Here is a 57,171-nt window from a genome sequence, read left to right on the forward strand (position 1 = left end):
AGATAGATGAAATTTGTTAGGATTTGGATTAGTTTTGCATGGTCTTTCATCCTTTTCTATTGTGAAATTTGACTTCCTTCATATTTTCTTGAATCAACGTACATAGAAATGCAATTTTTACTAGACGTATTGCCTTAGAACCTATTAATTGTAATTACAATACATTTTTCAAACTTTTTCTGTTAAAGATGAGTTTATCTAGTTTACAATTTAGTCTCAAAAATCAATTTCCGACTTATAACGAAATGTGTAGACTTTTTTGAGATAACGTATATAAAATTCAACATTCTTATGAACTCTTTCTTTTTGTGTTGGCTTTGTCTTTCTATTTGATTCAAGATAGATGAAATTTGTTAGGATTTGGATTAGTTCTACATGGTCTTTCATCCTTCTTCTATTGTGAAATTTGACTTCCTTCATATTATCTTGAATCAACGTACATAGAAATTCAATTTTTAGTAGACGTAAAGCCTTAGAACATATTACTTGTGATTACAATACATTTTTCAAACTTTTTCAGTTAAAGATGAGTTTATCTAGTTTACAATTTAGTCTCAAAAATCAATTTCCGACTTATAACGAAGTGTGTAGACTTTTTTGAGTTAACGTATATTAAATTCAACATTTTTATGAACTCTTTCTTTTTCTGTTGGCTTTGTCTTTCTATTTGATTCAAGATAGATGAAATTTGTTAGGATTTGGATTAGTTTTGCATGGTCTTTCATCCTTTTCTATTGTGAAATTTGACTTCCTTCATATTTTCTTGAATCAACGTACATAGAAATGCAATTTTTACTAGACGTATTGCCTTAGAACATATTAATTGTAATTACAATACATTTTTCAAACTTTTTCTGTTAAAGATGAGTTTATCTAGTTTACAATTTAGTCTCAAAAATCAATTTCCGACTTATAACGAAATGTGTAGACTTTTTTGAGATAACGTATATAAAATTCAACATTCTTATGAACTCTTTCTTTTTGTGTTGGCTTTGTCTTTCTATTTGATTCAAGATAGATGAAATTTGTTAGGATTCGGATTAGTTCTTCTTGGTCTTTCATCCTTCTTATGTTGTGAAATTTTCCTAATTTCGTATTTTCTTGAATCAACGTACATAGAAATGCAATTTTTACTAGAGGTATTGCCTTAGAACATATTATTTGTGATTACAATACATTTTTCAAACTTTTTATGTTAAAGATCAGTTTATCTAGTTTAAAATTTAGTCTCAGAAATCAACTTCCGACTTATAACGAAGTGTGTAGACTTTTTGGAGTTAACGTATAAAAAATCAACATTTTTATGAACTCTTTATTTTTGTATTGGCTTTGTCTTCCTATTAGATTCGAATAGATGAAATTTGTTAGAATTTGGATTAGTTATGGCTGGTCTTTCATTCTTCTTCTATTGTGAAATTTGACTTCCTTCGTATTTTCTTGAATCAACGTACATAGAAATGCAATTTTTACTAGAGGTATTGCCTTAGAACATATTATTTGTGATTACAATACATTTTTCAAACTTTTTCTGTTAAAGGTGAGTTTATCTAGTTTGCAATTTAGTCTCAGAAAATAATATGTGGAAGACTCCTTAATTTATTTATTTTTTCTCTCTCTTGGCTCTGAGGCGATTTTTCCTTAGGGTTTAGGGTTTTCAAACTTTTCCATTCTTTTGATTCTTCTCAATCATCTACGGGTGTTGAGATGGGAGATGCTTCTCATGCGTCTCATGTTAGGTCTCGTACTTATGCTGATCAGGTGAAGGGGAAGCAACAGCTTCCAACAACATCTATTGATCTCAGTTCTTTACCATTGCCAACGTTAAAAGAAGGCAAACCGGCGATTGTTTTACCTGAATCTTTCTATTTGGAAGGTTGTGATATTTGGAAATTCAGTCTTATTGGACGTTTATATTTCAAAGGAATTACTTTCCAAGAGGTGAAGGATGATTTGGAACATCAATGGCAGCTAGGTCAAGGTGCGGTTCAGCTAATTCCTATGAGTAGAGGTTTCTTCACCATCAAGTTACAATCCCAAACAGCAAAAGAAAAGCTTTTGAATGCTGAAGCTTGGTTTTTTAGGCATCAAAAGCTAACCCTAATTGAATGGTTTCCTGGTTTTGATGCTGAAAAGCAAAGATCATCTCATGCTTCAGTGTGGGTTTCTTTTCCAGGGCTTCCATTAGAATTCTGGACAGAAAAAACGCTATTGTCCTTGGCTAAATCACTAGGAACTCCAATTGTGGTTGATAGACGTACTCTTGCTCATGAATATGGTCACTTTGCATCAGTTTTGGTGGATATTAATTTTGCTGAAGCAGCTACTGATGCTATTCATATTACGGTTGGGGGTTTAGATTTTTGGCAATCTGTTGAGATTCAAAAAGTTCCAAAATATTGTTCCAAGTGCAAGTTGATTGGGCATACTGATCATGAATGTAGAAAGCAGCACAAGGAAAATACTGAGCGACAACTTGTGGTAAGCAAACAAGTTAGCAGTGATGAATCTCAACCTGGCGTGAGCAATACTACTAAACCGGCTGGTGGGGAATGGCAAGTGGCTAGGCGTAAGAAGAAGGGTAAGAAAAAAGCTCACAACGTCAATGTAGATGTGCGTGATGTTGTTGATAATATTGTTGGGGAAGAAGCTGATGTGGAGTTTGCTGCTAAGCTGGTGAAGGCTCAGCAGTTGGAGGTTGTTATGGCACAAGCCAAAGCTGATTTTGAATCTGTCTATGTTGAATTGGCGAGAACTAAACAAGCGCAGGCTTCAAAATCAGTTTTAGTTAAGAATGGAAAAGTGGGTGAAACTAATCCATCAACTATAACAAGTTTGGTTGGAACTAGGATTCCCAAACCTGTTAGGATTGTGACCGCAACTCCTACTCCTCTTTGTGATCAGCTTACGGCTGGGGAGTTTCTTTTGAATAAAAACAGATATAATGCTATTGAAACAATTCAAGATGTGGAGGAGAGTTCAGCTGATGCAAAGTTTAGGGCTGATCAAGAAGCTAGGCGTGTTCGCATGCAATCCATGCATAAGGTAGTGAATACTACTGAGGGTAGGAATGCTTCTGATTCCGAGTCTCTTCAGGACTCCAATTTGAGAATTTGTGCTGAAAAAGGAAGTTTACCAAGAATTAATTCTGGTGCAACTTCTCAGATTGATATTGATTCCTCCAAAACTGGTTTTTAATGGGTGTTCTATATTGGAACATAAATGGCATTGCGCATGATGCTGCTAAAAATAAGTTGCGTGAGTTATTTCATGATTTCAAGCCGGATATTTTATGTATTGCAGAGCCAAAGGTACATTGTACTTTAAATTTCTTGCAAACTTTATATGTGGATGGCTATAAGAAAGAAGTTATTCATAATTCTGTTGGTTCGTCTAAAGGAAACATATGGATTTTTTGGTCCAGCTGCATAGCTACGCCTGTAGTTATGAATTCTAGTAGGCAAGCTATTACTATTGAAGTAGAGGGGGTTTTGATTTCCTTTGTTCATGCTAGCTGTTTACGTGTCACGAGAAGAAGTTTATGGCAGCAACTTTCTTCAGTTGATAATAATACTCCATGGTTGGTTATGGGTGATTTTAATTGTGTTCTTCGCAATGAGGAGAAGAGAGGAGGTAGACAACCACGTACTTCAGTCATTAATGATTTTAGTGATTGGATGGAGGATAATGATCTTTTTGAAGCTGATTTTTTGGGTTCTAAGTTCACTTGGGCTAATGGCCAATCTGGTGTTCGTAGAATTCTTTGTAAGCTAGATAGAGCTTTGATTAATGAGGCGTGGCTTATTAAGTTTGAGAATTGGAGGTGTAAATCTCTTCCTCGTGAAGTTTCTGACCATTCCACTCTTATTGGCTTTCCTTTTGTTAATACTAGACCGAAACGAGCTCCTTTTAGAGTTCAGAAGATGTGGTTCTCTCATTCAGATTTCATGCGCATGGTGAGTGAGAGTTGGAACGCCCCTATTACTGGTACGCCTGCTTTTATTTTTCCTTCCAAACTTAAAAGGTTAAAGGTTATCATGAAAGAGTGGAATTTACGTGTCTTTGGCAATGTGTATGCTAAGCTCAAGCAAGCGCAGTTGACTATGGAAGTGGCGCTTACAATTTCTGATGAGGATCCAGAAGATGTAACTAAGCTGAATTATGCCAAGGAGGCTTCAGTTACTCTTCAGGAAATTCGTGCCCAACAAGCTACTATGTTGAAGCAAAAGTCAAGAAATAAATGGCTTCAGGAAGGTGCTAGTAATACTTCTTTTTTTCATGCTAATATTAGGACTAGAAGGAGTAGTAACATGATTTCGGAGTTAGTGGATGATAATGGGGTTGTTATAACTGATTGTGACCAAATTAAAGAACACACCGTGGCCTATTTTGAGGATAAATTTAATGGTGCTGAGTTACCTATTGATGATGCTTTGTTTCAATATGATCATAACATTATTTCTGTGGAAGATAGTCAGAGAATGGATGAGATTCCTACTATTGATGAGATTAAGAATGCTGTTTTTGATCTTAGCGCTGATAGTGCCCCTGGGCCGGATGGTTTCTCTGGTTGTTTCTATAGGCATTGCTGGGATGTGATTCAGCAAGACCTTTTCAATGCTGTCACGTATTGCTGGCGTCGACAGATGATTCCGCAAGGTACTAATTCTAGTCTTATTATTTTACTTGCCAAGTTTAGAGGGGCCAATTCTCTTCGAAACTTCAGGCCTATTGGTCTTAGTAATTTTTTCTTTAAGATTTTTACTAAGATTTTAGCTACAAGACTGGGGAGTGTTCTTGATAATTTGGTTTCAGAAGAGCAAGTTGCATTTATGAAGGGGAGAAATATCCATGAGAACATTAGTGTGGCGTCGGAGATGATCAACGATTTAAAAACTAAGAGGAGGGATGGTAATTTGGGGTTGAAGCTAGATATTACTCAAGCTTTTGACACGGTTAGCTGGTCCTTTGTCTTAGAGGTTTTTCGAAAATATGGTTTCTCTCATAGATGGTGTTCTTGGATCTGGTCAATCCTTAATTCAGCAAGGATTTTTATTCTTCTTAATGGAAGTCCTAAGGGTTTCTTCACAATCAATAGAGGTCTGAGGCAAGGTGATCCCTTATCTCCCCTTATTTTTGTTCTTATTGAAGATGTTCTGAGTAGAAATCTCACGAAATTGTTTGTGGAAAAGAAGATGACGCCAATGCTCTCAAAGAAAAGTATTTCTCCCACTCATCTTTTCTTTGCTGATGACATTATGATTTTTTGTAAAGGCAATATGAAGAGTTTGCATAATCTTCTATCTTTGCTTGGTAAATATCAAAGTGCCTCTGGGCAATCTGTTTGTCGTCAAAAGAGTAAGGTTTATTATGGTGGTGATTCATTGAGTCGCTGTGGAACTATCACTAATTTGCTTGGTATGGAAGTTTCCAATTTTCCGGACAGATATTTGGGAGTTCAGATCATGCCTGGGGTTGTTCGATATCGTCACATAAGCAATGTGATTGAGAAAATAAAGAATCAACTTTCGGTTTGGAAGGGAAGATTTCTTTCTTTTCAAGATAGAGTTGTTCTTATTAATTCAGTGATAGCTAGCTATGCCATTCACAACATGGCGGTGTACAAGTGGCCTAGAAAGTTTGTTCAGCAGGCGGAAAGAGCCATTCGTAATTTTCTTTGGTCTGGTGATGCTGATGTTACTAGGAAATTTGTTGTCCTCTGAAGGAAGGTGGTCTTGGTATAACCAGCATGGTGGTTACTAATAAAGCTCTTCTCATGAAGCTGTGGTGGAGTATTCGTTCTTCAGACAAGAAATGGGCTCGTTTTTTGTGGGCAAAGTATACTACTAGGAATGGTGGTATCAAACTTTATGGTGTGAAATCTTCAATTCTGCCGGGCATTAAATTGATTCATTCTATTGTGGACAAGCATTCTAAGGTTCTTATTGGTGATGGGAGGGCTACATCTCTTTATTTTGATGTTTGGTATGGGAATGAGAGCATTGCTGATTTGCTTAATGAGACTGACCTTGAAAGAAATGTTAAGGTTAGTGATATTATTGATAATAATATTTGGCAGTTGCAGGGTGTTCATCTCCAGAATTTGATGCGTGCTGGGGTAGTCTTGGAGGATTTGCCTTTGTTACAAGGAGGGAAGGATTGTAGAATTTGGATGCCAGAGATGAATGGATGTTTTTCTGTTTCTTCAGCTAAGAATCTCATTAGAAGGGAGTATTCAACTTCAGCGGTGTATGGTCTTTTGTGGAGGAAGGAAATTCATCCTAAACTTGCTGCCCAGAATTGGAAGATTTGTAGAGAGGTTTGTGCTACTCAAGACATGATTAGGAGTAGATTCAAAATTGAATTAGCCAACAAATGTTACTTATGCAATGCTGATGAGGAATCGTTGGAGCACATTATTTGGAGTTGTCCGTTTGCTATGCAAATCTGGCAGTGGTGTTCAGGTTTGTTTCATTTAAGACCTTATTATGATGTTGTGACCTCTTATAAATCAGCAAAAGGTAGGAGTCGTATTATTAAGGATTTATGGCTTCTTACTAACTTGGTGATTCGCTCGGAGTTGTGGCAGACTAGGAATTTAGCTTGTTTTCAAAATTTGGCAGCTAACATTCACTTCTTCAAGAAGAGAGTTTTCTTTTTGGTTCATGAATATTCTGTTAGGGTGAAGAGTTCCATGCGTAATACTTCAGCAGATTTGGAAATTTTGAACCACTTCCGTGTGGCTCATAGGCAGGTTCATAAGGTCGATCCAATTGAATTTTTTTGGCATCCTCCTAATAGGGATGAGATTTTATTATGTTGCGATGGTGCGGCAAAAGGAAACCCAGGTGTTGCAGGGGCTGGTGTTGTGGTGCGTGATGCGGATTGTAACTTTGTTGGGGCTATGAGCATTGGGCTGGGAATTACAAATAATTTCTTGGCTGAAATTTATGGTATTATTGTTGGTTTAGAATGGGCTTTGAAGTGGAATATGAGAAAGGTTCTTGTGCGTTCAGATTCAATGGGAGCTATTGCTGCCTTGACGGGTACAAATCTTCCTTGGTTTGTTAAACACAGGTGGAGAAGAATTAATAACAGTTATGATTCTATTCGTTTTGTTCATACTTTTCGTGAGGCAAATTTTGCAGCTGATTGTATGGCAAAGAGGGGATGTTATCTTAGAAATGGTGAAGGTTTAAGCTTTGATGAAAGGCCGGATTTTCTTAGGCATTTAGAATTTCCTTGTGTTTCTTATTTCAGATTTAAATAGTTTGTAAGTTTTTGGGGTCTTAGGACCTCTTTTCTTGTGATCTCTTTGTAAATATTGGCTATTCATTAATACAATCTGGATTTAGCAAAAAAAAATATCTAGTTTACAATTTAGTCTCAGAAATTCCGACTTATAACGAAGTGTGTAGACTTTTTTGAGTTAACGCATATTAAATTCAACATTTTTATGAACTCTTTCTTTTTGTGTTGGCTTTGTCTTTCTATTTGATTCAAGATAGATGAAATTCGTTAGGATTTGGATTAGTTCTACATGGTCTTTCATCCTTCTTCTATTGTGAAATTTGACTTCCTTCATATTTTCTTGAATCAACGTACATAGAAATGCAATTTTTAGTAGACGTAATGCCTTAGAACATATTATTTGTGATTACAATACATTTTTAAAACTTTTTCAGTTAAAGATGAGTTTATCTAGTTTACAATTTAGTCTCAGAAATTCCGACTTATAACGAAGTGTGTAGACTTTTTTGAGTTAACGCATATTAAATTCAACATTTTTATGAACTCTTTCTTTTTGTGTTGGCTTTGTCTTTCTATTTGATTCAAGATAGATGAAATTTGTTAGGATTTGGATTAGTTTTGCATGGTCTTTCATCCTTTTCTATTGTGAAATTTGACTTCCTTCATATTTTCTTGAATCAACGTACATAGAAATGCAATTTTTACTAGACGTATTGCCTTAGAACATATTAATTGTAATTACAATACATTTTTCAAACTGTTTTTGTTAAAGACGAGTTTATCTAGTTTACAATTTAGTCTCAAAAATCAATTTCCGACTTATAACGAAATGTGTAGACTTTTTTGAGTTAACGTGTATAAAATTCAACATTCTTATGAACTCTTTCTTTTTGTGTTGGCTTTATCTTTCTATTTGATTCAAGATAGATGAAATTTGTTAGGATTTGGATTAGTTCTGCTTGGTCTTTCATCCTTCTTCTATTGTGAAATTTGACTTCCTTCATATTTTCTTGAATCAACGTACATAGAAATGCAATTTTTAGTAGACGTAATGCCTTAGAACATATTATTTGTGATTACAATACATTTTTCAAACTTTTTCAGTTAAAGATGAGTAATCAATTTCCGACTTATAACGAAGTGTGTAGACTTTTTTGAGTTAACGTATATTAAATTCAACATTTTTATGAACTCTTTCTGTTTGTGTTGGCTTTGTCTTTCTATTTGATTCAAGATAGATGAAATTTGTTAGGATTTGGATTAGTTTTGCATGGTCTTTCATCCTTTTCTATTGTGAAATTTGACTTCCTTCATATTTTCTTGAATCAACGTACATAGAAATGCAATTTTTACAAGACGTATTGCCTTAGAACATATTAATTGTAATTACAATACATTTTTCAAACTTTTTCTGTTAAAGATGAGTTTATCTAGTTTACAATTTAGTCTCAGAAATCAATTTCCGACTTATAACGAAATGTGTAGACTTTTTTGAGTTAACGTATATAAAATTCAACATTTTTATGAACTCTTTCTTTTTGTGTTGGATTTGTCTTTCTATTTGATTCAAGATAGATGAAATTTGTTAGGATTTGGATTAGTTCTACATGGTCTTTCATCCTTCTTCTATTGTGAAATTTGACTTCCTTCATATTTTGTTGAATCAACGTACATAGAAATGCAATTTTTAGTAGACGTAATGCCTTAGAACATATTATTTGTGATTACAATACATTTTTCAAACTTTTTCAGTTAAAGATGAGTTTATCTAGTTTACAATTTAGTCTCAGAAATCAATTTCCGACTTATAACGAAATGTGTAGACTTTTTTGAGTTAACATATATAAAATTCAACATTTTTATGAACTCTTTCTTTTTGTGTTGGCTTTGTCTTTCTATTTGATTCAAGATAGATGAAATTTGTTAGGATTTGGATTAGCTTTGCATGGTCTTTCATCCTTTTCTATTGTGAAATTTGACTTCCTTCATATTTTATTGAATCAACGTACATAGAAATGCAATTTTTACTAGACGTATTGCCTTAGAACATATTATTTTTGATTACAATACATTTTTCAAACTTTTTCAGTTAAAGATGAGTTTATCTAGTTTACAATTTAGTCTCAGAAATTCCGACTTATAACGAAGTGTGTAGACTTTTTTGAGTTAACGTATATTAAATTCAACATTTTTATGAACTCTTTCTTTTTGTGTTGCTTTGTCTTTCTATTTGATTCAAGATAGATGAAATTTGTTAGGATTTGGATTAGTTTTGCATGGTCTTTCATCCTTCTCTATTGTGAAATTTGACTTCCTTCATATTTTCTTGAATCAACGTACATTGAAATGCAATTTTTACTAGACGTATTGCCTTAAAACATATTAATTGTAATTACAATACATTTTTCAAACTTTTTCTGTTAAAGATGAGTTTATCTAGTTTACAATTGAGTCTCAGAAATCAATTTCCGACTTATAACGAAATGTGTAGATTTTTTGAGTTAACGTATATAAAATTCAACATTCTTATGAACTGTTTCTTTTTGTGTAGGCTTTGTCTTTCTATTTGATTCAAGATAGATGAAATTTTTTAGGATTTGGATTAGTTCTGCTTGGTCTTTCATCCTTCTTCTATTGTGAAATTTGACTTCCTTCATATTTTCTTGAATCAACGTACATAGAAATGCAATTTTTAGTAGACGTAATGCCTTAGAACATATTATTTGTGATTACAATACATTTTTCAAACTTTTTCAGTTAAAGATGAGTTTATCTAGTTTACAATTTAGTCTCAGAAATCAATTTCCGACTTATAACGAAATGTGTAGACTTTTTTGAGTTAACATATATAAAATTCAACATTTTTATGAACTCTTTCTTTTTGTGTTGGCTTTGTCTTTCTATTTGATTCAAGATAGATGAAATTTGTTAGGATTTGGATTAGCTTTGCATGGTCTTTCATCCTTTTCTATTGTGAAATTTGACTTCCTTCATATTTTCTTGAATCAACGTACATAGAAATGCAATTTTTACTAGACGTATTGCCTTAGAACATATTATTTTTTATTACAATACATTTTTCAAACTTTTTCAGTTAAAGATGAGTTTATCTAGTTTACAATTTAGTCTCAGAAATTCCGACTTATAACGAAGTGTGTAGACTTTTTTGAGTTAACGTATATTAAATTCAACATTTTGATGAACTCTTTCTTTTTGTGTTGGCTTTGTCTTTCTATTTGATTTAAGATAGATGAAATTTGTTAGGATTTGGATTAGTTTTGCATGGTCTTTCATCCTTTTCTATTGTGAAATTTGACTTCCTTCATATTTTCTTGAATCAACGTACATAGAAATGCAATTTTTAGTAGACGTAATGCCTTAGAACATATTATTTGTGATTACAATACATTTTTCAAACTTTTTCAGTTAAAGATGAGTTTATCTAGTTTACAATTTAGTCTCAGAAATTCTGACTTATAACGAAGTGTGTAGACTTTTTTGAGTTAACGTATATTAAATTCAACATTTTTATGAACTCTTTCTTTTTGTGTTGGCTTTGTCGTTCTATTTGATTCAAGATAGATGAAATTTGTTAGGATTTGGATTAGTTTTGCATGGTCTTTCATCCTTTTCTATTGTGAAATTTGACTTCCTTCATATTTTCTTGAATCAACGTACATAGAAATGCAATTTTAACAAGACGTATTGCCTTAGAACATATTAATTGTAATTACAATACATTTTTCAAACTTTTTCTCTTAAAGATGAGTTTATCTAGTTTACAATTTAGTCTCAGAAATCAATTTCCGACTTATAACGAAATGTGTAGACTTTTTTGAGTTAACATATATAAAATTCAACATTTTTATGAACTCTTTCTTTTTGTGTTGGCTTTGTCTTTCTATTTGATTCAAGATAGATGAAATTTGTTAGGATTTGGATTAGTTCTACATGGTCTTTCATCCTTCTTCTATTGTGAAATTTGACTTCCTTCATATTTTCTTGAATCAACGTACATAGAAATGCAATTTTTAGTAGACGTAATGCCTTAGAACATATTATTTGTGATTACAATACATTTTTCAAACTTTTTCAGTTAAAGATGAGTTTATCTAGTTTACAATTTAGTCTCAGAAATTCCGACTTATAACGAAGTGTGTAGACTTTTTTGAGTTAACGCATATTAAATTCAACATTTTTATGAACTATTTCTTTTTGTGTTGGCTTTGTCTTTCTATTTGATTCAAGATAGATGAAATTTGTTAGGATTTGGATTAGTTTTGCATGGTCTTTCATCCTTTTCTATTGTGAAATTTGACTTCCTTCATATTTCTTGAATCAACGTACATAGAAATGCAATTTTTACTAGACGTATTTCCTTAGAACATATTAATTGTAATTACAATACATTTTTCAAACTTTTTTTGTTAAAGATGAGTTTATCTAGTTTACAATTTAGTCTCAAAAATCAATTTCCGACTTATAACGAAATGTGTAGACTTTTTTGAGTTAACGTGTATAAAATTCAACATTCTTATGAACTCTTTCTTTTTGTGTTGGCTTTATCTTTCTATTTGATTCAAGATAGATGAAACTTGTTAGGATTTGGATTAGTTCTGCTTGGTCTTTCATCCTTCTTCTATTGTGAAATTTGACTTCCTTCATATTTTCTTGAATCAACGTACATAGAAATGCAATTTTTAGTAGACGTAATGCCTTAGAACATATTATTTGTGATTACAATACATTTTTCAAACTTTTTCAGTTAAAGATGAGTAATCAATTTCCGACTTATAACGAAGTGTGTAGACTTTTTTTGAGTTAACGTATATTAAATTCAACATTTTTATGAACTCTTTCTTTTTGTGTTGGCTTTGTCTTTCTATTTGATTCAAGATAGATGAAATTTGTTAGGATTTGGATTAGTTTTGCATGGTCTTTCATCCTTTTCTATTGTGAAATTTGACTTCCTTCATATTTTCTTGAATCAACGTACATAGAAATGCAATTTTTACTATATGTATTGCCTTAGAACATATTAATTGTAATTACAATACATTTTCAAACTTTTTCAGTTAAAGATTAGTTTATCTAGTTTACAATTTAGTCTCTGAAATTCCGACTTATAACGAAGTGTGTAGACTTTTTTGAGTTAACGTATATTAAATTCAACATTTTTATGAACTCTTTCTTTTTGTGTTGGCTTTGTCTTTCTATTTGATTCAAGATAGATGAAATTTGTTAGGATTTGGATTAGTTTTGCATGGTCTTTTATCCTTTTCTATTGTGAAATTTGACTTCCTTCATATTTTCTTGAATCAACGTACATAGAAATGCAATTTTTACTAGACGTATTGCCTTAGAACATATTAATTGTAATTACAATACATTTTTCAAACTTTATCTGTTAAAGATGAGTTTATCTAGTTTACAATTTAGTCTCAGAAATCAATTTCCGACTTATAACAAAATGTGTAGACTTTTTTGAGTTAACGTATATAAAATTCAACATTCTTATGAAATCGTTTTTTTTGTGTTGGCTTTGTCTTTCTATTTGATTCAAGATAGATGAAATTTGTTAGGATTTGGATTAGTTCTGCATGGTCTTTCATCCTTCTTCTATTGTGAAATTTGACTTCCTTCATATTTTCTTGAATCAACGTACATAGAAATGCAATTTTTACTAGACGTATTGCCTTAGAACATATTAATTGTAATTATAATACATTTTTCAAAAATTTTCTGTTAAAGATGAGTTTATCTAGTTTTCAATTTAGTCTTAGAAATCAATTTCCGACTTATAACGAAATTTGTAGAATTTTTTGAGTTAACTTATACAAAATTCAACATTTTTATGAACTCTTTCTTTTTGTGTTGGCTTTGTCTTTCTATTTGATTCAAGATAGATGGAATTTTTTAGGATTTCGATTAGTTCTGTATGGTCTTTCATCCTTCTTCTATTGTGAAATTTGACTTCCTTGATATTTTCTTGAATCAACGTACATAGAAATGAAATTTTTATTAGAGGTATTACCTTGTAACATATTAATTGTAATTACAATATATTTTCAAACTTTTTCTGTTAAAGATGAATTTATCTAGTATATAATTTAGTCTCAGAAATCAACTTCCGACTTATAACGAAGTGTGTAGACTATTTTGAGTTAACGCATATAAAGTTCAACATATTTATGAACTCTTTATTTTTATATTGGCTTTGTCTTTCTATCTGATTCAAGATAGATGAAATTTGTTAGGATTTGGATTAGTTTTGCATGGTCTTTCATCCTTTTCTATTGTGAAATTTGACTTCCTTCATATTTTCTTGAATCAACGTACATAGAAATGCAATTTTTACTAGACGTATTGCCTTAGAACATATTAATTGTAATTACAATACATTTTTCAAACTTTATCTGTTAAAGATGAGTTTATCTAGTTTACAATTTAGTCTCAGAAATCAATTTCCGACTTATAACGAAATGTGTAGACTTTTTTGAGTTAACGTATATAAAATTCAACATTCTTATGAACTCTTTCTTTTTGTGTTGGCTTTGTCTTTCTATTTGATTCAAGATAGATGAAATTTGTTAGGATTTGGATTAGTTTTGCATGGTCTTTCATCCTTTTCTATTGTGAAATTTGACTTCCTTCATATTTTCTTGAATCAACGTACATAGAAATGCAATTTTTACTAGACGTATTGCCTTAGAACATATTAATTGTAATTACAGTACATTTTTCAAACTTTTTCTGTTAAAGATGAGTTTATCTAGTTTACAATTTAGTCTCAGTAATCAATTTCCAACTTATAACGAAATGTGTAGACTTTTTTGAGTTAACATATATAAAATTCAACATTTTTATGAACTCTTTCTTTTTGTGTTGGCTTTGTCTTTCTATTTGATTCAAGATAGATGAAATTTATTAGGATTTGGATTAGTTCTACATGGTCTTTCATCCTTCTTCTATTGTGAAATTTGACTTCCTTCATATTTTCATGAATCAACGTACATAGAAATGCAATTTTTACTAGACGTATTGCCTTAGATCATATTAATTGTAATTACAATACATTTTTCAAACTTTTTCTCTTAAAGATGAGTTTATCTAGTTTATAATTTAGTCTCAGAAATCAATTTCCGACTTATAACGAAATGTGTAGACTTTTTTGAGTTAACATATATAAAATTCAACATTTTTATGAACTCTTTCTTTTTGTGTTGGCTTTGTCTTTCTATTTGATTCAAGATAGATGAAATTTGTTAGGATTTGGATTAGTTCTACATGGTCTTTCATCCTTCTTCTATTGTGAAATTTGACTTCCTTCATATTTTCATGAATCAACGTACATAGAAATGCAATTTTTACTAGATGTATTGCCTTAGAACATATTAATTGTAATTACAATACATTTTTCAAACTTTTTCTGTTAAAGATGAGTTTATCTAGTTTACAATTTAGTCTCACAAATCAATTTCTGACTTATAACGAAATGTGTAGACTTTTTTGAGTTAATGTAAATAAAATTCAACATTCTTATGAACTCTTTCTTTTTGTGTTGGCTTTATCTTTCTATTTGATTCAAGATAGATGAAATTTGTTAGGATTTGGATTAGTTCTGCTTGGTCTTTCATCCTTCTTCTATTGTGAAATTTGACTTCCTTCATATTTTCTTGAATCAACGTACATAGAAATGCAATTTTTAGTAGACGTAATGCCTTAGAACATATTATTTGTGATTACAATACATTTTTCAAACTTTTTCAGTTAAAGATGAGTAATCAATTTCCGACTTATAACGAAGTGTGTAGACTTTTTTTGAGTTAACGTATATTAAATTCAACATTTTTATGAACTCTTTCTTTTTGTGTTGGCTTTGTCTATCTATTTGATTCAAGATAGATGAAATTTGTTAGGATTTGGATTAGTTTTGCATGGTCTTTCATCCTTTTCTATTGTGAAATTTGACTTCCTTCATATTTTCTTGAATCAACGTACATAGAAATGCAATTTTTACTAGACGTATTGCCTTAGAACATATTAATTGTAATTATAATACATTTTTCAAACTTTTTCTGTTAAAGATGAGTTTATCTAGTTTACAATTTAGTCTCAAAAATCAATTTCCGACTTATAACGAAATGTGTAGACTTTTTTGAGATAACGTATATAAAATTCAACATTCTTATGAACTCTTTCTTTTTGTGTTGGCTTTGTCTTTCTATTTGATTCAAGATAGATGAAATTTGTTAGGATTTGGATTAGTTCTGCTTGGTCTTTCATCCTTCTTCTATTGTGAAATTTGACTTCCTTCATATTTTCTTGAATCAACGTACATAGAAATGCAATTTTTAGTAGACGTAATGCCTTAGAACATATTATTTGTGATTACAATACATTTTTCAAACTTTTTCAGTTAAAGATGAGTAATCAATTTCCGACTTATAACGAAGTGTGTAGACTTTTTTGAGTTAACGTATATTAAATTCAACATTTTTATGAACTCTTTCTTTTTGTGTTGGCTTTGTCTTTCTATTTGATTCAAGATAGATGAAATTTGTTAGGATTTGGATTAGTTTTGCATGGTCTTTCATCCTTTTCTATTGTGAAATTTGACTTCCTTCATATTTTCTTGAATCAACGTACATAGAAATGCAATTTTTACTAGACGTATTGCCTTAGAACATAATAATTGTAATTACAATACATTTTTCAAACTTTTTTTGTTAAAGATGAGTTTATCTAGTTTACAATTTAGTCTCAGAAATCAATTTCCGACTTATAACGAAATGTGTAGACTTTTTTGAGTTAACGTATATAAAATTCAAAATTCTTATGAACTCTTTCTTTTTGTGTTGGCTTTGTCTTTCTATTTGATTCAAGATAGATGAAATTTGTTAGGATTTGGATTAGTTCTGCTTGGTCTTTCATCCTTCTTCTATTGTGAAATTTGACTTCCTTCATATTTTCTTGAATCAACGTACATAGAAATGAAATTTTTAGTAGACGTAATGCCTTAGAACATATTATTTGTGATTACAATACATTTTTCAAACTTTTTCAGTTAAAGATGAGTAATCAATTTCCGACTTATAACGAAGTGTGTAGACTTTTTTGAGTTAACATATATTAAATTCAACATTTTTATGAACTCTTTCTTTTTGTGTTGGCTTTGTCTTTCTATTTGATTCAAGATAGATGAAATTTGTTAGGATTTGGATTAGTTTTGCATGGTCTTTCATCCTTTTCTATTGTGAAATTTGACTTCCTTCATATTTTCTTGAATCAACGTACATAGAAATGCAATTTTTACTAGACGTATTGCCTTAGAACATATTAATTGTAATTACAATACATTTTTCAAACTTTTTCTGTTAAAGATGAGTTTATCTAGTTTACAATTTAGTCTCAGAAATCAATTTCCGACTTATAACGAAATGTGTAGACTTTTTTGAGTTAACGTATATAAAGTTCAACATATTTATGAACTCTTTATTTTTGTATTGGCTTTGTCTTTCTATCTGATTCAAGATAGATGAAATTGGTTAGGATTTGGATTAATTCTGCTTGGTCTTTCAACCTTCTTCTATTGTGAAATTTGACTTCCTTCGTATTTTCTTGAATCAACGTACATAGAAATGCAATTTTTAGTAGACGTAATGCCTTAGAACATATTATTTGTGATTACAATACATTTTTCAAACTTTTTCAGTGAAAGATGAGTTTATCTAGTTTACAATTTAGTCTGAGAAATTCCGACTTATAACGAAGTGTGTAGACTTTTTTGAGTTAACGTATATTAAATTCAACATTTTTATGAACTCTTTCTTTTTGTGTTGGCTTTGTCTTTCTATTTGATTCAAGATAGATGAAATTTGTTAGGATTTGGATTAGTTTTGCATGGTCTTTCATCCTTTTCTACTGTGAAATTTGACTTCCTTCATATTTTCTTGAATCAACGTACATAGAAATGCAATTTTTACTAGACGTATTGCCTTAGAACATATTAATTGTAATTACAATACATTTTTCAAACTTTTTCTGTTAAAGATGAGTTTATCTAATTTACAATTTAGTCTCAGAAATCAATTTCCGACTTATAACGAAATGTGTAGACTTTTTTGAGTTAACGTATATAAAATTCAACATTCTTATGAACTCTTTCTTTTTGTGTTGGCTTTGTCTTTCTATCTGATTCAAGATAGATGAAATTTGTTAGGATTTGGATTAGTTCTGCTTGGTCTTTCATCCTTCTTCTATTGTGAAATTTGACTTCCTTCATATTTTCTTGAATCAACGTACATAGAAATGCAATTTTTACTAGACGTATTGCCTTAGAACATATTAATTGTAATTATAATACATTTTTCAAACTTTTTCTGTTAAAGATGAGTTTATCTAGTTTACAATTTAGTCTCAAAAATCAATTTCCGACTTATAACGAAATGTGTAGACTTTTTTGAGATAACGTATATAAAATTCAACATTCTTATGAACTCTTTCTTTTTGTGTTGGCTTTGTCTTTCTATTTGATTCAAGATAGATGAAATTTGTTAGGATTTGGATTAGTTCTGCTTGGTCTTTCATCCTTCTTCTATTGTGAAATTTGACTTCCTTCATATTTTCTTGAATCAACGTACATAGAAATGCAATTTTTAGTAGACGTAATGCCTTAGAACATATTATTTGTGATTACAATACATTTTTCAAACTTTTTCAGTTAAAGATGAGTAATCAATTTCCGACTTATAACGAAGTGTGTAGACTTTTTTTGAGTTAACGTATATTAAATTCAACATTTTTATGAACTCTTTCTTTTTGTGTTGGCTTTGTGTTTCTATTTGATTCAAGATAGATGAAATTTGTTAGGATTTGGATTAGTTTTGCATGGTCTTTCATCCTTTTCTATTGTGAAATTTGACTTCCTTCATATTTTCTTGAATCAACGTACATAGAAATGCAATTTTTACTAGACGTATTGCCTTAGAACATATTAATTGTAATTACAATACATTTTTCAAAATTTTTCTGTTAAAGATGAGTTTATCTAGTTTACAATTTAGTCTCAGAAATCAATTTCCGACTTATAACGAAATGTGTAGACTTTTTTGAGTTAACGTATATAAAATTCAGCATTTTAATGAACTCTTTCTTTTTATATTGGCTTTGTCTTTCTATTTGATTCAAGATAGATGAAATTTGTTAGGATTTGGATTAGTTCTGCATGGTCTTTCATCTTTCTTCTATTGTGAAAATTGACTTCCTTCATATTTTCTTGAATCAACGTACATAGAAATGCAATTTTTACTAGACGTATTGCCTTAGAACATATTAATTGTAATTACAATACATTTTTCAAACTTTTTCTGTTAAAGATGAGTTTATCTAGTTTACAATTTAGTCTCAGAAATCAATTTCTGACTTATAACCAAATGTGTAGACTTTTTTGAGTTAACGTATATAAAATTCAACATTTTTATGAACTCTTTCTTTTTGTCTTGGCTTTGTCTTTCTATTTGATTCAAGATAGATGAAATTTTTTAGGATTTGGATTAGTTCTGCATGGTCTTTCATCCTTCTTCTATTGTGAAATTAGACTTCCTTCATATTTTCTTTAATCAACGTACATAGAAATGCAATTTTTACTAGACGTATTGCCTAAGAACATATTAATTATAATTACAATACATTTTTCAAAATTTATCTTTTAAAGATGAGTTTATCTAGTTTACAATTTAGTCTCAGAAATCAATTTCCGACTTATAACGAAATGTGCAGACTTTTTTGAGTTAACGTATATAAAATTCAACAATTTTATGAACTCTTTCTTTTTGTGATGGATTTGTCTTTTTATTTGGTTCAAGATAGATGAAATTTGTTAGGATTTGGATTAGTTCTGCATGGTCTTTCATCCTTCTTCTATTGTGAAATTTGGCTTCCTTCATATTTTCTTGAATCAACGTACATAGAAATGCAATTTTCACTAAACGTATTGCCGTAGAACATATTAATTGTAATTACAATACATCATTCAAACTTTTTCTGTTAAAGATGAGTTTATCTAGTGTACAATTTAGTCTCAAAAATCAATTTCCGACTTATAACGAAATGTGTAGACTTTTTTGAGTTAACGTATATAAAATTCAACATTTTTATGAACTCTTTCTTTTTGTCTTGGCTTTGTCTTTCTATTTGATTCAAGATAGATGAAATTTGTTAGGATTTGGATTAGTTCTGCATGGTCTTTCATCTTCTATTGTGAAATTAGACTTCCTTCATATTTTCTTGAATCAACGTACATAGAAATGCAATTTTTACTAGACGTATTGCCTTAGAACATATTATTTGTAACTACAATACATTTTTCAAACTTTTTCTGTTAAAGATGAGTTTTTCTAGTTTACAATTTAGTCTCAGAAATCAATATCCGACTTATAACGAAATGTGTAGACTTTTTTGAGTTAACGTATATAAAATTCAACATTTTTATGAACTCTTTCTTTTTGTGTTGGCTTTGTCTTTCTATTCGATTCAAGATAGATGAAATTTGTTAGGATTTGGATTAGTTCTGTATGGTCTTTCATCCTTCTTCTATTGTGAAATTTGACTTCCTTCATATTTTCTTGAATCGACGTACATAGAAATGCAATTTTTACTATTAATTGTAATTACAATACAATTTCAAACTTTTTATATTAAAGATGAGTTTATCTAGTTTACAATTTAGTCTCAGAAATCAATTTCCGACTTATAACGAAATGTCTAGACTTTTTGGAGTTAAAGTATATAAAATTCAACATTTTTATGAACTCTTTCTTTTTGTGTTGGCTTTGTCTTTTTTTTTTTGATTCAAGATAGATGAAATTTATTAGGATTTGGATTAATTCTTCATGGTTTTCCATCCTTCTTCTATTGTGAAATTTGACTTCCTTCATATTTTCTTGAATCAACGTACATAGAAATGCAATTTTTACTAGACGTATTTCCTTAGAACATATTAATTGTAATTACAATACATTTTTCAAACTTTTTCTGTTAAAGATGAGTTTATCTAGTTTACAATTTAGTCTCAGAAATCAATTTCCGACTTATAACGAAATGTGTAGACTTTTTTGAGTTAACGTATATAAAATTCAACATTTTTCTGAACTCTTTCTTTTTGTGTTGGCTTTGTCTTTCTATTTGATTCAAGATAGATGAAATTTGTTAGGATTTGGATTAGTTCTGCATGGTCTTTCATCCTTCTTCTATTGTGAAATTTGACTTCCTTCATATTTTCTTGAATCAACGTACATAGAAATGCAATTTTTACCAGACGTATTGCCTTAGAACATATTAATTGTAATTATAATACATTTTTCAAACTTTATCTGTTAAAGATGAGTTTATCTAGTTTACAATTTAGTCTCAGAAATCAATTTCCGACTTATAACGAAATGTGTAGACTTTTTTGAGTTAACATATATAAAATTCAACATTTTTATGAACTCTTTCTTTTTGTGTTGGCTTTGTCTTTCTATTTGATTCAAGATAGATGAAATTTGTTAGGATTTGGATTAGTTCTGCATGGTCTTTCATTCTTCTTCTATTGTGAAATTTAACTTCCTTCATATTTTCTTGAATCAACGTACATAGAAATGCAATTTTTAGTAGACGTAATGCCTTAGAACATATTATTTCTGATTACAATACATTTTTCAAACTTTTTCATTTAAAGATGAGTTTATCTAGTTTACAATTTAGTCTCTGAAATTCCGACTTATAACGAAGTGTGTAGACTTTTTTGAGTTAACGTATATTAAATTCAACATTTTTATGAACTCTTTCTTTTTGTGTTGGCTTTGTCTTTCTATTTGATTCAAGATAGATGAAATTTGTTAGGATTTGGATTAGTTTTGCATGGTCTTTCATCCTTTTCTATTGTGAAATTTGACTTCCTTCATATTTTCTTGAATCAACGTACATAGAAATGCAATTTTTACTATATGTATTGCCTTAGAACATATTAATTGTAATTACAATACATTTTCAAACTTTTTCAGTTAAAGATTAGTTTATCTAGTTTACAATTTAGTCTCTGAAATTCCGACTTATAACGAAGTGTGTAGACTTTTTTGAGTTAACGTATATTAAATTCAACATTTTTATGAACTCTTTCTTTTTGTGTTGGCTTTGTCTTTCTATTTGATTCAAGATAGATGAAATTTGTTAGGATTTGGATTAGTTTTGCATGGTCTTTTATCCTTTTCTATTGTGAAATTTGACTTCCTTCATATTTTCTTGAATCAACGTACATAGAAATGCAATTTTTACTAGACGTATTGCCTTAGAACATATTAATTGTAATTACAATACATTTTTCAAACTTTATCTGTTAAAGATGAGTTTATCTAGTTTACAATTTAGTCTCAGAAATCAATTTCCGACTTATAACAAAATGTGTAGACTTTTTTGAGTTAACGTATATAAAATTCAACATTCTTATGAAATCTTTTTTTTTTGTGTTGGCTTTGTCTTTCTATTTGATTCAAGATAGATGAAATTTGTTAGGATTTGGATTAGTTCTGCATGGTCTTTCATCCTTCTTCTATTGTGAAATTTGACTTCCTTCATATTTTCTTGAATCAACGTACATAGAAATGCAATTTTTACTAGACGTATTGCCTTAGAACATATTAATTGTAATTATAATACATTTTTCAAAAATTTTCTATTAAAGATGAGTTTATCTAGTTTTCAATTTAGTCTTAGAAATCAATTTCCGACTTATAACGAAATTTGTAGAATTTTTTGAGTTAACGTATACAAAATTCTACATTTTTATGAACTCTTTCTTTTTGTGTTGGCTTTGTCTTTCTATTTGATTCAAGATAGATGGAATTTTTTAGGATTTCGATTAGTTCTGTATGGTCTTTCATCCTTCTTCTATTGTGAAATTTGACTTCCTTGATATTTTCTTGAATCAACGTACATAGAAATGAAATTTTTATTAGAGGTATTACCTTGTAACATATTAATTGTAATTACAATATATTTTCAAACTTTTTCTGTTAAAGATGAATTTATCTAGTATATAATTTAGTCTCAGAAATCAACTTCCGACTTATAACGAAGTGTGTAGACTATTTTGAGTTAACGCATATAAAGTTCAACATATTTATGAACTCTTTATTTTTATATTGGCTTTGTCTTTCTATCTGATTCAAGATAGATGAAATTTGTTAGGATTTGGATTAGTTCTGCTTGGTCTTTCATCCTTCTTCTATTGTGAAATTTGACTTCCTTCATATTTTCTTGAATCAACGTACATAGAAATGCAATTTTTAGTAGACGTAATGCTTTAGAACATATTATTTGTGATTACAATACATTTTTCAAACTTTTCAGTTAAAGATGAGTTTATCTAGTTTACAATTTATTCTCAGAAATCAATTTCCGACTTATAATGAAGTGTGTAGACTTTTTTTAGTTAACGTATATTAAATTCAACATTTTTATGAAATCTTTCTTTTTGTGTTGGCTTTGTCTTTCTATTTGATTCAAGATAGATGTAATTTGTTAGGATTTGGATTAGTTTTGCATGGTATTTCATCCTTTTCTATTGTGAAATTTGATTTCCTTCATATTTTCTTGAATCAACGTACATAGAAATGCAAATTTTACTAGACGTATTGCCTTAGAACATATTAATTGTAATTACAATACATTTTTCAAACTTTTTCTGTTAAAGATGAGTTTATCTAGTTTACAATTTAGTCTCAAAAATTAATTTCCGACTTATAACGAAATGTGTGGACTTTTTTGAGTTAACGTATATAAATCAACATTTTTATGAACTCTTTCTTTTTGTGTTGGCTTTGTCTTTCTATTTGATTCAAGATAGATGAAATTTGTTAGGATTTGGATTAGTTCTGCATGGTCTTTCATCCTTCTTCTATTGTGAAATTTGACTTCCTTCATATTTTCTTGAAACAACGTACATAGAAATGCAATTTTTAGTAGACGTAATGCCTTAGAACATATTATTTGTGATTACAATACATTTTTCAAACTTTTTCAGTTAAAGATGAGTTTATCTAGTTTACAATTTAGTCTCAGAAATTCCGACTTATAACGAAGTGTGTAGACTTTTTTGAGTTAACGTATATTAAATTCAACAGTTTTATGAACTCTTTCTTTTTGTGTTGGCTTTGTCTTTCTATTTGATTCAAGATAGATGAAATTTGTTAGGATTTGGATTAGTTTTGCATGGTCTTTCATCCTTTTCTATTGTGAAATTTGACTTCCTTTATATTTTCTTGAATCAACGTACATAGAAATGCAATTTTTACTAGACGTATTTCCTTAGAACATATTAATTGTAATTACAATACATTTTTCAAACTTTTTCTGTTAAAGATGAGTTTATCTAGTTTACAATTTAGTCTTAGAAATCAATTTCCGACTTATAACGAAATGTGTAGACTTTTTTGAGTTAACGTATATAAAATTCAACATTCTTATGAACTCTTTCTTTTTGTGTTGGCTTTGTCTTTCTATTTGATTCAAGATAGATGAAATTTGTTAGGATTTGGATTAGTTCTGCATGGTCTTTCATCCTTCTTCTAATGTGAAATTTGACTTCCTTCATATTTTCTTGAATCAACGTACATAGAAATGCAATTTTTACTAGACGTATTGCCTTAGAACATATTAATTGTAATTATAATACATTTTTCAAAATTTTTCTGTTAAAGATGAGTTTATCTAGTTTACAATTTAGTCTCAGAAATCAATTTCCGACTTATAACGAAATGTGTAGACTTTTTTGAGTTAACGTATATAAAATTAAACATTTTTATGAACTCTTTCTTTTTGTGTTGGCTTTGTCTTTCTATTTGATTCAAGATAAATGAAATTTGTTAGGATTTGGATTAGTTCTGCATGGTCTTTCATCCTTCTTCTATTGTGAAATTAGACATCCTTCATATTTTCATGAATCAACGTACATAGAAATGCATTTTTTACTAGACGTATTGCCTTAGAACATATTAATTGTAATTACAATATATTTTTCAAACTTTTTCTGTTAAAGATGAGTTTATCTAGTTTTCAATTTAGTCTCAGAAATCAATTTCCGACTTATAACGAAATTTGTAGAATTTTTTGAGTTAACGTATACAAAATTCAACATTTTTATGAACTCTTTCTTTTTGTGTTGGCTTTGTCTTTCTATTTGATTCAAGATAGATGAAATTTGTTAGGATTTGGATTAGTTCTGTATGGTCTTTCATCCTTCTTCTATTGTGAAATTTGACTTCCTTGATATTTTCTTGAACCAACGTGTGTCAATTTTTTCGCTAAAGAAAAAAAAACATGAGAGGAAAGAGAAACTCTGGCGAAAACGCTAGGGTTTAGTTTTTTCACGTAGGTTTCATAGTTCATCACGGATTCAATATGGTAGAAAATAATCCTAGTTCATCACGGATTCAGCAACACCAATCCTTTGCGGACAAGGTAAGGGCAAAACAAACCCTAAAACCAACAGGAGTTGATATTACTGGTTTACCTAATCCTACTCTGATTGATGGAGAACCATCCCTTGTTATACCCGCGGATTACTATGAAGAGGGTTGTAAACCCTTTCAACACAGTTTCATTGCAAGACTAAACTTCACGGGGCTGAAGTTCTTTGAGGTAAAAACTTTTTTAATATCTCAATGGCAGATTAATCCTAATTCTGTTAGGTTTATGACTATGGGAAAAGGTTTCTTTGTTATTATGCTACAAGATGAGGAAACTATGGAGAGAATCAGACGTACAAAGTGGTTTGTTCAACAGCATGAACTCAAGTTAATGGATTGGTACCCAGGTTTTGATCCTGATCGTCAAAAAACTTCCCATGCAAACGTATGGGTTCACTTTCCTGGTTTACATGCAGAACTATGGACTGAGAAGAACTTGTTATCTATGGGAAAAGTTTTAGGGACTCCTATTGTGGTTGATCAAAGAACCCTAAATCTGGAGTATGGAAACTTTGCTTCAGTTTTGGTAGATGTGGATTTTGCAAAACACATTCCAAGTAGAATTAAGATAACAGCTGGGGGGAGGACGTTTTGGCAATACTTGGATATCCCAAAATCACCTAAATTCTGTATGAAGTGCTGCATAATTGGTCACAATGATGTTGAATGTAGAAGACAATCAAAGAATGATGAGAAAACGTCTAAGGCTGATGCGAAAGGGGAGTGGCAGAATGTGCGTAATAGGAGAAACCGTAAGGGTGATGGAGCTGATGCAACCGTGGCTGTTGCTGGTGGTACAAACGCTGTTGTTGTAGGTGTTGGAGCTGTTGTAGGTGGTGTTAACGATGGTGCTATTATGGTTCATGATGTTGTTAACGGTGCAGCGGTGCTGGTGGTAATGTGGATGATGCTCTTGCTGTAGGGCACGGTGGAGATGTGGTGAATGGGGTGGTTGAAGCTGGTTTAGTGGAGAATGCTGGTGGTTTGGAGCAAACTCTTCAGCTAGAGAATGATTTAGCGAATACTGAAGCCAATCTTCATGCAGCGTCTGAAGCTTTTGAGAAGGCTAAGAAGGCGTTAGCATTGCAAAAGAGTTCGGTTATTGGGTTGTCAATGGTTGAAATTGAAACCTCATCTAAGTCAACTAAGAGTGGTGAATTGGCAAGAACTAATCACTCTAGTGACAGGAATGAGGCGAGTTCTTCTTTTACGCTGGTTGAGGCTGGTAATAAGTCTTTGCAAGACATGGTGGTTGATAATATTGAGGATATCTCAAGCTACAAAGCTGTTGCTGAAACTTCTATCGTGGTTTCTCCTAATAGGTTCAATGTTTTGAATGATGAGTTGGGTGTGGATAATGATGATGTTGAACACTTTTCTGGAGGGGGTTCGGATGCGGCAGAAAACACTTCTGGAGGTAGTTCGGATGAAGAGTTGACGCCTGAGAAAGCTTCATCAGGTGTTAAGGGTGTTAAGTGGACGGAAATACCAGTGGATATGCCAAAGAAAAGTAGAAAACCAAGCCGGGTTTTGATTAGAAGTTCTAGTTCTTCTCAACAACGTTTTAATGATTCCAAATCAGATTCGGATTCTGAAGTGAATGCTTTGGGAAACCGAGTTAGGAAGGGTGTCTCTCCTGTTTTACAAAGTAGGATTCCTAGCAAGATTCCACAAGCTATTCATAATAAAAAGAAGAGTGTTTCCTGATGAGAGTTCTATATTGGAATATTAATGGGGTGGCGAAGGTGGAAGCGGGTAGTAAGTTACGTAAATTGGTGCATGAATACAAGCTGGTAGTACTTTGTATTGCTGAGCCTAAGATTCGTTGCACTGACAATGTAATGATAAAGTTAAATTTGGCTGGTTATAATAAAAAGGTAATTCATAATTCTACTTCTAGTTCTTTGGGTAATTTGTGGATTCTTTGGGATGATTGTATTGAGGAGCCGGTGGTGATTAATATGTCTAGACAGGCCATTACGGTTAAAACTGAGGGGGTTCTTATCTCTTTTGTTCATGCTAGTTATATTCAAGTTTTTCGTAGGAGGCTTTGGAGTCAACTTGAAGCGGTTGACGTAACTACTCCTTGGTTGGTTATGGGTGATTTCAATTGTGTTCTTCGTCAAGATGAAAAGAAAGGGGGTAGGACAACTCGTCTCTCTTGTATTAATGAGTTTTCGGATTGGATGGAGGATAATAACTTGTTTGAAGCTGATTCGTTGGGGTCTAAGTTTACTTGGACCAATGGTCAGACTGGTGTTTGTAGAATTATTAGTAAGTTGGATCGTGCTATTATTAATGAACCTTGGCTGTCTAAGTTTTCGAATTGGCGGTGTAAAGCTCTTCCTAGGGAAGTTTCTGACCACTCGACTCTTATTGGTTTTCCTTTTTGTGATCCTAGGCCTAGACGTGCTCCCTTTCGTATACAGAAGATGTGGTTTTCTCATCCGGATTTTTTGAAGATGGTGGAGTTATCTTGGATGGCGCCGGTGTATGGTAATCATGGTTTTATCTTTCCTTTCAAATTGAAGCGGTTGAAGGAGGCAATTAAGTTATGGAATCAAATGGTTTTTGGTAATGTCAATGCTAGACTAAAGCAAGCAACGCTTAAGTTTGAGGTAGCTAGTAGAAATTCTGATGAAGATCCGTTTGATGTTTCAAAACTTAATAATATGAAGGATGCTCTTGTTGAGGTTCAAGATATTCAAAGGCAGCAGCATATAATGTTAAAGCAAAAATCTAGAAATCAGTGGTTGTTGGAGGGTTCTAGTAACACTTCTTTCTTTCACAACTCTATTAAAATTCGTAGAAGTGCTAATACAATCTCGGAGCTTGTTGCTGAAGATGGGAGTACTATTACTGATCCGGTTCATCTTAGTGCTCATGTGGTTTCTTACTATCAGGCTAAATTCAATGGTGAGGATAGTCAGGTAAGTGAAACTCTTTTTGATTATGATCATGATTCTATTACTGTGGAAGAGTCGCATATGTTGGATGCTATTCCTACTTGTGATGAGATTAAATATGCGGTTTTTGATTTGGGAGCTGATAGTGCGCCAGGTCCAGATGGTTTCTCGGGGTGTTTTTATAGACATTGTTGGGAGATTATTCAAAGGGATCTAATTTTAGCGGTTACTTATTGCTGGTCTTCTAAAACCGTTCCTAATGGGGTTAATTCTAGTCTTATTCTTTTTCTTGCAAAGGTTAGGGGAGCTGCTAGGTTGAAGAACTTTAGGCCGATTGGTTTAAGTAATTTCTTTTTTAATATTTTTACTAAAATCTTGGCTACTAGGCTTGGTAGGGTGTTGGGAAAGTTGGTGTCTGAAGAGCAAGTGGCTTTCATGAAGGGAAGGAATATCCATGAGAATATTAGTTTAGCTTCTGAGATGGTGAATGAATTGCACACAAAAGGAAGGACGGTAATTTGGGTTTGAAGCTTGATATCTCTCAGGCTTTTGATACAGTGAGCTGGTCTTTTGTTCTTGAGGTTTTTAGAAGGTATGGTTTTTCTGAAGATTGGTGCTCTTGGATTTGGAAAATTCTGGATTCGGCGCGTATTTCTATTCTTCTTAATGGTAGTCCAAAGGGTTATTTCAAGATTAATAGGGGTTTCCGGCAGGGGGATCCTCTATCTCCTCTTATTTTTGTTTTGATTGAGGATGTGCTTAGCCGCAACATCACTAAACTCTTTCAGAATAAGGATATGTCTTATATGGTAAAACGTAAGGGTATTGCTCCTACTCATTTATTTTTTGCTGATGATATTATGATTTTTTGCAAGGGAAATATGAAGAGTGTGAAGAATCTGGTGAAACTTTTGGAGAATTACCAACAAGCTTCTGGTCAGAGGGTTTGTAGGGAGAAGAGCAGGATCTACTTCGGTGGTGGGAATTTGAGTAGGCGCCAGACCATTGCAACTTTCTTAGGTATGGCAATATCTAACTTTCCTGATAGATATTTTGGAGTTAAGGTGATGCCGGGGATGGTTAAGTATAGTCACATCAGCAACGTTGTTGATAAGTTGAGGGATCAACTTTCGGTTCTGAAAGGTAAGATGTTATCTTTTCAAGATAGGGTTGTGCTTGTTAAGAATGTTCTTTCGAGTTATTCTATTCATAACATGGCTGTGTACAAATGGCCGGTTAAATTCACACTTCAATGTGAGCGTGTGATTCGTAATTTTCTGTGGTCGGGTGATTCTAATCTTACTAGAGCTTTTGTAGTTGGTTTTGATAAGATTTGTAGTCCTTTAAAGGAAGGTGGTCTTGGGATCACTAGCCTAAGGACTATGAATAAAGCTTTGCTGATGAAATTGTGGTGGGCTATAAAATCTTCTCGTAAGAGGTGGGCGAGGTTTTTGGAAGCCAAATTCACTTGTAGGGATGGTCGTATTAAGATGGCAGGGGTGAAATCTTCTATTCTTCCTGGTCTTTGTTGGGTTCATAAGGAGATGGTGGACAACACGAAGTGTTTTATTGGTGACGGTAGGGATACTTCTTTATTCTTTGATATATGGTATGGAAATACAGCCTTAGCTAGTGTTTTAAATCGCATGGATTTAGAAATATCATCTCGTGTTTGTGATATTATTGTGCAAGGTGATTGGAAGATTCATGGAGTTCATTCGCAACTCCTTTTAAGTGCTGGTGTGGTGCAACAGGATTTACCAAAAATTCATATGGGAGTGGATAGGAGTTTTTGGATGCCTGATTTACAAGGTAAATTTTCTGTCAAGTCAGCTAGGGAATTGATTAGGAAGAAATATCCTATTTTGAGGGAGGCGGGGTTGTTATGGAAGAGGGTGGTGCATCCTTCTTTGGCGGCTCAGAACTGGAAGTTTATTCGTGGTGCGTGTGCTACTCTTGATAAGGTACGTAGCAGATTTAAAATTCAACTTGCATCTAAATGTAGTGTGTGTCAGATTGAGGAGGAGTCTCTCCAACATATTCTTTGGAGCTGTAATTTTGCGCGTCAAGCTTGGGAGTGGATTGAAGGTATTTTCAAAATTAAACCTAATTATGATATTATTACTTCTTACCAAAAGGCAAAAAATCTTAGTGGTATTGTTAAGGATTTGTGGTTGGTAGTGAATTTGGTTGTGCGTTCAGAATTATGGTTCACTAGGAACAAAAAAGTGTATGAAAAGAAGAACCCTTGTTGGTCTTTATTTCAAAAACGTGTTTTTAGTTTGATGCAAGATTATTCAGTTCGTATGAAGAGTTATATGCATAATTCTATGGATGACTTGAGAATTCTGGAGTTTTTTAGGGTTCGGCATAGAAAGGTGAAGTTTACTGATCCCAAGGAGTGTTTTTGGTTTCCTCCTAATGATAATGAATTGCTTTTGTGCACGGATGACGCCTCAAGAGGTAATCCAGGGGTGCGGGTGCTGGTGTTGTTGCAAGGAATGCAAATTGTGAAGTGGTAGGTGCAATGTGTATTGGTTTGGGAGTTACTTCTAATTATTTGGCTGAATTGTATGGTATTATTGTGGGTATGGAGTGGGCAGTTCAGTGGGGATATGCTTGCATTGTTATTAGATCAGATTCTACAAGTGTGTTGAAGGCTTTGGAAGAAGATAACGTTCCTTGGTTTGCTAGGCAAAGATGGATGGAAGTTAAAGGTTTATATGGTTCAATTCGTTTTGAACATTCTTTTAGAGAGGCAAATTTTGCTGCTGATGCAATGGCAAAGCGTGGTTGTTTATTAGAGGATGGGGTTGGTTTTCACTTTGAAGGTCGACCAGTTTTTTTAAGTTCTATTGAGTTTCCAAATGTAATTTATTATCGTTTTAAATAGGTTTTAGGAGTTTTTTAGGGGTTTCTCTGATCCCTTTTATCCTTCACCTATCTTGTAAATATCTTTTTTATCAATATATTTTCTTGACTTAGCAAAAAAAAAAATTGAATCAACGTACATAGAAATGAAATTTTTATTAGAGGTATTACCTTGGAACATATTAATTGTATTTACAATATATTTTTCAAACTTTTTCTGTTAAAGATGAATTTATCTAGTATATAATTTAGTCTCAGAAATCAACTTCCGACTTATAACGAAGTGTGTAGACTATTTTGAGTTAACGTATATAAAGTTCAACATATTTATGAACTCTTTATTTTTGTATTGGCTTTGTCTTTCTATCTAATTCAAGATAAATGAAATTTGTTAGGATTTGGATTAGTTCTGCTTGGTCTTTCATCCTTCTTCTATTGTGAAATTTGACTTCCTTCATATTTTCTTGAATCAACGTACATAGAAATGCAATTTTTAGTTGACGTAATGCCTTAGAACATATTATTTGTGATTACAATACATTTTTCAAACTTTTTCAGTTAAAGATGAGTTTATCTAGTTTACAATTTAGTCTCAGAAATCAATTTCCGACTTATAACGAAGTGTGTAGACTTTTTTGAGTTAACGTATATTAAATTCAACATTTTTATGAACTCTTTCTTTTTGTGTTGGCTTTGTATTTCTATTCGATTCAAGATAGATGAAAATTGTTAGGATTTGGATTAGTTTTGCATGGTCTTTCATCCTTTTCTATTGTGAAATTTGACTTCCTTCATATTTTCTTGAATCAACGTACATAGAAATGCAAATTTTACTAGACGTATTGCCTTAGAACATATTAATTGTAATTACAATACATTTTTCAAACTTTTTCTGTTAAAGATGAGTTTATCTAGTTTACAATTTAGTCTCAGAAATCAATTTCCGACTTATAACGAAATGTGTAGACTTTTTTGAGTTAACGTATATAAAATTCAACATTCTTATGAACTCCTTATTTTTGTGTTGGATTTGTCTTTCTATTTGATTCAAGATAGATGAAATTTGTTAGGATTTGGATTAGTTCTGCATGGTCTTTCATCCTTCTTCTATTGTGAAATTTGACTTCCTTCATATTTTCTTGAATCAACGTACATAGAAATGCAATTTTTAGTAAACGTAATGCCTTAGAACATATTATTTGTGATTACAATACATTTTTCAAACTTTTCAGTTAAAGATGAGTTTATCTAGTTTACAATTTAGTCTCAGAAATCAATTTCCGACTTATAACGAAATGTGTAGACTTTTTTGAGTTAACGTATATAAAATTCAACATATTTATGAACTCTTTGTTTTTGTGTTGGCTTTGTCTTTCTATTTGATTCAAGATAGATGAAATTTATTAGGATTTGGATTAGTTCTGCATGGTCTTTCATCCTTCTTCTAGTGTGAAATTTGACTTCCTTCATATTTTCTTGAATCAACGTACATAGAAATGCAATTTTTACTAGACGTATAGCCTTAGAACATATTAATTGTAATTACAATACATTTTTCAAACTTTTTCTGTTAAAGATGAATTTATCTAGTTTATAATTTAGTCTCAGGAATCAATTTCCGACTTATAACGAAATGTGTAGACTTTTTTGAGTTAACGTATATAAAATTCAACATATTTATGAACTCTTTGTTTTTGTGTTGGCTTTGTCTTTCTAGTTGATTCAAGATAGATGAAATTTGTTAGGATTTGGATTAGTTCTGCATGGTCTTTCATCCTTCTTCTATTGTGAAATTTGACTTCCTTCATATTTTCTTGAATCAACGTACATAGAAATGCAATTTTTAGTAAACGTAATGCCTTAGAACATATTATTTGTGATTACAATACATTTTTCAAACTTTTCAGTTAAAGATGAGTTTATCTAGTTTACAATTTAGTCTCAGAAATCAATTTCCGACTTATAACGAAATGTGTAGACTTTTTTGAGTTAACGTATATAAAATTCAACATTCTTATGAACTCCTTCTTTTTGTGTTGGATTTGTCTTTCTATTTGATTCAAGATAGATGAAATTTGTTAGGATTTGGATTAGTTCTGCATGGTCTTTCATCCTTCTTCTATTGTGAAATTTGACTTCCTTCATATTTTCTTGAATCAACGTACATAGAAATGCAATTTTTACTAAACGTATTGCCTAAGAACATATTAATTATAATTACAATACATTTTTCAAACATTTTCTTTTAAAGATGAGTTTATCTAGTTTACAATTTAGTCTCAGAAATCAATTTCCGACTTATAACGAAATGTGTAGACTTTTTTGAGTTAACGTATATAAAATTCAACATTTTTTTGAACTCTTTCTTTTTGTGTTGGCTTTGTCTTTCTATTTGATTCAAGATAGATGAAATTTGTTAGGATTTGGATTAGTTCTACATGGTCTTTCATCCTTCTTCTATTGTGAAATTTGACTTCCTTCATATTTTCTTGAATCAACGTACATAGAAATGCAATTTTTACTAGACGTATTTCCTTAGAACATATTAATTGTAATTACAATACATTTTTCAAACTTTTTCTGTTAAAGATGAGTTTATCTAGTTTACAATTTAGTCTCAGAAATCAATTTCCAACTTATAAAGAAATGTGTAGACTTTTTTGAGTTAACGTATATCAAATTCACCATTTTTATGAACTCTTTCTTTTTATGTTGGCTTTGTCTTTCTATTTGATTCAAGATACATGAAAGTTGTTAGGATTTGGATTAGTTCTGCATGGTCTTTCATCTTTCTTCTATTGTGAAATTTGACTTCCTTCATATTTTCTTGAATCAACGTACATAGAAATGCAATTTTTACTAGACGTATTGCCTTAGAACATATTAATTGTAATTACAATACATTTTCAAACTTTTTCTGTTAAAGATGAGTTTATCTAGTTTGCAATTTAGTCTCAGAAATCAATTTCCGACTTTTTTGAGTTAACGTATATAAAATTCAACATTTTTATGAACTCTTTCTTCTTGTGTTGGCTTTGTCTTTCTATTTGATTCAAGATAGATGAAATTTGTTAGGATTTGGATTAGTTCTGCATGGTCTTTCATCTTTCTTCTATTGTGAAATTTGAATTCCTTCATATTTTCTTGAATCAACGAACATAGAAATGCAATTTTTACTAGACGTATTGCCTTAGAACATATTAATTGTAATTACAATACATTTTTCAAACTTTTTCTGTTAAAGATGAGTTTATCTAGTTTACAATTTAGTCTCAGAAATCAATTTCCGACTTATAACGAAATGTGTAGACTTTTTTGAGTTAACGTATATAAAATTCAACATTTTTATGAACTCTTTCTTTTTATGTTGGCTTTGTCTTTCTCTTTGATTCATGATAGATGAAATTTGTTAGGATTTGTATTAGTTCTGCATGGCCTTTCATCTTTCTTTTATTGTGAAATTTGACTTCCTTCATATTTTCTTGAATCAACGTACATAGAAATGCAATTTTCACTAGACGTATTGCCTTAGAACATATTAATTGTAATTACAATACATTTTTCAAACTTTTTCTGTTAAAGATGAGTTTATCTAGTTTACAATTTAGTCTCAGAAATCAATTTCCGACTTATAACGAAATGTGTAGACTTTTTTGAGTTAACGTATATAAAATTCAACATATTTATGAACTCTTTATTTTTGTGTTGGCTTTGTCTTTCTATTTGATTCAAGGTAGATGAAATTTATTAGGATTTGGATTAGTTCTGCATGGTCTTTCATCCTTCTTCTATTGTGAAATTTGACTTCCTTCATATTTTCTTGAATCAACGTACATAGAAATGCAATTTTTACTAGACGTATTGCCTTAGAACATATTAATTGTAATTATAATACATTTTTCAAAAAATTTCTGTTAAAGATGAGTTTATCTAGTTTACAATTTAGTCTCAGAAATCAATTTCCGACTCATAACGAAATGTGTAGACTTTTTTGAGTTAACGTATATAAAATTCAACATTTTTATGAACTCTTTCTTTTTGTGTTGGCTTTCTTTCTATTTGATTCAAGATAGATGAAATTTGTTAAGATTTGGATTAGTTCTGCATGGTCTTTCATCCTTCTTGTATTGTGAAATTAGACATCCTTCATATTTTCATGAATCAACGTACATAGAAATGCATTTTTTACTAGACGTATTGCCTTAGAACATATTAATTGTAATTAAAATACATTTTTCAAACTTTTTATGTTAATGATGAGTTTATCTAGTTTTCAATTTAGTCTCAGAAATCAATTTCCGACTTATAACGAAATTTGTAGAATTTTTTGAGTTAACGTATATAAAATTCAACATTTTTATGAACTCTTTCTTGTGTTGGCTTTGTCTTTCTATTTGATTCAAGATAGATGAAATTTTGTTAGGATTTGGATTAGTTCTGTATGGTCTTTCATCCTTCTTCTATTGTGAAATTTGACTTCCTTCATATTTTCTTGAATCAACGTACATAGAAATGCAATTTTTAGTAAACGTAATGCCTTAGAACATATTATTTGTGATTACAATACATTTTTCAAACTTTTCAGTTAAAGATGAGTTTATCTAGTTTACAATTTAGTCTCAGAAATCAATTCCGACTTATAACGAAGTATGTAGACTTTTTTGAGTTAACGTATATTAAATTCAACATTTTGATGAACTCTTTCTTTTTGTGTTGGCTTTGTCTTTCTATTTGATTCAAGATAAATGAAATTTGTTAGGATTAAGATTAGTTCTGCATGGTCTTTCATCCTTCTTCTATTGTGAAATTAGACATCCTTCATATTTTCATGAATCAACGTACATAGAAATGCATTTTTTACTAGACGTATTGCCTTAGAACATATTAATTGTAATTACAATATATTTTTCAAACTTTTTCTGTTAAAGATGAGTTTATCTAGTTTTCAATTTAGTCTCAGAAATCAATTTCCGACTTATAACAAAATTTGTAGATTTTTTTGAGTTAACGTATACAAAATTCAACATTTTTATGAACTCTTTCTTTTTGTGTTGGCTTTGTCTTTCTATTTGATTCAAGATAGATGAAATTTGTTAGGATTTGGATTAGTTTTTTATGGTCTTTCATCCTCCTTCTATTGTGAAATTTGACTTCCTTGATATTTTCTTGAATCAACATACATAGAAATGAAATTTTTATTAGAGGTATTACCTGGGAACATATTAATTGTAATTACAATATATTTTTCAAACTTTTTCTGTTAAAGATGAATTTATCTAGTATATAATTTAGTCTCAGAAATCAACTTCCGACTTATAACGAAGTGTGTAGACTATTTTGAGTTAACGGATATAAAGTTCAACATATTTATGAACTCTTTATTTTTGTATTGGCTTTGTCTTTCTATCTGATTCAAGATAAATGAAATTTGTTAGGATTTGGATTAGTTCTGCTTGGTCTTTCATCCTTCTTCTATTGTGAAATTTGACTTCCTTCATATTTTCTTGAATCAACGTACATAGAAATGCAATTTTTAGTATACGTAATGCCTTAGAACATATTATTTGTGATTACAATACATTTTTCAAACATTTTCAGTTAAAGATGAGTTTATCTAGTTTACAATTTAGTCTCAGAAATCAATTTCCGACTTATAACGAAGTGTGTAGACTTTTTTGAGTTATCGTATATTAAATTCAACATTTTTATGAACTCTTTCTTTTTGTGTTGGCTTTGTCTTTCTATTTGATTCAAGATAGATGAAATTTGTTAGGATTTGGATTCGTTCTGCATTGTCTTTCATCCTTCTTCTATTGTGAAACTTGACTTCCTTTATATTTTCTTCAATGAACGTACATAGAAATGCAATTTTTACTAGACGTATTTCCTTGGAACATATTAATTGTAATTACAATACATTTTTCAAACTTTTTCTGTTATGGATGAGTTTATCTAGTTTACAATTTAGTCTCAGAAATCAATTTCCAACTTATAAAGAAATGTGTAGACTTTTTTGAGTCAACGTATATAAAATTCAACATTTTTATGAACTTTTTCTTTTTATGTTGGCTTTGTCTTTCTATTTGATTCAAGATAGATGAAATTTGTTAGGATTTGGATTAGTTCTGCATGGTCTTTAATCTTTCTTCTATTGTGAAATTTGACTTCCTTCATATTTTCTTGAATCAACATACATAGAAATGCAATTTTTACTAGACGTATTGCCTTAGAACATATTAACTGTAATTACAATACATTTTTCAAACTTTTTCTGTTAAGGATGACTTTATCTAGTTTACAATTTAGTCTCAGAAATCAATTTCTGACTTATAACGAAGTGTGTAGACTTTTTTGAGTTAACGTATATTAAATTCAACATTTTTATGAACTCTTTCTTTTTGTGTTGGCTTTGTGTTTCTATTTAATTCAAGATAGATGAAATTTGCGTTGGATTCTTTCTGCATTGTCTTTCATCCTTCTTCTATTGTGAAATTTGACTTCCTTCATATTTTCTTCAATCAACGTACATAGAAATGCAATTTTTACTAGACGTATTGCCTTGGAACATATTAATTGAAATTACAATACGTTTTTCAAACTTTTTCTGTTAAAGATGAGTTTATCTAGTTTACAATTTAGTCTCAGAAATCAATTTCCAACTTATAAAGAAATGTGTAGACTTTTTTGAGTTAGGGTATATAAAATTTAATATTTTTATGAACTCTTTCTTTTTGTGTTTGCTTTGTCTTTTTATTTGATTCAAGATAGATGAAATTTGTTAGGATTTGGATTATTTCTGCATGGTCTTTCATCCTTCTTCTATTGTGAAATTTGACTTCCTTCATATTTTCTTCAATCAACGTACATAGAAATGCAATTTTTACTAGACGTATTGCCTTGGAACATATTAATTGTAATTACAATACATTTTTCAAACTTTTTCTGTTAAAGATGAGTTTATCTAGTTTACAATTTAGTCTCAGAAATCAATTTCCGACTTATAACGAAATGTGTAGACTTTTTTGATTTAACGTATATAACATTCAACATTTTTATGAACTCTTTCTTTTTATGTTGGCTTTTTCTTTCAATTTGATTCGAGATAAATGAAATTTGTTAGGATTTGGATTAGTTCTGCATGGTCTTTCATCCTTCTTCTATTGTGAAATTTGACTTCCTTCATATTTTCTTCAATCAACGTACATAGAAATGCAATTTTTACTACACGTATTGCCTTGGAACATATTAATTGTAATTACAATATATTTTTCAAACTTTTTCTGTTAAAGATGAGTTTATCTAGTTTACAATTTAGTCTCAGAAATTAATTTCTGACTTATAACGAAGTGTGTAGACTTTTTTGAGTTAACGTATATTAAATTCAACATTTTTATGAACTCTTTCTTTTTGTGCTGGCTTTGTCTTTCTATTTGATTCAAGATAGATGAAATTTGTTAGGATTTGGATTAGTTCTGCATGGTCTTTCATCCTTCTTCTATTGTGAAATTTGGCTTCCTTCATATTTTCTTGAATCAACGTACATAGAAATGCAATTTTTACTAGACGTATTGCCTTAGAACATATTAATTGTAATTACAATACATTTTTCAAACTTTTTCTGTTAAAGATGAGTTTATCTAGTTTACAATTTAGTCTCAGAAATCAATTTCTGACTTATAACCAAATGTGTAGACTTTTTTGAGTTAACGTATATAAAATTCAACATTTTTATGAACTCTTTCTTTTTGTCTTGGCTTTGTCTTTCTATTTGATTCAAGATAGATGAAATTTTTTAGGATTTGGATTAGTTCTGCATGGTCTTTCATCTTATATTGTGAAATTAGACTTCCTTCATATTTTCTTGAATCAACGTACATAGAAATGCAATTTTTACTAGACGTATTGCCTTAGAACATATTAATTGTAATTACAATACATTTTTCAAACTTTTTCTGTTAAAGATGAGTTTATCTAGTTTACAATTTAGTCTCAAAAATCAATTTCCAACTTATAACGAAATGTGTAGACTTTTTTGAGTTAACGTATATAAAATTCAACATTTTTATGAACTCTTTATTTTTGTGTTGGCTTTGTCTTTTTATTTGATTCAAGATAGATGGAATTTGTTAGGATTTGGATTAGTTCTGCATGGTCTTTCATCCTTCTTCTATTGTGAAATTTGACTTGCTTCATATTTTCTTGAATCAACGTACATAGAAATGCAATTTTTACTAGACGTATTGCCTTAGAACATATTAATTGTAATTACAATACATTTTTCAAACTTTTTCTGTTAAAGATGAGTTTATCTAGTTTACAATTTAGTCTCAGAAATCAATTTCCGACTTATAACGAAATGTGTAGATTTTTTTGAGTTAACGCTTATAAAATTCAACATTTTTATGAACTATTTCTTTTTGTGTTGGCTTTGTCTTTCTATTTGATTCAAGATAGATGAAATTTGTTAGGATTTGGATTAGTTCTGCATGGTCTTTCATCCTTCTTCTATTGTGAAATTTGACTTGCTTCATATTTTCTTGAATCAACGTACATAGAAATGCAATTTTTACTAGACGTATTGCCTTAGAACATATTAATTGTAATTACAATACATTTCTCAAACTTTTTCTGTTAAAGATGAGTTTATCTTGTTTACAATTTAGTCTCAGAAATCAATTTCCGACTTATAACGAAATGTGTAGACTTTTCTGAGTTAACGCATATAAAATTCAACATTTTTATGAACTATTTCTTTTTGTGTTGGCTTTGTCTTTCTATTTGATTCAAGATAGATGAAATTTGTTAGGATTTGGATTCGTTCTGCATGGTCTTTCATCCTTCTTCTATTGTGAAATTTGACTTGCTTCATATTTTCTTGAATCAACGTACATAGAAATGCAATTTTTACTAGACGTATTGCCTTTGAACATATTAATTGTAATTACAATACATTTTTCAAACTTTTTCTGTTAAAGATGAGTTTATCTAGTTTACAATTAAGTCTCAGAAATCAATTTCCAACTTATATAGAAATGTTTAGACTTTTTTGAGTTAATGTATATAAAATTCAACAGTTTCATGAACTCTTTCTTTTTGTGTTTGCTTTGTCTTTCTATTTGATTCAAGATAGATGAAATTTGTTAGGATTTGGATTAGTTCTGCATGGTCTTTCAAATATCTTCTATTGTGAAATTTGACTTCCTTCATATATTCTTGAATCAACGTACATAGAAATGCAATTTTTACTAGACGTATTGCCTTAGAACATATTAATTGTAATTACAATACATTTTTCAAACTTTTTCTGTTAAAGATGAGTTTATCTAGTTTACAATTTAGTCTCAGAAATCAATTTCAGATGTATAAAACAGTGTGTAGAGTTTTTTGAGTTAATGTATATTAAATTCAACATTTTTATGAACTCTTTCTTTTTGTGTTGGCTTTGTCTTTCTATTTGATTCAAGATAGATGAAATTTGTTAGGATTTGAATTAGTTCTGCATGGTCTTTCATCCTTCTTCTATTGTGAAATTTGACTTCCTTCATATTTTCTTGAATCAACGTACATAGAAATGCAATTTTTACTAGACGTATTGCCTTAGAACATATTAATTGTAATTACAATACATTTTTCAAACTTTTTATGTTAAAGATGAGTTTATCTAGTTTACAATTTAGTCTCAGAAATCAATTTCCGACTTATAACGAAGTGTGTAGACTTTTTGAATTAACGTATATAAAATTAAACATTTTTATGAAAACTTTCTTTTTGTGTTGGCTTTGTCTTTCTATTTGGTTCAAGATAGATGAATTTTTTTAGGATTTGGATTAGTTTTTCTTGGTCTCTTGTCCTTCTTCTATATGGAAATTTGACTTCCTTCATATATTCATGAATCAACGTACATAGAAATGCAATTTTTACTAGACGTACTGCCTTAGAACATATTAATTGTGATTACAATACATTTTTAAAACTTTTTCTGTTAAAGATGAGTTTATCCAGTTTACAATTTAGTTTCAGAAATCAATTTCAGATGTATAACGAAGTGTGTAGAGTGAGTTAACGTATATAAAACTCAATACTTTTATGAAGTCTTTCCTTTTGTGTTTGCTTTGTCTTTCTATTTGATTCAAGATAGATGAAATTTGTTAGGATTTGGATTAGTTCTTCTTGGTCTTTCATCGTTCTTCTATTTTGAAATTTGACTTCCTTCATATTTTCTTGAATCAACGTACATAGAAATGCAATTTTTACTAGACGTATTGCCTTAGAACATATTAATTGTAATTACAATACATTTTTCAAACTTTTTCTGTTAAAGATGAGTTTATCTAGTTTACAATTTAGTCTCGGAAATCAATTCCGAATTTTAACGAAGTGTGTAGACTTTTTGAGTTAACGTATATAAAATTCAACATTTTTATGAACACTTTGTTTTTGTGTTGTCTTTGTCTTTCTTTTTGATTCAAGATAGATGAAATTTGTTAGGATTTGGATTAGTTCTGCTTGGTCTCTTGTCCTTCTTCTATAGTGAAATTTGACTTCCTTCATATTTTCTTGAATCGACGTACATAAAAATGCAATTTTTACTAGATGTATTACCTTAGAACATATTAATTGTGATTACAATACATTTTTCAAACTTTTTCTGTTAAAATTGAGTTTATCTAGTTTACAGTTTAGTCACAGAAATCAGTTTCCGACTTATAACGAAGAGTGTAGACTTTTTTGAGTTAACGTATATAAGATTCAACATTTTTATGAAATCTTTCTTTTTGTGTTAGCTTTGTTTTTCTATTTGATTCAAGATAGATGAAATTTGTTAGGATTTGGATTAGTTCTGCATGGTCTTTCATCCTTCTTCTATTGTGAAATTTGACTTCCTTCATATTTTCTTGAATCAACGTACATAGAAATGCAATTTTTAGTAAACGTAATGCCTTAGAACATATTATTTGTGATTACAATACATTTTTCAAACTTTTCAGTTAAAGATGAGTTTATCTAGTTTACAATTTAGTCTCAGAAATCAATTTCCGACTTATAACGAAATGTGTAGACTTTTTTGAGTTAACGTATATAAAATTCAACATATTTATGAACTCTTTGTTTTTGTGTTGGCTTTGTCTTTCTATTTGATTCAAGATAGATGAAATTTATTAGGATTTGGATTAGTTCTGCATGGTCTTTCATCCTTCTTCTAGTGTGAAATTTGACTTCCTTCATATTTTCTTGAATCAACGTACATAGAAATGCAATTTTTACTAGACGTATAGCCTTAGAACATATTAATTGTAATTACAATACATTTTTCAAACTTTTTCTGTTAAAGATGAATTTATCTAGTTTATAATTTAGTCTCAGGAATCAATTTCCGACTTATAACGAAATGTGTAGACTTTTTTGAGTTAACGTATATAAAATTCAACATATTTATGAACTCTTTGTTTTTGTGTTGGCTTTGTCTTTCTAGTTGATTCAAGATAGATGAAATTTGTTAGGATTTGGATTAGTTCTGCATGGTCTTTCATCCTTCTTCTATTGTGAAATTTGACTTCCTTCATATTTTCTTGAATCAACGTACATAGAAATGCAATTTTTAGTAAACGTAATGCCTTAGAACATATTATTTGTGATTACAATACATTTTTCAAACTTTTCAGTTAAAGATGAGTTTATCCAGTTTACAATTTAGTCTCAGAAATCAGCTTCCGACTTATAACGAAATGTGTAGACTTTTTTGATTTAACGTATATAAAATTCAACATATTTATGAACTCTTTGTTTTTGTGTAGGCTTTGTGTTTCTATTTGATTCAAGGTAGATGAAATTTATTAGGATTTGGATTTGTTCTGCATGGTCTTTCATCCTTCTTCTAGTGTGAAATTTGACTTCATATTTTCTTGAATCGACGTACATAGAAATGCAATTTTTACTAGATGTATTGCCTTAGAACATATTAATTGTAATTACAATACATTTTTCAAACATTTTCTGTTAAAGATGAGTTTATCTAGTTTATATTTTAGTCCCAGAAATCAATTTTCGACTTATAACGAAATGTGTAGACTTTTTTGAGTTAACGTATATAAAATTCAACATATTTATGAACTCTTTGTTTTTGTGTTGGCTTTGTCTTTCTAGTTGATTCAAGATAGATGAAATTTTTTAGGATTTGGATTAGTTCTGCATGGTCTTTCATCCTTCTTCTAGTGTGAAATTTGACTTCCTTCATATTTTTATTGAATCGACGTACATAGAAATGCAATTTTTACTAGACGTATTGCCTTAGAACATATTAATTGTAATTACAATACATTTTTCAAACTTTTTATGTTAAAGATGAGTTTATCTAGTTTACAATTTAGTCTCAGAAATCAATTTCCGACTTATAACGAAATGTGTAGACTTTTTTGAGTTAACGTATATAAAATTCAACATTCTTATGAACTCCTTCTTTTTGTGTTGGATTTGTCTTTCTATTTGATTCAAGATAGATGAAATTTGTTAGGATTTGGATTAGTTCTGCATGGTCTTTCATCCTTCTTCTATTGTGAAATTTGACTTCCTTCATATTTTCTTGAATCAACGTACATAGAAATGCAATTTTTAGTAAACGTAATGCCTTAGAACATATTATTTGTGATTACAATCATTTTTCAAACTTTTCAGTTAAAGATGAGTTTATCTAGTTTACAATTTAGTCTCAGAAATCAATTTCCGACTTATAACGAAATGTGTAGACTTTTTTGAGTTAACGTATATAAAATTCAACATATTTATGAACTCTTTGTTTTTGTGTTGGCTTTGTCTTTCTATTTGATTCAAGATAGATGAAATTTGTTAGGATTTGGATTAGTTCTGCATGGTCTTTCATCCTTCTTCTAGTGTGAAATTTGACTTCCTTCATATTTTCTTGAATCAACATACATAGAAATGCAATTTTTACTAGACGTATAGCCTTAGAACATATTAATTGTAATTACAATACATTTTTCAAACTTTTTCTGTTAAAGATGAATTTATCTAGTTTATAATTTAGTCTCAGGAATCAATTTCCGACTTATAACGAAATGTGTATACTTTTTTGAGTTAACGTATATTAAATTCAACATATTTATGAACTCTTTGTTTTTGTGTTGGCTTTGTCTTTCTAGTTGATTCAAGATAGATGAAATTTGTTAGGATTTGGATTAGTTCTGCATGGTCTTTCATCCTTCTTCTATGGTGAAATTTGACTTCCTTCATATTTTCTTGAATCAACGTACATAGAAATGCAATTTTTAGTAAACGTAATGCCTTAGAACATATTATTTGTGATTACAATACATTTTTCAAACTTTTCAGTTAAAGATGAGTTTATCTAGTTTACAATTTAGTCTCAGAAATCAATTTCCGACTTATAACGAAATGTGTAGACTTTTTTGAGTTAACGTATATAAAATTCAACATATTTATGAACTCTTTATTTTTGTGTTGGCTTTGTCTTTCTATTTGATTCAAGGTAGATGAAATTTATTAGGATTTGGATTAGTTCTGCATGGTCTTTCATCCTTCTTCTATTGTGAAATTTGACTTCCTTCATATTTTCTTGAATCAACGTACATAGAAATGCAATTTTTACTAGACGTATTGCCTTAGAACATATTAATTGTAATTATAATACATTTTTCAAAAAATTTCTGTTAAAGATGAGTTTATCTAGTTTACAATTTAGTCTCAGAAATCAATTTCCGACTCATAACGAAATGTGTAGACTTTTTTGAGTTAACGTATATAAAATTCAACATTTTTATGAACTCTTTCTTTTTGTGTTGGCTTTGTCTTTCTATTTGATTCAAGATAGATGGAATTTTTTAGGATTTGGATTAGTTCTGCATGTTCTTTCATCCTTCTTCTATTGTGAAATTTGACTTGCTTCATATTTTCTTGAATCAACGTACATAGTAATGCAATTTTTACTAGAAGTATTGCATTAGAACATATTAATTGTAATTACAATACATTTCTCAAACTTTTTATGTTAAGGATGAGTTTATCTAGTTTACAATTTAGTCTCAGAAATCAATTTCCAACTTATAAAAAATGTGTAGACTTTTTTGAGTTAACGTATATAAAATTCAACATTTTCATGAACTCTTTCATTTGTTTTGGCTTTGTCTTTATATTTGATTCAAGATAGATGAAATTTGTTAGGATTTGGATTAGTTCTGCATGGTCTTTCAAATTTCTTCTATTGTGAAATTTGACTTCCTTCATATTTTCTTGTATCAACGTACATAAAAATGCAATTTTTACTAGGCGTATTGCCTTAGAACATATTAATTGTAGTTACAACACATTTTTCAAACTTTATCTGTTAAGGATGAGTTTATCTAGTTTACAATTTAGTCTCAGAAATCAATTTCCGACTCATAACGAAATGTGTAGACTTTTTTGAGTTAATGTATATAAAATTCAACATTTTTATGAACTCTTTCTTTTTGTGTTGGCTTTGTCTTTCTATTTGATTCAAGATAGATGGAATTTGTTAGGATTTGGATTAGTTCTGCATGTTCTTTCATCCTTCTTCTATTGTGAAATTTGACTTGCTTCATATTTTCTTGAATCAACGTACATAGTAATGCAATTTTTACTAGAAGTATTGCATTAGAACATATTAATTGTAATTACAATACATTTCTCAAACTTTTTATGTTAAGGATGAGTTTATCTAGTTTACAATTTAGTCTCAGAAATCAATTTCCAACTTATAAAAAATGTGTAGACTTTTTTGAGTTAACGTATATAAAATTCAACATTTTCATGAACTCTTTCTTTTTGTGTTTGCTTTGTCTTTCTATTTGATTCAAGATAGATGAAATTTGTTAGGATTTGGATTAGTTCTGCATGGTCTTTCATCTTTCTTTTATTGTGAAATTTGACTTCCTTCATATTTTCTTGAATCAACGTACATAGAAATGCAATTTTTACTAGACGTACTGCCTTAGAACATATTAATTGTAATTACAATACATTTCTCAAACTTTTTCTGTTAAAGATGAGTTTATCTAGTTTACAATTTAGTCTCAGAAATCAATTTCCGACTTATAACGAAATGTGTAGACTTTTTTGAGTTAACGTATATAAAATTCAACATTTTTATGAACTCTTTCTTTTTGTGTTTGCTTTGTCTTTCTATTTGATTCAAGATAGATGAAATTTGTTAGGATTTGGATTAGTTCTGCATGGTCTTTCATCCTTCTTCTATTGTGAAATTTGACTTCCTTCATATTTTCATGAATCAACGTACATAGAAATGCAATTTTTACTAGACGTATTGCCTTAGAACATATTAATTGTAATTACAATACATTTTTCAAACTTTTTCTGTTAAAGATGAGTTTATCTAGTTTACAATTTAGTCTCAGAAATCAATTTCCGACTTATAACGAAATGTGTAGACTTTTTTGAGTTAACATATATAAAATTCAACATTTTTATGAACTCTTTCTTTTTGTGTTGGATTTGTCTTTGTATTTGATTCAAGATAGATGAAATTTGTTAGGATTTGGATTAGTTCTACATGGTCTTTCATCCTTCTTCTATTGTGAATTTTGACTTCCTTCATATTTTGTTGAATCAACGTACATAGAAATGCAATTTTTAGTAGAAATAATGCCTTAGAACATATTATTTGTGATTACAATACATTTTTCAAACTTTTTCAGTTAAAGATGAGTTTATCTAGTTTACAATTTAGTCTCAGAAATCAATTTCCGACTTATAACAAAGTGTGTAGACTTTTTTGAGTTAACGTATATTAAATTCAACATCTTTATGAACTCTTTCTTTTTGTGTTGGCTTTGTCTTTCTATTTGATTCAAGATAGATGAAATTTTTTAGGATTTGGATTAGTTTTGCATGGTATTTCATCCTTTTCTATTGTGAAATTTGACTTCCTTCATATTTTCTTGAATCAACGTACATAGAAATGCAATTTTTACCAGATGTATTGCCTTAGAACATATTAAATGTAATTACAATACATTTTTCAAACTTTTTCTGTTAAAGATGAGTTTATCTAGTTTACAATTTAGTCTCAGAAATCAATTTCCAACTTATAACGAAATGTGTAGACTTTTTTGAGTTAACATATATAAAATTCAACATTTTTATGAACTCTTTCTTTTTGTGTTGGCTTTGTCTTTCTATTTGATTCAAGATAGATGAAATTTGTTAGGATTTGGATTAGTTCTACATGGTCTTTCATCCTTCTTCCATTGTGAAATTTGACTTCCTTCATATTTTCATGAATCAACGTACATAGAAATGCAATTTTTACTAGACGTATTGCCTTAGAACATATTAATTGTAATTACAATACATTTTTCAAACTTTTTATGTTAAAGATGAGTTTATCTAGTTTACAATTTAGTCTCAGAAATCAATTTCCGACTTATAACGAAATGTGTAGACTTTTTTGAGTTAACGTATATAAAATTCAACATTCTTATGAACTCCTTCTTTTTGTGTTGGATTTGTCTTTCTATTTGATTCAAGATAGATGAAATTTGTTAGGATTTGGATTAGTTCTGCATGGTCTTTCATCCTTCTTCTATTGTGAAATTTGACTTCCTTCATATTTTCTTGAATCAACGTACATAGAAATGCAATTTTTAGTAAACGTAATGCCTTAGAACATATTATTTGTGATTACAATACATTTTTCAAACTTTTCAGTTAAAGATGAGTTTATCTAGTTTACAATTTAGTCTCAGAAATCAATTTCCGACTTATAACGAAATGTGTAGACTTTTTTGAGTTAACGTATATAAAATTCAACATATTTATGAACTCTTTGTTTTTGTGTTGGCTTTGTCTTTCTATTTGATTCAAGATAGATGAAATTTATTAGGATTTGGATTAGTTCTGCATGGTCTTTCATCCTTCTTCTAGTGTGAAATTTGACTTCCTTCATATTTTCTTGAATCAACGTACATAGAAATGCAATTTTTACTAGACGTATAGCCTTAGAACATATTAATTGTAATTACAATACATTTTTCAAACTTTTTCTGTTAAAGATGAATTTATCTAGTTTATAATTTAGTCTCAGGAATCAATTTCCGACTTATAACGAAATGTGTAGACTTTTTTGAGTTAACGTATATAAAATTCAACATATTTATGAACTCTTTGTTTTTGTGTTGGCTTTGTCTTTCTAGTTGATTCAAGATAGATGAAATTTGTTAGGATTTGGATTAGTTCTGCATGGTCTTTCATCCTTCTTCTATTGTGAAATTTGACTTCCTTCATATTTTCTTGAATCAACGTACATAGAAATGCAATTTTTAGTAAACGTAATGCCTTAGAACATATTATTTGTGATTACAATACATTTTTCAAACTTTTCAGTTAAAGATGAGTTTATCCAGTTTACAATTTAGTCTCAGAAATCAGCTTCCGACTTATAACGAAATGTGTAGACTTTTTTGATTTAACGTATATAAAATTCAACATATTTATGAACTCTTTGTTTTTGTGTAGGCTTTGTGTTTCTATTTGATTCAAGGTAGATGAAATTTATTAGGATTTGGATTTGTTCTGCATGGTCTTTCATCCTTCTTCTAGTGTGAAATTTGACTTCATATTTTCTTGAATCGACGTACATAGAAATGCAATTTTTACTAGATGTATTGCCTTAGAACATATTAATTGTAATTACAATACATTTTTCAAACATTTTCTGTTAAAGATGAGTTTATCTAGTTTATATTTTAGTCCCAGAAATCAATTTTCGACTTATAACGAAATGTGTAGACTTTTTTGAGTTAACGTATATAAAATTCAACATATTTATGAACTCTTTGTTTTTGTGTTGGCTTTGTCTTTCTAGTTGATTCAAGATAGATGAAATTTTTTAGGATTTGGATTAGTTCTGCATGGTCTTTCATCCTTCTTCTAGTGTGAAATTTGACTTCCTTCATATTTTTATTGAATCGACGTACATAGAAATGCAATTTTTACTAGACGTATTGCCTTAGAACATATTAATTGTAATTACAATACATTTTTCAAACTTTTTCTGTTAAAGATGAGTTTATCTAGTTTACAATTTAGTCTCAGAAATCAATTTCCGACTTATAACGAAATGTGTAGACTTTTTTGAGTTAACGTATATAAAATTCAACATTTTTATGAACTCTTCTTTTTGTGTTGGATTTGTCTTTCTATTTGATTCAAGATAGATGAAATTTGTTAGGATTTGGATTAGTTCTGCATGGTCTTTCATCCTTCTTCTATTGTGAAATTTGACTTCCTTCATATTTTCTTGAATCAACGTACATAGAAATGCAATTTTTAGTAAACGTAATGCCTTAGAACATATTATTTGTGATTACAATACATTTTTCAAACTTTTCAGTTAAAGATGAGTTTATCTAGTTTACAATTTAGTCTCAGAAATCAATTTCCGACTTATAACGAAATGTGTAGACTTTTTTGAGTTAACGTATATAAAATTCAACATATTTATGAACTCTTTGTTTTTGTGTTGGCTTTGTCTTTCTATTTGATTCAAGATAGATGAAATTTATTAGGATTTGGATTAGTTCTGCATGGTCTTTCATCCTTCTTCTAGTGTGAAATTTGACTTCCTTCATATTTTCTTGAATCAACGTACATAGAAATGCAATTTTTACTAGACGTATAGCCTTAGAACATATTAATTGTAATTACAATACATTTTTCAAACTTTTTCTGTTAAAGATGAATTTATCTAGTTTATAATTTAGTCTCAGGAATCAATTTCCGACTTATAACGAAATGTGTATACTTTTTTGAGTTAACGTATATTAAATTCAACATATTTATGAACTCTTTGTTTTTGTGTTGGCTTTGTCTTTCTAGTTGATTCAAGATAGATGAAATTTGTTAGGATTTGGATTAGTTCTGCATGGTCTTTCATCCTTCTTCTATGGTGAAATTTGACTTCCTTCATATTTTCTTGAATCAACGTACATAGAAATGCAATTTTTAGTAAACGTAATGCCTTAGAACATATTATTTGTGATTACAATACATTTTTCAAACTTTTCAGTTAAAGATGAGTTTATCTAGTTTACAATTTAGTCTCAGAAATCAATTTCCGACTTATAACGAAATGTGTAGACTTTTTTGAGTTAACGTATATAAAATTCAACATATTTATGAACTCTTTGTTTTTGTGTTGGCTTTGTCTTTCTATTTGATTCAAGGTAGATGAAATTTATTAGGATTTGGATTAGTTCTGCATGGTCTTTCATCCTTCTTCTATTGTGAAATTTGACTTCCTTCATATTTTCTTGAATCAACGTACATAGAAATGCAATTTTTACTAGACGTATTGCCTTAGAACATATTAATTGTAATTACAATACAGTTTTCAAACTTTTTATGTTAAAGATGAGTTTATCTAGTTTACAATTTAGTCTCAGAAATCAATTTCCGACTTATAACGAAATGTGTAGACTTTTTTAAGTTAACATATATAAAATTCAACATTTTTATGAACTCTTCTTTTTGTGTTGGCTTTGTCTTTCTATTTGATTCAAGATAGATGAAATTTGTTAGGATTTGGATTAGTTCTGCATGGTCTTTCATCCTTTTTCTATTGTGAAATTTGACTTCCTTCATATTTTCTTGAATCAACGTACATAGAAATGCAATTTTTACTAGACGTATTGCCTTAGAACATATTAATTGTAATTACAATACATTTTTCAAACTTTTTCTGTTAAAGATGAGTTTATCTAGTTTACAATTTAGTCTCAGAAATCAATTTCCGACTTATAACGAAATGTGTAGACTTTTTTGAGTTAACGTATATAAAATTCAACATATTTATGAACTCTTTGTTTTTGTGTTGGCTTTGTCTTTATATTTGATTCAAGATAGATGAAATTTGTTAGGATTTGGATTAGTTCTGCATGGTCTTTCATCCTTCTTCTAGTGTGAAATTTGACTTCCTTCATATTTTCTTGAATCGACGTACATAGAAATGCAATTTTTACTAGATGTATTGCCTTAGAACATATTAATTGTAATTACAATACATTTTTCAAACTTTTTCTGTTAAAGATGAGTTTATCCAGTTTACAATTTAGTCTCAGAAATCAGCTTCCGACTTATAAAGAAATGTGTAGACTTTTTTGAGTTAACGTATATAAAATTCAACATATTTATGAACTCTTTGTTTTTGTGTAGGCTTTGTGTTTCTATTTGATTCAAGATAGATGAAATTTGTTAGGATTTTGATTTGTTCTGCATGGTCTTTCATCCTTCTTCTATTGTGAAATTTGACTTCCTTCATATTTTCTTGAATCAACGTACATAGAAATGCAATTTTTACTAGACGTATTGCCTTAGAACATATTAATTGTAATTACTATACATTTTTCAAACTTTTTCAGTTAAAGATGAGTTTATCTAGTTTACAATTTAGTCTCAGAAATCAATTTCCGACTTATAACGAAATGTGTAGAGTTTTTTGAGTTGACGTATATAAAATTCAACATTTTTATGAACTCTTTCTTTTTGTATTGGATTTGTCTTTCTATTTGATTCAAGATAGATGAAATTTGTTAGGATTTGGATTAGTTTTTCATGGTCTTTCAACCTTCTTCTATTGTGAAATTTGACTTCCTTCATATTTTCTTGAATCAACGTACATAGAAATGCAATTTTTAGTAGACGTAATGTTTTTTTTTGATAAGTCAAAAATTATATTGCAAGAAACGATATTTACAAGATAGTTTAGGAGAAAAGAGGTCATAGAAACCCCAAAAACTCACACAAACTATTTAAAACGATAATAAGTTACATTTGGAAACTCAATTGAACTTAAGAAATCTGGTCTTCCCTCAAAGTGAATACCTACTCCTTCTTCTAACAAACAACCACGCTTAGCCATTCCATCCGCAGCAAAATTCGCTTCACGAAAAGTGTGAACAAACCGAATAGCACCATATAAACCCTTAGCATTCAGCCATCTTTGTGTAGCAAACCATGGAACATTATCCTCCTCCAAAGCCTTCAGCACCGAAGAAGAGTCTGATCTAATCAACAAACGATCATAACCCCATTGAATTGCCCATTCAAGACAAACAATAATACCATATAACTCAGCCATATAGTTAGTCGCAATTCCTAAGCCAATACACATTGCCCCAACCACTTCCAAACTCGCATTTCTAGCCACAACACCAGCCCCTGCCACTCCCGGGTTTCCTCTTGAGGCACCATCAGTACACAACATCAATTCATTGTTATTAGGAGGCGTCCAATAACACTCCTTTGGATCTGAAATCTTCACTTTCCTATGCTTAACACGAAAGAAATCCAAAATTCTCAATTCTGCTACCGTATTGTACATAAAACTCTTCATTCTAGCTGAGTATTCATGCATCAAATTGAACACTCTTTTTTGGAAAAAGGACCAGCAAGGAACTTTCTTCTCATATACCTTCTTATTTCTAGTGAACCAAAGTTCAGATCGCACAACCAAATTTGCTACCAGCCACAAATCCCGAACAATGCCACTTTGAAGCCTAGCTCCATTGTAAGACGTGATCAAATCATAATGAGGTTTTATATTGAAAATACCTGCTATCCAGTTCCAAGCTTTTTGCGCAAAACTACAGCTCCAGAGGACGTGCTGAAGTGTCTCCTCTTCAATATGACAAACGCTGCACCTAGAAGCCAATTGAATCTTAAACCTGCTGCGAACTTTATCAAGAGTTGCACACGCTCCCCGAACAAACTTCCAATTTTGAGCCGCCAAAGAAGGATGCACAACTTTCCTCCACAATAGCGAAGCTTCTTTCATAGTAGGGAACTTCTTTCTAATCAAATCTCTAGCTGACTTAACTGAAAACACACCCTTCATATCAGGCATCCAAATCCTCTTGTCCCTCCCACTACAAAGCGTTGGCAAATTCTCCATAACCACACCAGCACTAACAAGATCTTGCAAGTGAGCTCCTTGCAACAGCCAATTACCATGAGAAATAATATCACAAACCCGACCTGATCTGTCCAAGTCTGAACGATTAAGAACACTTGCCAAAGTCTCACTTCCATACCACACATCATAGAAAAGAGACGTATTCCTCCCATCTCCAATGATGCATTTTGTATTATTCACAACTTCCTTATGAACCCAACGAATTCCAGGAAGAATAGAAGATTTTACACCAGCCATCTTGAGACGCCCATCCCTGCAAGTGAATTTAGACTCCAAAAAACGAGCCCACCTCTTAGAAGAATATTTAATAGACCACCAAAGCTTCATAAGCAAAGCCTTGTTCATAGTTTTTAAACTAGTGATTCCAAGACCACCCTCCTCCACAGGACTGCACAGTTTATCAAAACCAACCACAAAAGCTCTAGAAAGATTTGAATCACCCGACCAAAGGAAATTACGGATCACACGCTCACTTTGCTGAATGAATTTCACCGGCCACTTATACACAAACATATTATGAATGGAATAACTCGAAAGAACATTTTTAACTAGAACAACTCTGTCTTGAAAAGAAAGCATCTTACCTTTCAGAACCGAAAGTTGCTCTTTAAGCTTATCCACCACATTGCTAATATGATGATATCTCACCGCACCAGGCATAACTTTCACCCCCAAATAACGATCAGGAAAATGCGTAACTTCCATCCCTAGAAAAGCAGCAATGGTTTGACGTCTACTCAAAGAGCCACCACCAAAGTAAATTTTGCTCTTCTCTCTACAAACACGCTGACCTGAAGCTTGCTGATAAGAATCAAGCAACTTCACCAAACTTCTCAAGCTCTTCATATTTCCCTTGCAAAAAATCATAATATCATCAGCAAAGAATAAATGAGTTGGAGCAATACCATTACGCCTAACCAGGTGAGACATATCCTTGTTTTGAAAAAGTTTTGTGATGTTTCTACTAAGAACATCCTCAATCAAAACAAAAATAAGAGGCGAAAGAGGATCCCCCTGACGCAACCCTCTATTAATTTTGAAAAAACCTTCCGGGCTACCATTGAGCAGAATAGATATGCGCGATGACTCCAGAATTTTCTGAATCCACAAACACCAATCCTCAGAAAAACCATATCTTCTAAACACCTCCATAATGAAAGACCAATTAACAGTATCAAAAGCTTGAGAAATATCAAGCTTCAGGCCCAAATTACCATCCTTCCTTTTGATGTGCAGCTCATTCACCATCTCAGAAGCCAAACTAATATTCTCATGAATATTCCTACCTTTCATAAAAGCCACCTGCTCCTCTGACACTAACTTATCCAACACCCGACCAAGTCTAGTAGCCAGAATTTTAGTGAAAATCTTGAAGAAGAAATTGCTTAGACCGATAGGTCTATATTTCCTCAAGCTATCCGCACCTCTAACCTTAGCAATCAAAATAATTAGGCTAGAATTCGAACCCTTCGGAATTGACTTAGAAGTCCAAGCATAAACAATAGCCGAATGAAGATCCTGCTGAATTATATCCCAACAGTGTCTATAAAAACACCCTGAGAAACCATCTGGACCCGGAGCACTATCCGCACCTAAATCAAAAACTGCTGATTTAATTTCATCCAAAGAAGGAATGGCATCTAACATCTGCTTATCAGTCATAGAAATGGACTCATGCTCATAATCAAAGAGATTATCCTCAATAGGAAGCTCCACACCATTGAACTTCGACTCATAATAAGAAACCACATGGTCACGAAGCTGAATAGGCTCTGAGATAGTCACACCATCTTCAGTAACCAACTCCGAGATTGTATTTGTGCTCCTTCGAATGTTTATATTGCTGTGAAAAAAAGAAGTGTTACTAGAACCCTCCAAAATCCACCTATTACGAGCCTTTTGTTTCAACATAGTAAGATGTTGCATACGAACATCTTGAACCGCCACCAGAGAATCCTTCATAATGTTCAATTTAGAAGTATTAAAAGGATCCTCATCAGAATTCCTACAAGCCACTTCAAACTTAAGTTGAGCTTGTTTCAGCCTAGCATTCACATTTCCAAAGACCGTTTGATTCCACAATTTGATTGCCTCCTTCAACCTTCTCAATTTATAAGGAAAAATAAAATCCAAATTACCATAAACCGGAGACTTCCAAGAATCTTCCACCATTCTCAAGAAATCAGGATGAGAAAACCACATTTTTTGGATACGAAAAGGAGCACGCCTAGGCCTCGGAGCAAGGAAAGGAAACCCAATAAGCGTCGAATGATCAGAAACTTCCCTAGGAAGAGCTTTACACCGCCAATTCGAAAACTTAGCTAACCAAGGCTCATTGATAATAGCACGATCCAATTTACTAAGAATTCTACCAACACCAGATTGACCATTAGTCCAAGTAAACTTAGACCCCAAAGAATCTGCTTCAAAAAGATCATTATCCTCCATCCAATCAGAAAACTCATTAATGCAAGAGACACAAACCTCACGGCCTCCCTTCTTTTCATCTTGACGAAAAACACAGTTGAAATCTCCCATTATCAGCCAAGGAGTTGTAGTATCCCCAGCTGAAAGTTGAGACCATAATCTTCTTCGAAAAACTTGAATATAACTAGCATGAACAAAAGAGATTAAAACCCCCTCAGTTCTAACAGTAATTGCTTGCCTAGTCATATTAACCACCTCTGGCTCTTCAATATTAGCACTCCACAGGATCCAAAGATTCCCAATATTATGCATAGAAGAATTATGAACAACCTTCCTCATAAAACCAGTTAAATTTAACTTACAAATTACCTTGTCAGAGAACTTAATCTTTGGCTCAGCAACACAAAGAATCTCCGGCTTCAGATCATGAACAAGTTCACGTAACTTCTGCCCAGCCTCCACCTTTGCCACCCCATTGATATTCCAATAGAGCACACGCATTAGGAAACTATATTCTTTGAATTATTACTAGCATCAGGAATCCTATCAGAATTCCGTTTAAGTATAACTGGGGAGAATCCCTTTCTAACTCGAATTCCCAAATCATTGATCTCAGTTTCCGAATCAGACTTGGACTCCTTATTTGTACTTTGTTGAGAAGTACTTTTCTGATCATTAGAAATCCGAATCCTAACAGGTTTCCTTGATTTCTTTGGCTTCTCCACGGGTATGTCAGACCATTTAGACCCCCTAACACCTGACGAAGCCTTCTCTGGAGTGATTTCTTCATCTGAACTCTCCTCCCTTTGCTCATTGGAATGCTGCACAGAATCCAACCCCAACTCAGCAGACAAAACATTGAATTTATTAGGAGAAAGCACACAATCATTCTCATTAATAGCTTTGTAGCGAGACAAATTCTCAATATTTTCCACCACAACATCCCATCCCTTCCTTCCTGAAGTTTCAAAAGGAGCAGAAGAAGAGCTAGCATTAGTCTTATCAGTGATAGAGTGATTAGTTCTAGCCAATTCACCACTCCCTACTGACTTAGCTGAGGTTCCAATTTCACCCACTGGTAACCTACTAGCTAATACTCCTTTCTCAGCTAACGCCTGTTTTGCTTTCTCTAAAGCTACAGACGCTGCATGAAAAACAGCTTCAGAAGAAGCTAGCTCATTCTCAAGCTGATTGGTTTCCTCCACACCAATAGCATTCTCCTCTACTTCACCTGGTAACACAGCAAGAACACCATCTTGTTCCGCATTTTTTGAAGCATCATGCTCCGCATCTTTTGAAGCATTATCACCACCAGGAAAGTTCTCAGCATTCTTTCCTTTACGCTGCCTCCTATTCCTAGCAGTTTGCCAGCCTTTGGAAGAATCTCCCTTTGCTGTAGTATCAGCCTTTGAAGAGTTATCATCACCCTTTGTTTGCCTCCTGCACTCATCATCATTGTGCCCAATAATGCAGCACTTCATACAGAATTTTGGAGCCCGTGGAATCTCCAAGTATTGCCAGAAAGTACGTCCCCCAGCTGTAATCTTGATTCTGCTAGGAATGTGCTTCGCAAAATCCACATCCACCAAAACTGAGGCAAAGTTACCATATTCTAGATTAAGAGTTCCCTGATCAACTACAATGGGAGTGCCTAATACCTTCCCCATAGATAACAAGTTCTTCTCTGTCCATAGTTCTGCATGGAGACCTGGAAAGTGAACCCATACGTTTGCATGGGAATTTTTTTGACGTTCAGGATCAAAAACTGGGTACCAATCCATCAGTTTGAGCTCATGTTGATTTACATACCATTTAGTGCGTCGAATCCTCTCTTTTGTTTCAGCATCATGTAACATAACCACGAAAAATCCTTTACTCATAGTCATAAACCTTGCTGAGCTAGGGTTTATCTTCCATTGATTAACCAAGCTGGATTTCACTTCCACAAACTTCAATCCCGTGAAGTTCAGACGTGCAATAAAACTATGCTCAAAGGGTTTACATCCTTCTTGATAAAAATCAGCTGGAATAATAAGAGAAGGCTCTCCATCAATCAGAGTAGGGTTTGGCAAGCTATTAATATCCACACACGTAGGCTGCAAAGTCTGTTTTCCTTTTACTTTATCCGCAAAAGATTGTTGCTGGGAAATAACCCTAGAAGAAGTTACTTGTGTTTCCTCAACCATGATGATCAGATTGAAAAAACGTTAAGAAAACTTGAAAAAAA

General features: G+C 30.9%; 1 protein-coding gene across 1 annotated transcript; it reads right to left on the minus strand.

Moving 5' to 3' along the window:
* Positions 1 to 6,379: 6,379 nt before the first annotated feature.
* Positions 6,380 to 54,719, minus strand: LOC113343173. Its single transcript, XM_026587457.1, has 6 exons — positions 53,804 to 54,719; positions 53,564 to 53,655; positions 53,102 to 53,369; positions 52,991 to 53,015; positions 51,428 to 52,905; positions 6,380 to 6,444 (listed from the first exon to the last, which is right to left on the minus strand). The coding sequence occupies exons 1-6, from the start codon at positions 54,717 to 54,719 to the stop codon at positions 6,380 to 6,382; spliced, it is 2,844 nt and encodes a 947-aa protein (XP_026443242.1).
* Between the last annotated feature and the right edge of the window lie 2,452 nt (positions 54,720 to 57,171).

The sequence above is a fragment of the Papaver somniferum genome, unplaced genomic scaffold (assembly GCF_003573695.1).
Source record: "Papaver somniferum cultivar HN1 unplaced genomic scaffold, ASM357369v1 unplaced-scaffold_56, whole genome shotgun sequence".
NCBI lineage: Eukaryota > Viridiplantae > Streptophyta > Magnoliopsida > Ranunculales > Papaveraceae > Papaver > Papaver somniferum.

Bases quoted from the DNA above. Each gene is read 5' to 3' on its own strand.
- LOC113343173 (XM_026587457.1), bottom strand. From the start codon at position 54,719: ATGTGGTTTTCTCATCCTGATTTCTTGAGAATGGTGGAAGATTCTTGG. The intron at 53,656-53,803 runs GTAGGAATATTC...GGAGGTGTTTAG, and splicing joins GCAGGTGGCTTTTATGAAAG to AAGATATGGTTTTTCTGAGG. The intron at 53,016-53,101 runs GTAAGATGCTTT...TTTGTGTATAAG, and splicing joins GCAACTTTCGGTTCTGAAAG to TGGCCGGTGAAATTCATTCA.